Genomic DNA, 72,089 nt, shown 5'->3' on the forward strand with positions numbered 1-72,089 from the left:
TTTTCAGCATCTCCTGAATTTTAGCTACCTCCCACTATTTTAAGAATGTGCTTGTCTTGAAAGAATTGAAGATTTAAAACAGAACAAAAGACAGAAAACATACGTTAGCATTAACTGCGTATAACTGGGAGGCAAAGTTGGTGGTCTTCTTTTTGCTGATTTCCCAAAGTCTTCAATAGTAAACGGATATAAAAATCGTCATTTGGCATAGTACCTGGTACAGCAAGAAATTCATTATCAGTTCCACTGAACTGGTATGACAGGTACTGGTAAAGACTCAAGGTGGGGATGGTTCCCAGAACTGTGCCCCAGCTTCCAGCCATAAAGGACAGACCCCTGGGGGTGGGAAAGGTGCCATCAGGACTCTGGGGACCAGAGCTGATGATGCTCACAAAGTACAGCAACAAGGGAATCTCTGCCTTCCCTCCATCAGACCATCCCTGCAAATGGGTGGGGACCATCCATGGTAGCAGCTCTCCCTGGGGGTTCCCAGTGGCTGCTGTCACAGTGCGTCAGTGGGGAAAGCCCCCAGGCCCTGCAACCCCAGCCACAGGGACACCACGGTCCCTGGACATCCTGAGAAGAGGGGCCTGCCCTGTGTTAATGTCAAGGACCATCCAGCTCTCCAAGCAGAGCCCACTGGGAGGACCCAACACTGGCAGCCCTTTTGAATATAGGCTGCTAAACTCTAGAAACACAACCTTGAAGTAGCCGCAAGAAACAACTTCAGTGCAGGTGTCCCTGTAAGAGTCCTGACCCTGGCTGTCCAGCCTCACTCTATGTGCTGTCTTTTATTTTTCCCTAGATGGTCTGCACAGGACTCTTGTGACTTCAAGCTATGGTATAATTTTTCTTCTTGGCTTTTTAGTAATCTCCAGTTGAGCCCTTATAACGAATATATTGAATAAGCACATTTTTAAAAACAGAGAATCAAGGTGTCTGCTAAGTTTAATTTTTTAAAAAGATTTACTTGAGTGAGAGGAGCACATGTGTGGGGGAGGGGCAGAGGCAGAGAGAGGCGAATCTCCAGCAGGGTCCACACTCATGGCAGAGCCGGACAGGGGGCCCGATCTCAAGATCTGAGATCAAGACCTGAGCCCAAATCAAGAGTCCGACGCTTAAACGACCGTACCACCCAGGCACCCCCATGGTGCCTGCTAAGTTTTAGAACTAAGTATCATCACAAATGATATTATCATCTACAAAGACATTCAATGATAAGGATGAAAAGATTTTTAAAAATATCACTCCAAGGATCAACTAGTCCTGGTTATCTGTTCTGTGAACAAGGGAAATCTGCCAGTAACAAAGTTATATTTGGTCTTTCCAAAAAGTAAAAGAGTAAATTAAAAGGTAAGGCTCAAATAGGTCTAAAAGAACCAAGTAGACCTCACATAACAAGAGACTAATTACTGGGAAGTTTTGTATATTTTAATTTTTCTGTAATAGACACATTGTTTTTCCACTTTTGTTTTTAGTAATAATGTCAAATTCTTTAAAGCACTCTACTCCCCGACTCACACCGAAGTATACAGTTGGTTCATAAGTACCTAGGATGTTTCAGGAGAACTACTACTCCTTGAATCCTTCTTCAATATGAATGTGCATCTTAAATGTATCCTTTTTAAGTTTAAATTTTCAATTTCTTAAGGACAGGGAACTGGATTCACTTTTGCAATCAGACAAATATTAGATTAGGAAAATAAAATTTAGATTTCTATTAAGCTAAGTTAATTTTAGGAGAGCCAATCTTATTTAAAAATACCTTTATAATAAAATGTAACAGGGTGGCACCCAGAAACCAATTATTTTACAACTCTCATGACCCCAAATTACTTAAGGAAACATTCTGGAGGGTATTGTGCCAAGTGAAGTAAGTCAGAGGAAGACGAATACCGCATGACTTCAACTCTACGTGAAATCTAAACAAAACACACAGATTCTTAAATGCAGAGAACATACTGGTAGTTGCTAGAGGCAAGGAGGGTGGGGGTTGGGCAAAATAGATAAGAAGGAAAAAAAGAACAGTCTGATAGTACAGACATGGAAAAAATAAAAATTAAAAAGTATGTTGAAGAAACAGTGTCCTTAGGACTTAAGGCTTTTTCTTGTTCGAAATCTTTAAAAATAGAACTTTCTTATCCTTATAAATTTGGAAGATTTCCTCTTAACTACTGGTGGTGGTGGTGGTGGTGGTGGTCAGGGGACATTGAACCAAGGATAAGCAAGACTAAGGTTGAAAAGGGTCCTGTTGGAAAGACAAGTCTGTACTTGTTACTGGCAAGGCAGGTTAATGATTCAAGTAGGGAGAGCCTATACAATTGGTTATTTCAATTTATGTTTAGAGTCTAGAAATTACAGCCAGAGTATTTTCTGGACCTACCAAAAAAACCTACATACAAGAAAAAAACAAAGACTACCCAGATGTTATGATTAAGAAGTGATGGAAATAAATCATGACACCTGCCTTCATAGTAATATAATTATTGACACACTTCTGATACCTAATACCAAACTGGTTAAAATACAAGACTTACAAGCAGCCCCTCTCCTGGTTAAAATACAAGACTTACAAGCAGCCGTCTCCTATGCACTGAATAAGTCTTTCTGTATCTTAGTTTCTGTGGTCCTCACTAGAAAAGAAATTAGAACTGTAGAAAAACCATCTTTGTTTTTAAAATACAAGTATGAACAATGTTCTAACAGTTCTGACCTTAAATTACCAAGTGGGCATTTTTTGAAACAGGAGCACACTATCAAAGTATTAAGATATTATCAATCAAGTATTAAGAGTTAATACAAGGAGTGCCCGGGTGGCTCAGTCAGTTGAGTGTTGGTTTCAGCTCAGATCATGATCTCAGAGTTGAGGGATTGAGCCTGGGGGTATAGAGAGCTCTGCACTCAGTGGGGAATCTGCTTGAGATTCTTTCCCTCTGCAACCCCCCCACCCGGTATCTTTCTAACAAAATCTTAAAAGAGTTAATACAAATACACTTGTATTTGGTGCAAATTTAATTTTATTAAACCTTACAATGAATGTTGTGGCATATCATTTTCCATTATGTGACAATTTATTGGCTGGCATCTGAGTACAGTACTTCTTCTGAAAAATACACAATGGGAAGTGACGAAAGGGAGAAACTAGTTGTTTAGTGATATATAAGGGTGGGGGAAAAAAAGAAATAAGAAAAAGGATGACGACCAATTAGTATCTTTAGGATCTAACTCTAAAATGGTTAAAGTTCCAAGCAATAATGCTGCCGTTGCAGTGCATAAGAATATGGTTATCATCTCATCTGGCCCCCACAATTCTGATAATTACAAGGACTATTTTACCTGTAAAATTCAACCTAAGGTTTCAGCCGGGTGATATAATTTTAAAGAGCAATTTTTTCATACATAAAGAGTTTTCTCAAGTCACAGTAGATGGGGGTCTCTTAAATACTATACATTAAGGTAGTCATTTTACAAGTAAGCAATCACTTAACTTCAAAATTGTAATGGGCACCAAGTTACTTTTTTGCTGATTTGGGTTTTATGCCCTTGTCAGATTTATGGATAAGAAAATGACCCTTTTTTAAAAATCTACAATCCACTTGTCTGTATAAAGTAGACTGATATCTAATCTGAGTAAATGGAGTAAAATGACCGTTTCTTCTCCAGGAATGGTCAGTAGTGGAACATCTAAAATTCAGCAGGTCTGACAGGGCATTTTTACAGAAATGGCATCAACTTATAAATTCCAGCCAACATCACTGTGCTAAAGTGGATAGTTTAGTTCGACCCACAGGAGCACAATTAGCTCATTCAGTTTTAAAGGACTCGTAGTTAAAAAAAAAAAAAGTAACACAATTTTTTTTTTTTTTAAATTCAGTCAACAATTTTGAGGATACTTTCTAACAAAAGCCTTAACAGTGTCTGGGGTCACATTCATTAACCAACCTCCTCCAAAATAAAATCATGGACAGTTCAGAGCTATCAAATCAAATCACTTGTTAAGAACTAACAGTGTTTGGGGAGATGGCCAATGAAGTAGAATTGTATCCCAACTGAAATAAGACAGTTCAGTTCTCAACACTGACGAACAGTTTTAAGCAATCAATATTTAGTGGTGGAAGATGCTAGATGTAAAGAAATCTTTAGTTCCACTAGAGTCGTACAAGTTAAGTTCACCTGTCAAGTAGAGGGAGGTGCACCTAACCATAAAAACATGAAAGCTTTCTTATTCCCTCCCAAAAAAGGAGAGGAAAATATTAAGTCACTGAAAAACCCAATTGCTCAGCTTTTACCCTCAAATTACTGGGATCTACTAGAGTAGATTTACTGAACTTACAGTTTCCCTTTTTAGAAAAAAGCAGTTCATGCATATGTACTCCTTATATCACAAGGTTAGAGGCAAATGATTTCAAAATCTCAATGTCTGATATTTCTAGAATGTGTGTCTAATCACAAACTCTTAATATATGTGATAACTCAAACGTTCCAACAAATCTGCCCATGGTAAATACAGGTTTAAAGTCTCTTCATCAAAAGGCTGGAGAGTGACCACGACTAGTTACATCCCATTCTACCCTTTTTAATGGTGAAATGCAATTCACAACCTAGCAAAATAAGGATAGTTTAAAAAAGATTAAATCTCAATTATTTAACTAGAAAAGTAAGTCTAACGCTTTTTTTAAATTTACTACTATTCGTGAGTTGGGCTTTTTTTTTTTGTTTTTTTGTGTGTTTTTTTTTTAACTGAATAAAGATGAAATAAACCTAAGGTGATTCTTTGCAGTGATGACTCTGTAAATACCATGACATCAACCCTCAGGAGAAAATGCAAGCAAAAACCCAAGTGATCCAGCTCATTCAACTCACAGGTAAACTTGAGGTTTTTTTCCTCAAATAAGGAGCTTTTTATTCAGAACAATTTCTTTAAGACATTTGCAGGGCAAATGTGCTGTCATAAATTTTATTCTGAATAACAATAAAGTGCTGAATGATAATTACCTGAATCTTTTTTAGTACTTTTCATTTATCTTTTCTTAAAAGAGCCCTTTCTGTGGCATTAGCAAAGCTGTTGGGAAGAAAAAACAAAAACAAAAAAACCGTAAAAAAAAAAAAAAAAGAAAAGCAGAGTCAAGCTAATAACTTTCAGTAGGGGAATAGGAAGCACTGCGACCTTTTTGTGTTTAACTGTGGTGACAAATAACTGAGACCAAAGTAATTCATGCAAGTTATCTTTAAAGGTATACGTAAGCTGGAAGAAAGGACACTGTTACTGACCTTTAATACTACGGCAGTAAATTGCGTACTAAAATACCTTAATTATCCTAGATGCCTAGATCTGGCTTGGCAAGCATCATGCCACTGACATGCTTTAGCTCTTTTTGTAACTAAAAGTGATCTGCGGTTCAATCACTGTGTATTTCACTGTGACTCATTAAAGCTGTGTGATAAACTTGGAGGTTAAATTTCAGCAAATTCTCTACACCTAATCACATCATCAGCACAAGCAGGACAACGCTGGTGCAGCATGAAAGGTGGGTCACTTTGTAAAGAGTCTTCCTTTTACTGCATGATATATTAAGATGACAGACCTAAATTTCAACTGGGTTAATGAGTTAGAAGAGATTTGTTTCCCAAATTTAGCACACAATAATTTCAGTGGATTAGAGAGAGAAACCTCAGAAAGAAGAAAAAAAAAAAAAAAAAAACAGAAAAGCTTGAGCTCAGGTAGCCAACCTGCAGCTCTAAAAATTGTCATGCTACAAGAGTACTACTTTCAAAAAAATGAGCTTTATAACAAACTTAAGAGTGTTCTGAGTTGAAGTTGACCAACTGCTGCATAGAAAATGTGCTAACATACAACAGTCAAGTTTAAGCCGGTGCATAGAGAAGATAAAGCACTTATGGTAATTGCAAATGGTAACAGGTCCATAAAGGGTGTGCAACCTAGCATGGGTCCGTTAAGAGGGGAGAAAGTGGTAAGTAGAAATGGTTAGGAAAAAAATCAAGTGGAAATAAGGAAGAAGCTTGGACAAGAGAAGCAGGGAAAAAAAAAAAAAAAAAAGAAGACCTTCAATTGTATAAAATTCACAAACCAATAAAGTATAAAGACACCACTGAAAAACAGTGAACTCTGTCCCAAACACCCAACAGCAAATAGAACCAGAACAGATAAGCCTTTGGCAGACAATTTTAGAAATTCAAATGACATTACATTTCTCAGTAATTCACAAATATATTATATGGTATATTTATATTAAATACTGGGAAACCAATCCTGTAAATTTGATGCTTCTAATGCTTTAGCCAATGAGAGCACGAGGATATCAAGCTAAGTGAATGCTGGTGTTCTCACAACAGTGCTCGTTTATGAGGCAACTGTCAGCGATCCGTGCTTTAAACAGTGCTAAAAGATAGTCGGGTTATCATCTGTGAAGTGAAACAAAGGTCTCTAGCTTTTCTGGGATATGCCCTTTATAATATATTCTATGATTCACTATGACACGTGCAGCAAGACACTGCAATGTGGTATGATTTATGGGCTGGATCAAATTTTTAGCGATTTCCTTCTCGTCCAGCAAGTCACTAGCAGTTTGTTTATGCAAGTTTGTGGCATCAAAATGTGCACCTGATTTAATAAGGAGATTCATGATGTCGGGATGGTTGTTCAGAGCAGCGATGTGCAGGGGGCTGTTGTCATCAGAGTCTCTGACGTTGACGTCAGCACCACACTCTATCAGTATGGCCGTGACTTGCAGAGATGGAAATTTACACACAGGGTACCGCCCTACGCAGGTAGTATTCTTGTCCACAGCCAGGTGAAGGGGGCTGAAGTTATTCTTTCCCCTTGGATGCAGCTTAAGAAACCTATAGATAGTCTGCTTTTTGAAATGGTCCTGTTCTAGAGTACAAGGAACTTTTTCTAACAAGCAAATCAAGTGCAAAATAATGGAAAGAGCCTTATTTAACTGTAACGGGTCAGCTGGACACTGAGTTTGTTTGATGGCTCGCTCTATTTCAAGGACACTTTTGCAAAGGATGCCCATGAGATCATCAAATGTAACGGTGGTGCCCAGCAGGCCTTTAGCTCTATCCTGGAGCATAAAGGAGAACAATTCAGCAAAAGACAACAAGCTGCTGGCGGTCATGGGGCTTAATGGGTCCAAATTGTTCTGCTGCATATCCAAAGCGTACTTCCAGAGGTTGATGCATCGTTTGAAATTTCCAGAATCCGCATAGACAGCGCCTCTGTATCTAATATAGTAGGAGGTATCAGGATGAGAAGGACCCAGAATACGTTCTCTAATTAATAGTGCCTGCATTCTCATCTCATCAGGGTCAGCGATAAGACCTTCTAGCTCTTCTGCACTATTAACCTCCTTGGCGTAATCATAAGCCATTATTAGCGTCTGTGGTACTGGTTTGCTAATTATGTTAGTCCTATCGCTGTACCTCATGTTCATTGCCTTTTTCCAGTATTTTAAGGCCCCAAGTAGATCTCTTTTTTTGTCTACAAATGTAGCTCCCAGAAGCTCTAGAGCATTGATCCGTTCTGTCTTGCTGGTCTGTGCATGGTGAGTCAGAAAATCCACAATATTCGTGTGACCAGTAACACTTGCTGAGAGGAGAGGAGTCATTCCATAACCATCCTTTTCCATCTTGGCACAATACATAAGAAGCATCTTCATGATGTCCAAACTTCCAGATTCTGCACAATCATGCAATGCAGTATTACCTTAAGGAGAAGGGGGTAAAAAGAAACATACTTTGAGGGACCAGAAGACCACATAGCACATAAATGTCGCTTAGCAATCTCAAAAAAGGCAGTTCTAGGCTGACCTTCATGGGACAGGCATACTTTAATCTGAACACAAATGAGAAAAAAATGATTCTCAGCACCTAAAACTAGTGTGACACATTGCAGGGGTTACATAAGTACTTGTTGAGTTTGTTAACTAAATGGCCAAATTAGGCATATAAGAAGATCATGAAAGACACTAAGTGAAAATTCCAAATGAATCCATGGCCTCTTGGGTTTTTTCAATAACGTTTTCAAGTGTGTATTCTGTGACTAAAAAGCAATGAAATGAAATTAACCAGCTATTCAACTTTGCAGACAGTTACTTAACTTTCTGGGTCAGCTTCCACATTTATAAACGAGAAATCTAATCTATAATATCTAAGATTCTAACAGTAGTCAGAAACTATTTTTTCAATATTTCTGATTGCCAAATGAACCTCAGCTGTCTTAATCAAAATTCTCAGTGACAACATACTTTCCTCAGAAAGCACCCATAAGAAAAACATGTCCAGTAAAAAGTGAAAAAATATGTGGGTGGTTCAACTGGAAGTTTAAAAGGAGCCATCTGAAGTATCCTTTCGTAATGGATTATTTCCCTTTGTAATTTAATTTTTTAAACATTCTTTTAAGATGTACTAAATGTTCCAATGCTGTCTTCTTCTTCCCACACATGGATTAAAATGGACAACAAGCTCTGACACATTAGGAAAAGCCCATATGCAACATATTAAGACATTATAACCACCCAAGTATTTTAGCTGCCCAGCTTTAATGCCAAACATTTTACTACTTTTCGTAACAAAAATTATCACACAGACCTTTGATGTTTACCTATGGTGTTTGCGGAAAATGAAAATTTCAACGGTGAGTCATTTTAGGCACATGTGCAGCAAAGAGTTAACACAGCTGGACAACAATGGCATCTTTAGAAAGAGCTACTTGCAGAGAACTCCCAATGTCAACAGATCAGAAAACTTTCCCTCCCATTATAAGGGCAGCCCACTGTTTGTATAAACAATATAGTTTGTGCTGCATACCTGCTTTTCTTCCTGGAGTATGGATTTTGGGGGTATTTCAGCAGAAGGTGCCTATGTGAACGATATCCAATAGAAACCCTGGGCTCCGAGTCTCCTAATGGATTTCCCTGGGCAGACACTGCTCTGTGTAACCTCTTACGAAGAGACAGTGTAAAAAAGCCTGCACACAGATTCTTCTAGGCCCCACCTGTGCCTTTCCCCTTAGGATCCAGCTGCACATCCTTATTATATCACTGTAATAAACATTAGCCATGGCTATAATTATATGTGGACTCACCTCCAGACACGTGAATGGCCTTGGGAGACCCCTGACACAGTATGTGTCCTAGAAACTAGTATATTTTTTTTATTAAATTAAAGAACTTTTATTTTATTATTTTTTTAAGTTAGCTCCATGCGCAGCATAGAGCCCAATGCAGAGTTTGAACTCATGGCTCTGAGACCAAGACCTGAACTGAGATCAAGGGTTAGATGCTTAACCGACTGAGCCATCCAGGTGCCACTAGAAAGTAGTTTAAACCTCAATATTTCACACAACAAATCTATAACTAAAATTTGAAAAAGCCAGTTATTACCCACTGGGGCTTGAATCTCTCCATAGGTTCATCCTGGTTAGTCTCCCATGACACCTACAGGAAGTACATGATTATCTGCATACATTTATTCTAACTCAGGATTTCAAAGGTCTACAACAGAACAGCGTCTGATGAAATTTTTTAGCAATTTGTCTATAAGCCAAGCACTAAGAATAAGAAAGCCCAGAACTTCTGACTACTCGTGTTCATTGGTTCAAAATGATTTCAATTAAACACAGACTCTACCAAATGATTTCGATTAAACACAGACTCTACCAAATTAATCTCCTTTAGGAATCCCTTACCTTCTCCCTTTCCTCTAAGAGACAATATAAGAGAAATAGGTTTAGATGGCATTCTTCTCCATTCAGAGTCACATAAAATCAAGGGTAAGAATGCAAGAGAAGCCAGTTTTTTAATTAACCAAACTGCTGTATTAGAATAACCATACATTAGAAAAAAAGTTTTCTTAAGTAAAAAACCTATAGAATAGTTTCACATCTAGTAATGGTTGAAGTATTAGGATCACCCTCCTGGTAATAACTAAAAAGCTGAAAAATTTATTTTTAAAAATCTGACCACAGGTAGAGAGCTAAAAAGACCATACCCAGGAGAAGAAAGAAAATCAGACACGTCCAGAATTTGGGGAAGCTTCCCCCAGTGGCCTCTTCTGATTCTGGAAGCAGCAGCTAAGAAACTGAGTTTCTGACAGCTGGGCAGGGCCAGAGGAGAAAACCAGAGTCCAGAGTCCCCCAAGAAGGGAACTTTGAAGGCCCCCACACATTTGAGTTTTAGCTCTGAGGTGGCTGCACTCAAGTAGTTGAAGACAAACTACAGACAGACCAGCCACTGGAGGAACCAAAATCCAATTTAAGATCATGTTGATATTGAATTAAAGAAATTCAGGATTGCTAGTGAAAGTAGTCAAAAGGCAGGAGCAAATACAAATATTATTTACAAAAAATAGTATCTAGATATTATCTATTTATTTACTAGGGTTCAAATTACTGTTTTACATTCTTTATATATAACACTTGGTATCCAAACAAAGGAGCCACAACACAAAAAGCAAATAAGAACTGATGGGAAAGCCCTACAGAAGACCCCGATAATACAGTTATTGGACTTTAAAATAGTATTATGCTTAGCAAAGTAAGAGAGACTAAAAAACAATTCTGAGAATTAGGCAGAAAACTGGAAAATACAAAAAAAGAAGAAGATGGATGTTCTAGAACTGAAAATCTCAGTGGGTGGCTTTACAAGCACATTACACACAGCTGAATAGAGAATGAGTGACTGGAAAATCAGTCAGATGAAAATACACAGAAAGAAGCATGGAGATGACAGGCTGGCAAAGCAGAGACAGTGAAGACTCAGAAGGAAACATGTCAGAAGACTAATGCTCTCAAAGCCAGAATTCTAGAGGAAGAAACTGGGCCCAAAGCAATACACAGAAGATAAAATCTAAGAATTTTCTGAAGCTGGTAAAATATTAAAACTATAAATTTAGTAAGTTTTACAAACACCCAGAAAGATAAAGTCAAAGAAAACCACCTCGAGGCAGACTACAGCAAAACTGCAGAGTGCTCAAAGAGAAAACTATTACAGGCAGAGAATGACCTGCACAAGAGCAACAGCTGGGCTGACAGCAAAGCTCTCACCAGGAACAAGAAGCCAGAGGACAACACAATGGCATTATGAAAGCACTATAGAAAAATAACTGCCAACTGAGAATTTTATATCCACAGCAAGAATACATGTGAATGAGGGGCTGTTTCAGTTAAGAACAAAACGAGAAAAACCAATGTATTTATTACCAGCAGATCTAATACTAGAGGGTGTTCTCCAGGCTAAAAGAAGAGGAGTCACATGGAAGCACGGAACTATGATCATAAGCATCAACAAAAGCAGTAAATTTGGGAGAAATACTAACTTTGAAAATAACAAGTGTCTCACAGGGCCTGAAATTCAAATAGAAATAAAATGCATGACAGCAAGAGCATAAAAGTAAGAAGGGGAATTAGAATTAAAGTATTCTAATGATTTTTGCATTGCTTGGACAGTGGTAAACTCAGAAATGTATGTTACTCCTTTGGCAAGCCAAAGTAGTATGGTAACCACTAAAATAATAGAGGGATGCATACTCTGTTACTACAGTGAAAAAATGAAATAAGGAAAAATAATCCAAAAGCCAGCAAAAAGTGAGAGACAAAGAACACAAACCAGGTAGAACAAATAAAAATCAGAAAGTAGGAGGTAAAAACCCAAATGTATCAGTAATTACATTAAATGCAAGCAAACTCAATGTTCTCATTAAAAGACACAAACCATCAGACTGAAAATAGAAATACATAAAACTCAACTACATGCTGCTTACAGGACACACATCTTTTCTTCAAGACAGAAAAAGGCTGCAGTGAAAAAAAATAGAAATAAATGTATACCCTATGTAGAAATGAACCATAATAAGTAAGGAAGCTGTCTGACAGTTAAGGCAAGAAGTATGGTTAGAGTAAAGGAAAACATTTTACAAGGATATAAAATTCAAAACAACATAAAGATACAGTATTTCCAAATTTGCTTTTACTGAAAAGCATAGGTCTGAATTATATAGAGCAAAAATCAACAGAACTACAAGGAGAATCAGACAAACCTGCCATCATGTGACTTGCACACCTCTTTCAGTAGAGAACAAAACCAATCCGGGTAGAGAAGATGTGAACACAATTAACAAACTTGATTTAAACTGACATATATATGGGAACACGTGTAGAATACCGTTTTCTTTCCAGGATATATGAAAGAATACACATACCACATCCTGGCCATAAAGCAAGGTTCACAGAAATGTCAAGGGACTGGTATCACTGATTATGCTCGAAGTCCACAATGCAAGTTAGAAATGAAAGAAAAGAAAGAAAAGAAAGAAAAGAAAGAAAAGAAAAGAAAAGAAAAGAAAAGAAAAGAAAAGAAAAGAAAAGAAAGAAAAGATCTCTCACACATACACACACACACCAACAGCAGCAACAACAAAACATTAGGAAAATCTCCATAAATGTGAATTTTTTTTAAGATTTTTTAAATTTTTTATTATTTTTTATTTTTTATTTATTCATGATAGACATAGAGGGAGAGAGAGAGGCAGAGACACAGGCAGAGGGAGAAGCAGGCTCCAAGCCGGGAGCCCAATGTGGGACTCGATCCGGGGACTCCAGGATCGCGCCCTGGGCAGGTGCCAAACCGCTGAGCCGCCCAGGGATCCCCAGATTTGAATTTTTAAGTACGTACTTCTAAATAACCCATGGGTCAAAGAAGAAATCCCAATGGAAATTTGTGGCTGTGTGAAAATGAAAACCTTAAGTAACAAATCCTGTGGGACGTGGCTAAAACTGTGCTTCAAACGTGCACAATAGAAAAGAAAGGCTTTAAAAAGATGGCTCAGTTTTCATCTCAGGAGACTAAAGGCGAAAAACAGTAAAATTGAACCCAGAGAAAATAGAAGCAAATCATAAAAGCAGACATTAATGGAGAAGAAAAAGGTAGCCATACGTTAGCGCAGCATTTCTTCTTTTCCTGAATGTTACTTATTAGCGATTGCCTCCTTGTGATCTTATATTTGCAATTCTGCAAAGTAGAGAAAATACTTATTCTACAAATAGAAAGCAGGGAAATTGGTAGTAAAACACAAACCTATGTCTCCCAACGGCAACTGCAGTGTACTGCTCATTCCTGGGGTCACATTCTAAATGTTAGTTGTACTAGAATCTGATGAATAAGTTGTAGCTAATATAAGCCAAACCTCATAATGAAACTCCCCCAATCACGTTCCTTTCCAACTCCAACACTTTCATGCTTCCTCTGAAGAAACCGTTGAAAACCTTTTAGATGGCTTTCAAAATGCTACAACACTAATTCCCAAAGCACTATCCGTGGAAGGTGGGAGGGCAATGAAGAAAAATCCATAGTTTCAGAACATGTTATGTGAAGTAAAGCTTCATCTTGGTTACTGAGAACACACAGAAAATACACTATGAGAAATGGATTTTTAAAAGACTGAGATATTATTTGACTCCCTACTTGTCCAGCTTCATTTCTCATCATGTCCAATGTAAACGCCACACTGGGAGTTTCACCAGGAGTTGGCAAACTTTTTCTATAAAGGGCCTGATGTATTTTTAGGTTTTGCAAGCTGTAATTGTCTCTACTGTAACCACTCAACTCTACCATGGCAAGAAGCGTCTGTTGACAATACATTAAATGGAGGCAATCGCTTTCCAACAAAACCTGACTTACAGACATTGAAATACGATTTTCATGGCATTTTTATGTATCACTGAGTACTATTCTCCTTGAATTTTTCCCCTATTAAACTATTTTAAACTATTAAAATATAAAACATCTTAGCTGTCAGACAACACAAAAACAGCAGGTGGGCAGGATTTGACCCCTGGGCCAGTTTGCCAACACCTTCTATAAGGCATTGTCAATACCTGCCATTCACATGGCAGAGACCCTACTTACGCTTCATATTATGCTATCCTAAGTACTGCTCCTAGCACCAGGAACCGTCCTGCTCACATCCACCTCCATGCCTCTGCTTTTCATTTTTCTCTAATACATTCTCTCTTCTTTACCATTTTAATCTCTTGTCCTTCAAGTTTCTACAGAAACTTCAGCTGCCTGAAGACACTTCCTTGTTTCTACCATACCAATGTGTCATTGTGAGGATGCCTGGTGAATGAACGTGTCCCTCGTCCTGGTAGGTATTCCTATTACACCTACTATTATGGTATTATGTAACACCTTGTAATAGTCCAATGTTACTGCCACACAAATCTGTTTTCTTACCTAAATGGTCTATTCCTAGAGTACCAAAATCCTATATAATATGCCAACTAGCAGCACACTGCTAAGGCTAATGTAAGAATCTTAAATTTTTAATACTTGATTATCATACAAAATGATTCAAATTTAGCTTCTGAGGATAAGTTTAAAAAGTAAAGTCTTAGGAGAGGATTTTAACTGCTGTAGCAAGTGTATGAGCATCACACTTTCATGCCCTAGAGGCCCTAAAACAGTGCTTCTGAATTGTAGCCTAGACCTTGACTCAAAAGTTTAGATAAGCTTAAAAAACAAACAAAAACATCATTTTAAAGCAATGATAATTTTTGTCTCTCTATATAGAGGTTTTGAGAAAGTTGTAAATCAGTCCATATAAAACCGTTTCCTGCTTTTTGCCTACATCCTGGGCATTTTCTCACGTTAAGTGATGAGTACAGTCTACACAAACTCCAGATACTACAGTCATTCTCAGTGGCTTTATGGTGACAGTTCAAGTAAGGAGGCATGTCCAAGTTTACATACACACTTCCCTGTTGACATACATATGCACTGCTTCAGAATTTTCACTATTCAAATTAATGCCTAAAAAACTAATGGTAACAGGTGATTGCTGGGGCGGGGGGATTCTGGGAGAGAGGCCAACTACAGAGGAGCATGCAGGAACTTTCCATTCTATCTTTATTATACTGGTGGATAAACTATAGTGTATGTTTACCAAAACTTACAGAACTATATACTGAGAAGGATGGATTTTATGGTGTATAAATTTTACTTCAATAACTGAATGACAAAAAAATTAATGCCTAATTTAAGACAGAATCACAAATGTGTGAGAACTTAAAATACATCTTTAATTCATCCCAAAGGAATTAGGTAATCTTTAAAAGATCTACTTTTATTGTATTCCTTCTGGTACCAGAATTAATTTTTGAATTTTAATTTATATTACTTCTGTACCAAGGCGTATAGGACATTTTTACAGGTCTGTTCACAAACTTTATTTTATGACAAGTCTATTTACCTTCCAATTTCTGGGCTTCTTAGTCTGACTTTCTCCATGCATTTTATAAAATGACAATCAGTTATCTGCTATATTTGCTCTATTAACTGTTTCATTCAAGAGAAAGATGCTTTCAGGATTAAATACATGTTCTTGTGAAAAAATATAACAAGCTGAATTTAAAAATCAAGTTACTATGTTCTTGGGACTAGTCTGTGCTAAGTTACATGCCAAAGACCAATAAAATCACCTGAAATTTTTGCTAGGTAACATCAGTGTTAAACTTCTGGTGCACAATATCACATGCCAAGTACTACTGAATATTCAACTCAAGCATTTTCCTGAGGTTATATGCCTCTTAAAAATGTTTCCATAGTGCGATGGAAGATTTGGTATCAGTACCTCATAATGTCTTGATTTTCTATCCTCCAAGTGAGAGGGACAATTAAAAATAGAACACAAAATACAAAAATAAATACTTATTAGGCATCTTAGATGAAATTAAGGATATTTAGCATTGAAATTTAATTAATTTACCTTTAACTAAAGAAAAAAAGTAAATAAACAGTGTACTATACAATTCTCAGTGCCTGACTCAGAACACGTTCATTTGAAGAAAAAGTAAAATTTCTGACACTGAATTCATTATGGAAAATTCTCATGATTTCTTAAAAGACATGTTTGTTAAATGGACATTCCTTAAAAATCAAGCTAATGGGGGCGCTTGGGTGGCTCAGTGGGTTAAGCTTCTGCCTTTGGCTCAGGTCATAATCTCAGGATCTTGGGATCAAGCCCCCCCCCCTCCAACATGGGGCTCCCTGCTCAGCAGGGAGTCTGCCTCTCCCTCTGCTTGTACTCCCTCTCTTTCTCTCTCAATAATTAATTAATTAATTAATTCTTTAAAAAATCAAGCTAATGGTCCATGAAGTGTTAATTCAGTTCAAGTATTTATACAGAAAGTTAAAATAGTAAGCTCTAAACATATTAATTTTCAACTACTGTAACTTAACCTTGAAACAGGGCTAAGAAAATCTGGAAGGATAAAAAGTAGCCATATTCCTTGGAAACAATGCAAATGCTCCTGCACAAAAATATGGTTATGAGGATGGATGAAATAGGTCATGGGGATTAACCAGTCACTTGTGATGTATGAAAGTGCTGACTCACTATATGGTACACCCAAAACTAATATTACACTTTATGTTTGTACTGGAATTATAATAAAAACAATAAAACAACAAATAAACAACATGGTAGTCTTTCTCAAGAAGACCTAAAAGTGCCAATCTTAAAAAGAAATAAAGGGGGCAGCCCGGGTGGTTCAGTGGTTTAGCGCGGCCCTCAGCCCAGGGCCTGATCCTGGGGACCGGGGATCAAGTCCAACGTCGGGCTCCCTGCATGGAGCCTGCTTCTCCCTTTGCCCTTCTCTCTCTCTGTGTCTCTCATGAATAAATAAATTTTAAAAATAAATAAATAAATAAAGGAATGAATGAATGAATGAATGAATGAATGTGCCAATCTTAGTTGCTGTTAATTCTAAAGAGACCTGTAATCTTTTGATAGTAGGCACATAAAAGACAGGAATTCGTGCTCAACTGTGAAAGTTTAGGTGCCTAACAAAGGAGTCAAGGGTTTAAAAAATCCAAAAATTTACTATTATTTTGAGTAATAACTAGTAGGAGCCCTAAGAGTGCCCAGGCTACACACAAGATGTTTTGGATTTGACTAAACAGTAAGTGACTGTTTGCAAGAAATTGCTACCAATCAACTAACTACTTAAATCCTACAAGACCTTCAACACAGAATTTATAAATATCTCAATTTGAATAGGATTACTCAGGTTCTCCAGGATCAGAATTTAGTCCATTTTTAAACCACTCCCAATTTATATTTTTTAATGAAATAAAAATGTTCTTACAAAGTCTGTAAAATATTTTACAAATACAAAATGTCTATTATAATTTAAACGTTTTCTAGAAATATCAATTCAACAGATTCTGTTATTTTATAAAGTCCTCACACAGGTCAAGTTTTAGTGTGTTTTAGTCAAATACAGTTGTGCTTATCAAACACAGTCTGACCCACAGAAACCTTCCTGTCTATGTAGCAAAGGGTATCAGTAAAACCCCCAATTGTCTTAAGTCAATTCTAAGTGGTCTACAGTTGAATATTTCAAAAATAAGCTTGTAAAATAAAATCCAAGTTGCTATAAATAATATCATCAAAAGAGTGGAAAAAAAACAAGGCAAACTGGTACAACCACTGTGGAAAAGAGTATGAAGTTTCCTCAGAAAGTTAGAAATAGAAATACCACACAACCCAGTAATTCCACTTCCCCAAAAAAATCCAAAAACAATAATTCAAAAAGATACATGCACTCCTCTGTTTATGGTAGTAATATGTAATAGTAGTAATACGTCCAGATATGGAAATAACCTAAGTGTCCATCGACAGACTAACGGATAAAGGAGATATGCAGTGTGTGTTTGTGTGTGTGTGTGTGCGCACACATAATGAAGTAATACTCAACTATAAAAAAGAACTGAAATCTTGTCATTTGTGACAAATAGATGGGCCAAAAGGTATTACGCTAAGTGAAATAAGTCACACAAGCAAAAAACAAATATATGATTTCACCTAAATGTGCAATCTGAAAAAATGAACAACCAAACCAAAACAGAAACGCATATATAGAGAACTGATGGTTTCCAGAGGGAGGCTGTGAGAGGGGATGGGTGAAATAGGCGATGGGCTGTAATAGGTACAAACTTCTAGTTATAAAATAAGTCATGAGGATGAAAACTACAGCATAGGGAATACAGCCAATAATACTGTAATAACATGGTATGGTGACAGATGGTAACTACACTCATTATGGTGAACACCGCATATGTTTAACTCAAATTACTATGCTGTATACCTGAAACTAATACAATATTGTATGCCAACTATACTTCAATAAAAAGGAAAGAAAAGAAATGGAAGACATTTTATAATTACTTCAGTTTTTACAAAAAAAAATTAAGTTTGTGATCAGCACTCATTTTACTTGCTCCTCTTATTTTTACTGGTATACCTGACTCCCTTTTTGTTACTCTTAACTTCCCCCATTTTCTTAAAAAAAAAAATTAAATTTACTTAAAAAAAAAAGTGAAAAAACAATGTACAGAATGGGAGAAAATATCTGCAAATCATGTATCTGATAAAGGATTTGTATTCAGAATATATAAATTACTCTTACAACTCAGTAATAAAATAAATAACCCAATTTTAAAACATGCAAACAATACAAAGACATCTCTCCAAAGCCGATCAACAAATAGCCAATAAACACATGAACAGATGCTGAACATCACAGCCCTGAAGAAAAAAAAATCCAAACCACAATGAGATACCACTTCATATCCAGTAAGATGGCAGTCTCAGGGAGGAAGAGTAATACCAAATGTTGGTGAGGGTGTGAAAAAACTGGAACTCTCCTGCACTGCTGACAGGAATGTAAAATGGTGCAGCCACTTTGGGAAACAGCTGAGCTATTCCTTAAAAGGTTAAACAGAGGGATCCCTGGGTGGCGCAGCGGTTTAGCACCTGCCTTTGGCCCAGGGCGCAATCCTGGAGACCCGGGATCGAGTCCCACGTCGGGCTCCCAGTGCATGGAGCCTGCTTCTCCCTCTGCCTGTGTCTCTGCCTCTCTCTCTCTCTCTGTGCCTATCATAAATAAATAAAAATTAAAAAAAAAAATAAAGTCCTGGTTGACCTGTGTTTAAAAAAAAAAAAAAAGGTTAAACAGAGAGTTGCCATGTGACCTAGCAATTCCACTCCTCCATATATACCCGACAGAAATGAAAACGTACATCCACACAAGAGCTTGTAAGTGAACATTCATACCATTCTTATTCCTAACAACCAAAAAGTAGAACCAGTCCAAATGGCCATTAACTGATAAATGGATAAATGTGGTCTATCTACACAAGGGATTATGCAATGAAAAGAATAAATCAATAAAGTACTGACGCGTGCTACAAATGGATGAGCCTTGAAAATATCACACGGAGGCAAAGAATCACAACACAAAAGAGCACATATTATGATTCCATTTATATGATGAAATGTCCAGAACAGACAAACACTTAAGGACATAAGGATTAGTGGTTGCCTAAACTTCCTGCATGCAGGCTGGGAGAGGAGGGGAAATGGGAGTGAGTAGTACTGGATATGGGTTTTGGGGTGGTGGTGTGGTAACGAAGAAAAGGTGGCGGTGGTGATGGCAGCACTGCTCTGCATACACTGATCTGAACACTTAAATGGGTGAATGGTATGTGACTTGTGTCTCAAAGCTGTTTTAAAATCAAAGTACTTGTGTTTTTGATAAAAGTATAAGTTTTGACTTTGAGAAGCAGCAATTAAAGGTCCCTTACACATTTGTTGGAAATGCACAGAGAATACACAGAAACAATTCTCACCTCTATTCTTTAGCCTCCATTCTTCAACTCTGTAGCTGGTACTCATATGAGGCCCACGTGCAAAGATGGGGAAGGGCCTGCAATTCAACTGTGGAACAATGCTGACTCCAAGTACTTTATTCCTGGGATAACTAAATGGTATGAGTTAAGGGAAGAGGTGAGAAGGGGTAGAGACTTCAGGATTCTATGGAGCACTAGAAGGTTCCTCTCCTCAGGATGCTTCCCTTCCCCCATGTATATTCTAATACCAGAGATACTCAAGGACAGGAATTTAAAAAAAAAAAAAAAAGAATCAAAACAGAATCAAATACAAACTGTGCCAAGGTTACCATGTACCCTCCCTTCATGAATTCTTTGTATAAGGCACTGAGTTCAGAGCATAAGGATATTTAACCATAGAGATCCCTAAAGATCACAACAAAGTTAAACACTAAAAACATCTGCATCCAGAGTTAGGACGAATTCTTTTAACTCAAGGAGAATCAGGAAAAGCCTGGGAGATGGGTCCTGACATCTAGTAGAATTTTAAGGCTAAGAGGGCCTGAGCTAAGGGATCAGGATGAAAAGCAACCAATATCAGTGTAATCTGATGAAAATTATACAACATCAGCTGCTAGAAGCATCACCATTACAATTCAGACTTCCTGAAAATTCCTTTTCCTGGTCACTCTTCCCAAAGCACTGGGGACAAGAAGAGGAGATGTTTTTGGCAGATGTGTCCCCATGTGACTTCTTTACCTGGGCCTTTGCCCACTTCTATCTTCCGTTACATACATTCCTAATGTCTCTCAACGGCGCTCGTCTCCAGAATGCCAAGGGCTCCCTGAATTTTGTTTTTAAAGAAACAATTTGCATCCAGGGAAGTCTGATAAAAATGAACTCAGCAAGGGAACCACTGGTACCCAAAGGTCAATAAGCAAAACAACCTCTGCTGTTAGTTAGTTCGTGCAGCCGCCCACAGCCCAGAAAGGGCAGTAGAGTTCAGGATGTACTCTTCTTCCCAACTTCAGTTCAGCTGTGAGGACTTGCAGTTCAAAATCCAATTTCTGAGCCTAGAGGAACACAGTGGCTCTTTCCCCACTGCACTCAACCTACACACTTTCTATAGCTTCACTTCTCCAACTGGGTACCAAGTCTCTATGGGGACACAGAGAAGTGTGCCAGGGGACCCAAGAGGAAAAGGATGAACGTGCGACAACTTGCAGGCGCAACCCAATGAAGTGGAAACAAAATGCTCATGAATTCAACCAGTAAGTCATCTGAACATTACTGTTAAATCAAAACCAATACAGATATGCCACAGAAGTTTTAAGTCCCTCTCTCCAACTCTTCTCTGATAGTAGGTGTTGAGGTTACCAACAGCTGAGAAGAATTTTGAAAAATCAAAAAAGGATGGACAACTTCTGCTTCCAACTGGCAGAGCTTACCACCCCGCATACCAACTGCATAAGGGTCACTTTCTTTATCCCTGATCCTAACATCAATCTTTCTGAATTTATGGGGGAGCTTTTCTTATCTGAGATTCCTCTGCACTTGCAATGGGTAAAAAAATATATATAATAATATAACTTATTTTTCACACTTCCTTCATTAAAATACATCTACACCACAAATTGCCTATACGAGGCTATGGCAGAGAACTAATATAACATGCTTAGGGTTTCCTTTAAACTATTGCAGAGAAAAAAACACAATAAAAAAAATAAACTACTGCAGAAAACAAAAGGAGAGGAGAGAGAAATACATTTTTTAAAACTTTGGCATATGTGGATGATGGCTGAAGAAAGGTGGTTAAGTATAAAGTGGCTCAAATCATATTCTTCTCTCCCCTTATGCAGGAATAAGAACATTTCTCTAGCAATAAGTCAAATAAAACTGCTTGAACAGGCTCTCTCTCAAACCCTTTTACAGCCAGCTATACTTATGAGCCTACATTAATTTCTTCCATTTCTGAACTCCTAGAGTTCTACCTATACTGCTCATTTTTCACAATTATGGCCTCAATGTCTTACACTGTCTTCACATATGTATTTATTTCCATAGTGAAAGAACAACACAACAGTCAACAGTCCTGGCCATCAAAGAGCTTATAATCCTCTCTTAAATCCAACCTATTTTATTCATTTACCAACTACCCACTATGGGCCAGACACTCTTTCTAACATATGGACACAAACACCAGGTCTCTAGCTTTAAAGAGCTCACAATATAATAGAACTAGAATGCACATAGGTGGGTTTCTCTAGAAAGAAAGAGAGGGAAAAAATCTCAGTTATTTCTCAACTGGAAACTTTCACTAACTTACCACTGCATAAAAAATAAAAATCAAACGCCTTTACCTAGAAGTCAGTCCTTTATAATCTAGTCCTGAGTGCCCTCTGATCCAAATATGCCTACTCTTCTACTTCCTGGACTCTCCAAGCATATTTCTCAATGTGCTTTTCCTTATGTCATTTCCTAAGCATTAAAAACTTTATCCAATGCAATCTACAGATCTGAACCCTGAGAACCCCTTCAATGTCTCCGAGTTCAACATCTCCATGACATGTCTTCTAAAATCCATCAGCACAGGCTCACACTATTCCTTTAGCAGTTAACAAATATGCCATCCTGTATCTTCTTAGAGGCCTCCACAATGTCCCACACAGGGTCTTGCCTACAGAAAATGCACAGTGATTATCTTCTTACCAACTTACCTAATTACCTTGGGTATTTACAAGATTAACCTATGTAGGAGGAGAGCCTGTATTCTAGGGTCAGTCTCTCCAAACCCAACTCAGAGAAGCTATACTACTGGTCCGTAGCACTCAAATCACTCTCAGCTGTTCAATTCTCAGCAGAATCTGGGGTATAAAAGCAGAACTGAAGGGCTAAAGTAACTTTGCCATAGATTCTATTCTGAATCCAACAACATAAAACAAAACAAGCCCAAGATGACCATAACCAGGAAGTGCTGAAATCAATGTAGTAGCTCTGAGATGGGCTTGTCTAATCACTTCTGATTTGGGGTCTGTGGTTTTTACACAGCAACCCATTCTCCTGTTTCAAAAATCACCTGCTGTGTTAAATGGGAAAAGTATTCCTAAACATCTCAAAGTTTTTCTCCTCTTTGTGAATGCCACCGGAAAACAAAGAACCCACAGGCTCCCGGGGAACGATCTGAGTGGGGATAAAGTATTCACAAATATCAAATCAAGAAAATACTACTATTGCACTTACCATACTGTGGCTCAAGTATCTGCATATGAGCCTGTCTCTCCAATCAAACCATGAGCTCAAGAGCACGGAGTCAAGGACAGGCTATCTTGTCTTAATTAGCTCTGTATATTCTAAGGTCTAACAGCCTAGTACACTGAGGGACTCAGTAAGTGCTCTCTCAATTAGGGGATGAATTCCACCTTAGGTTAAAACCTGTTCAAAATGCCAACAGTCTGTTAAAAAGTAATGAAAACAAAAGTTAAGGAATATATTCAAATGCCAACTGCCTGTTAAAAAGTAATGGAATGTAGAAGTCATGTGCATTTGGTATTTAAGAAGACCAAACATAATCTACCGGGGTTTTCTTTCTTCACAACCATTTCCAACAGCTGACACATACCATTTCCTAAGAAGTTATTCCATTTTATCCCTAATCTCATCACTCTTGTCTACTTCTTGGATAGGGGAAAAAATGTTGGGGCAGGGGGAAGGGGTGGCATCTTTCCTTGATGCTGTATCAGATAGATCCTTCTCCAATGTTCCTGCCTCAGTTTCAAATGCTTTTTAATGACACATTAACCCATAAAAAAAAAAAAAAAAAAAAAATCTAGAGTCAGAAAAGAGTGATTATCAAAGAATGGAAGCTTCAGGATCAGAGTGGGGGAGGGGTACATATACACTTTAAGCTGCCCCCAATTTTCATTAAGAATCACTGTAAAAATTAAAAGGCACTATAACAAATGTACTGCACACAAATATATAAATACACACACACATATGACATACATCTGTATGTATATAAAACTGAGAATACGTGAAAACAATTTCTGGCATAAAACTGTTTTCTTGGGATCCTTGGGTGGCGCAGCGGTTTAGCGCCTGCCTTTGGCCTAGGGCGTGATCCTGGAGACCCGGGATCGAATCCCACGTCAGGCTCCCGGTGCATGGAGCCTGCTTCTCCCTCTGCCTGTGTCTCTGCCTCTCTCTCTCTCTCTCTCTGTGACTATAATAAATAAATAAATAAATAAATAAATAAATAAATAAATAAATAAATAAATAAATAAATATTAAAAAAAATGTTTTCTTGTGTGTAATTTTTTTGAAAGGCACAAGTACTAGATACTGATAAAGGGGCGGGGGTGGGACAGAACTACTCTAGAATTAGATCATTTGACCAAACCAACTCCAGAATTAGATCACTGGACCGTATTCTCACATACAAGGCTGTATGATGATAGTGATAAAAGAAACATTCTTCTGAAACAGCAAAGGTTATCAAGTTATATACCATTCAGTTCATCAGGGGGAAATGCTCACAAAAATATGAGCTACTTATAGTGAAGCTCTCTCGTACGTTATATCTCCAGAAGCATGGAAAGCAATTTTGAAAACCATAAGGGAAGCAGTATCAGTACTTATCTCTCCAATGACCTGAGTTTAAAACAACTTCACTTAGATATGTTAAGTTCAACAATCTGTGCATTTGGCTAATAAAAAGCCCAAAACAAAGAAACAAAAAAATCCAACAAACCTAAAAAGGTAGACGTAGATTTAACGCTTTTTCTGCTAGTTAATGGATTGCAAAGCATTCCCAATGGTAACATGGTCATGTAAGCAGTAATTGCTCCCTTTAAACAGGCATTCTTTAAAGGAATGAATGTTTTAAACAAACAAAAATGCCACGCTGTCCTCTGAGCCAACAACCCACCTCAAAGATAATCAGGAACAAACAAAAAATTTTCTAAGAATGTCCACAGAAACATTCCTTTATCCTACTGAAAAGCCAGAAGCAATAGAAAACTCTATTAGGAGAGTACACAGCTACTGAAGTTAAAGGACTATAATTAATGTAATTAAAGATATTACTGATTAAAAAAAGGTTATAGAAGAGCATATACAATAAAATTACAAATATACATAATAAATTCAGAAGTATTTTGGAAGGATTATCTCTAAGTGGCATTTTGTGAGATTTTTATATTTTCTCTAAAAAATAAATTTACAGAAAAATCAGTGAGCCCACACGATTCTAACTTAAACCTTTAAAAAAAATACTAAAATCAGTCAATTATGTCCAACAACTATGTTGTGTCTCATAACCCGTTAGCCTTTCTGAAAGGCAATCAGACACCATCACAATGATAAATACACACTTTGATTCAGCAATTCCATTTATAGGTTACCTAGCATATAGCTGTTGTCACACAAGTGTGACACACTTCTGTTCGAGAATATTTACAGAAGCATTGCTTATATTGGATGTGACCTAACTGTCCATCAACAGGGCCTAGATAAATTATGTACATTCGTACAATGAAATACTGTGTAACCGCTAAACAGAGTGAGGCAAGTTCTGTGTGTTGCAGTTGAATGACAGCCAAGATAATTTAAGGTTAAAAAAAAAAAAAAAAAAGAAAAGAAAAAAGAAAAACCCAAACAGTATATATCAACCAACAGAAGGGAAAGAGGGAGGAAGAGACATAAACAAGTGTACCTGTCTTTGCACAGACCATCTCCAGAACACACAAAAGCCCATAAACAGCAATCAAACAGTGGCTCCCAGTGGGTGGGAGGTCTGGAAATCAGAGGTGGTTAAGATTTCTCATTGTAAACACTGTCCACCAATTTGTATTGTTTGAATTTTTTTACTGTGTAGGTAGGCTACTTTTCAGTTTTAATAGTTTGGTTTTTGTTTTTTTTTTTTTTTTTTAATGGGGCAGTGAATTACTCTGTTGTATAAATAAATATGCTGAAGAGAAGAGAAAAAAAAAAAGGTTTCCAAGTATCAAAATACACGATCAAAAGAGTTGTTTTTAAGAGTTTCCAAAAAAGAAATTCTCAACTACCATTTGCTGCGTTAGGTTTATTACAATCCCTGAAAATTACACACGAGAGTCAACCTGAGCTCCTCTTTTGGACAAAAATGTTTATGTTGCTAGCCACCAAATCCCCATCTGTTTAGCCTAGTCCTTGTTTGGCTCTCAGGGCTGTAGCAGCTTTTAAAATCTCTTTTCTCTCTTGCTATGTTTAATAGGTGTTCTAGGTGAAAGGATTTTTCTACTGGCCACACGATCAATTAAGAACAAGAGGACAGATTTTCTCCTTTCCCACTGATATTAATCCTTCCAGGTCAGTGTGGCCTGGCCTTCCCTGACTGAACAACAAATGAAATGCCTAACTAAGACACATAACACAATGACTCACTAAATATAGTAGTTTCTATTCTACCAACGCTCTTAGAAAAAAAAAAAAAAAAAATCAAAGCTAAGACAAATACATTACATTGAAGTATATTCTCAAATGGATTAAATGCAAGCCTAAGGGCTCAGATTGACTGCTGCTAACATCCCCTGTAACTCTGGGGAACCCAGGAATTGGAAGGTACTCGAAACAAGTGACAGAAAAATGCTCCTTAATGTCGTGACTGAGGTCTTTTCATCACACTTGTTCACTGTGTTATGGGGTATCAGAGAAACGACCAGCAAGGTTAGGATGGAAGGGACACATAATCAAAACAGGTCTGTCGGTGTTGGCTGACTCAGCGCCCACTGTTTATATAGTTAGGGACCAGACTTCCTGAAAAATAATGGTAAACACTTCAAAAACCGCAACGAAGAAGGTGAACTCACCTTTAACACTTTTTCTATTAACATCTGCACCCTTTTCAAGTAAATACTGAGCAATCTCTTTGTGTCCTTTGTAGCACGAAATCATCAGGCACGTATGCCCGTGGCGGTTGGACACTTCCAAATCAGCTTTGTGTTCCACGAGGTACTTCACTATTTCCAAATGGCCATCGAAACAGGCAGCTCGCAGAGGAGTGGAGTTGGTCAGAGTTGTGTTGTTGACAGACGCTCCATGATTTAACAAAGACTGCACCACCTTCAGATGTCCTGCTGCAGAGGCGGCCCACAGCGGGGGAGCCCCCTCAATGGTTTCGCCATCAAAGTTGACAGAGCCCCCCACTTCTATGGAGGCGCTGCAGTGCTCTAGGAGGAATTCCACCATGTCAAGGTGCCCGTACCTGGCGGCCATCAGGAGCGGCGTGGCTCCATTTGTTTTTTCAGAGATCAAGGAGGAAACCTCCTCTTTGGATTTGCTTGCCAACAACTTGGTGAGAAGCCGGAGTTTGCCATCCCGAGCTGCGTTAAATACTGCTGTCTTTAGATCCATTTATGTCCGGTGGAGAGGCTGCGCTTTCTTTATCCTTCAAAGCAAAGCTCCAGCTTCACTCTATCGACACAGGCAAGAGTCACAGGAACCAAAGTTCAGTGTTAATCGCTGCACCCCGAACGGATATAAAACCACGAAAAGTATGCTGTCTTACCGCCTCCCAACATCTGACAACCAGAGCACCAAACTAGAAAAGAGAGAGAAGGGGGGAAAAAAAAAAAGTGGCAGTTTTGAAATTTCCATAGGTAAGGGCAAAAACACTACTTAGGTCTCCTTAATTTCTCCTCCTCCGCGGCGGGAGTCGGCAGGGGGAGGAGGGGAGAGGCATACTCCAGGGACTACTCAAGCCCCCCAGACACCAGACACGGCGGGAGGAACACAAAGGGTGCACACGGGCCCTAAGGGTCCGGGGGGAGGCAGTCTCTCCCCTGCACACGGTCAGCGTAAACCCTCCCGGCAACCGGCTTTCTCGCCTCCTAAGCAGCCAAGCTTTGTTCTAGTTTCGGCTTCGCACACGCCCAGAGTGAGTACAACCGAAAAGAGGCAGGAGACGCGGGTTCAGAAACGTTCCTCTGGCTCCCAGCTGCAGGGGAGAGCGGGCCAAGCGCGAGGCTGAAGGCCTCACGGGGGCCAGAGGGGGTTTGGGGACGGAACAGAAAGGTCGGACACCACAGACCCGGCCGGCGCACGCACAGCGGCCGCCCCAAGGCTGCTCTGCGCTTCGCAAGTCCTCGAGCCTCTCAGGAAATCCGGCCGCCGTCCGGCTTAGCCAACTTGGCCCGCCCCACTTGGATGCCCCGGCCGCCCCCAGACCGCGGCCGCCCCTCCGTAAGCTTCCCCGCCGCCGTCTCCAGGCCCGGGCGGCCGCCTCCCCGAGCCCCCGCCACCCCCGCCCGGCCAGCCGCCGAGCCCGCGGCCTCGGCCCGCCGCCGCCTTCCCCCGCCCGCCCGGGCCTCCCCGCCGAGGGCCCCGCCGCCGCCGCTACCTGCCCGGGGGCCGGGCCTCCCCGCCGCCGCCGGCCGCTCACGCTCGGGCCGCCCCCCTTAAATGGAAACCGTTGTCCGCGCCGCCGCCGGGGCCGGCCTGCTCCGCCTGCAGCCGCACAGCTCGTCCATGCCCCGCGCCCCACAGGAATGAATCCGGCCGCGCCGCTCGCCCCGCCCCGCCCCGCCGCGCCGCGCCGCGCCGCCTCCCGCCCTCCCCGTCTGCGCGGGCTACAGCAGCTGCAGCGGATGCCGCGGCGGATGGTGTAATGGGCGGCGGGCCGGGGGCCGGACGAGCCGGAGCGAGGCTTCACATCACTGACGCGGCAGCCGCGCCATTGGGCCGGGGGAGGGCGGCGGCCGCCGCGAGCAACCGCGTAGGGGCGGGGCGGGGCGGGGGGGGGGGGGGGGCGGGGCGGGGCGGGGCGGGGCCGCGAGCCCGGCGGAAGACGCAGCGGCGTGAGGCACGCCAGGGGGCGGGGCGCCACGAGGGGGCGGGGCCACGCCGCGGCTCGGCTCGGCTCGGCTCGGCTCGGCTCGGCTCGGCTCGGCGGCCCGGGGGGGGGGCGGGGGCGGGCGCCGCTCCGCCGCCTCGGGTTCCCCGCGCACGTGTCGGGAGGCTGGTGTGCGGGACCTCTGGGTCCCACGGCCAGAACTTCAGGAGCGCGGTGGCTGTGGTCACTCCCTCGCACCCACCGACGCTCCGGGAGCACCCTCTTCTCTCCTGTTGGTGGAAATACACCGAGCTCTCATGGTTAGATGTCGGAAAAACAGAACAAGAAAAAACACGGGAAATCTCAGTAAAAGATTAGTGTGGGGCGCGCTGCCAGTCATGACTTATGCCTTTTTTTTTTTTCTTTTAAAGGGCTCTAAAAAACTAAAATGTTATGAAGAGTGCTAAAATTTCAGAGCAGTAAGTCAACAAGGTCAAGCTCTTCAACTCTTTGAACAATAAAACCAGAAAATGAAAGAAAGCCAAAAAGCTAATCTGAATGAAGATCACATCATACCGCAGGGAAGGAAACGTACCAAATCTGTGACGTTAAGGCAAGGGATGTATTAAACGAGATTGAGGAAAAGTGTAGGTATGTTTGGGGAAGAACACCCAAGCGAATCATGAGGAGGAAATAGTGTTTGAAAAACTGATCATCAATCTTGTGAATACTTTATTTTGTACCAATTCCTTGGGTACCACTGGGGGAAAGACTATTAGGTTAGACGTTATCAGACCCCGCCTCACAAATGTAATCATTATTTTTAAAGTCAGACATTTCACACACGCCCCAAAATCACAACTTCATGTTTGCTTCTTGACTTATAGTTTTGTCTAGAAGTTTATGTAGGTTTGTAGTTGATGTAATTTTGCATAATTGAAGTCCTAATTTTCTTTTTTTTTAAGATTTTATTTATTCATGAGAGACCCACAGAGAGAGGAGATACACAGGCAGAGGGAGAAGCAGGCTCCCTGCGGGGAGCCTTATGGGGAACACCATCCTAGGACCCCGGGACCCCACCCTGAGCCAAAGGCAGATGCTCAACCACTGAGCCACCCAGGTGACCTTTGAAGTCCTAATTTTCATACAAGTACATACTTTGTTTTGTTTTTCCCTTACTGTCCTCTAAAGATTTATTGTGTCCTTATAGTCTTAATAATCCTTTTTTATTAAGTAGTCAGTATACAGGTTGCATCACAGAACCCCAGAATTGAAGCTCAGGTTACTAGCATTGAGAAGAAAATACAGAAGAACAGAATTAAAGGATCAGAGTAGTCATTTTTAACAATCCATCAACCGAGAGGTTGAGCTGCTTTATCCTTAGTGTGCAGGTCACAGGTCTATACTCCCAAGACACAGATGCCACTGTACAGAGTCCTGACCAAAGCCTAGCCTGAGCTCTTAACAAATTCAGTAAGACGACGTGAAAATTTTTATCAGTGGCCTGCAAACTGAGATGTGCACCCTCGCATTCCCTCCAAGGGATTTTCAAGGGGTAGGTGCCTACTTAAGATCATTTTAAGGCCACTTGTTTCTGAATCTTCAACTTGCATCTATACTATTTCCTGAAACTGATTTGCTGGTTTAAAGAATGCAGTCAGTGTGTCTCCCTGCTTCATTTCCCAGCCATGCCACCATAGCTATATATTTTCCAAATTGCAAAAAGAGAGGGCATAACTCATTCAATGAGATCTTAGAAGGGTGCATTATTCCAGCGTGTAAAAACTCGAGGAAACTTTTGTCAGTTTTTTATCAACTTAAAATATTGGGCTGTATTGAGAAAGTGTATACTTCTAATGGCTCTGTAACAAATTCTTCTGCAAGTCATATGATTTCCAAATAATTGCTTTCAATAAAGGATGACCTGAAGATCACTATATGAGTCTATAAAGTAGGAGTTCAAAGAATTTTAAAGTTCAAAACCTTACAGCCCCATCTACTTATTAACGGTAAAAACATTCTTACAATTTACTAAAATGAAAAATAGAAAAAACACTGATGCTAAACTATATCTCTTTCTTCTAAGAAGTAGTATTTAACAGCAAACAAATGCAGTAATTGTAAAAAGTTACTTATGTCTAATACTTTAAAAGCTTTGTAATATATTTTATATTATTTTGAATAATTGATTATTTTTAATATATCTCAATCTAGAAGAAAATATTTCAGCACTTATAGTCTTTCAGACACAGGAAATGTAAAATATTAAATTTATTTATTTATTTTTTAAGATTTTATTTATTTATTCATGAGAGACACAGAGTGAGAGAGAGAGAGGCAGAGACACAGTCTCAGGGAGAAGCAGGCCTCACGCAGGGAGCCTGACATGGGAATTGATCCTGGGACTCCAGGATCATGCCCTGAGCCGAAGGCAGGCGCCAAACCGCTGAACCACCCAGGCATCCCCCAAATTTATTTTTTTAAGGATTATTTATTTATTCATGAAAGACACAGAAAGAGAGAGGGAGTGGCAGAGACACAGGCAGAGGGAGAAGCAGGCTCCATGCAGGAAGCCAGACATGGGACTTGATCCTGGGACTCCAGGATCACACCCTGGAATGAAGGCAAACGCTCAACCGCTGAGGCACCCAGGCGTCCATCCCTAAAATATTAAATTTAAATGTATATATCTTTTCATTGCAGAGAAATATAATAGGTGATAGATAAAACACATTCAAACACAGAAATATGTGAAATTAGGATATAATCCTGAGGGGTGAGAATGTGGAATGGAGTTACAGTGTAAAGAGAAAAAATAAGTGGAATATACTGTAGATAAACAAGAGTTTTTTCATATATTTTAAAAATGGTGACTGGTAGGCATAATTGCTATGGTGTTTAGATTTCACTGGATTCATTTAAGAGAGTGACTATTCCATTTTAAAGTGTGAATGTTTACGGCATGAAGGAAATTACATCCTTTGCAAAGACTTAAACTTACGATGAAAATTTTTATTTTTTATTTTTATTTTTTTAAAGATTTATTTATTTATTCATGAGAGACACAGACTGAGAGAGAGGCAGAGACACAGGCAGAGGGAGAAGCAGTCTCCATGCAGGGAGCCCGATGCAGACTTGATCCCAGATACCCGGATCATGACCCAGGGAAGGCAGGCGCCCAACCGCTGAGCCACCCAGGCATCCCTATGATGACAAATTTTAAATGTTAACCTAAAAAATATGCAAGAGGGTAAATAGTACTTCATGTACTAAGCAAAAATGTTTGAGGACCACTAATTTTAGTCATCAATCCCCTATTGGAATTTGTCTCCATTTCTAAAGATTTTGGCAATGTTTGTTCTTCTAATCCTTTTTTTTCTTAGTCTTTTCTTTTCTTAAAGAACCTCAACTAAAATTCCTGCTGTTTTTTTGTTAAATGATCTTACATTATTTTTCTAAATTCCTGCCTCCTTTCTACCCTCTCTGAATGGGAAGGAGAAGGTTTGTGTTTGGCTGGGTTGGTTTGATAGGGATTCGTTCAGTTCCTAAGGCTTTGGATTCAGGTTGAATCAGCAATTATTGTCTTCCTAGAAGCCTCAGAATGCTCTGGGGGGTATAACAAGACAAACCATGGACTCAAGTCTAAGAAGTCTCTAGATGGTCCAAGTGGGAACTAGCAGACTGGAAAATGAGGAGGGGCTGGAGAAATGGTACACAAAATGAGGAAGCCATTGCCAGGAGCCAGGGTGGATACTTGGTCTGCTCTGAGGGGAGCCTGGTGTCACTGTATCCATAGCTCTGATTGATCGGCCTTGCTTGAGACCCAAGGCTTTACCAGTACCTGTGAGAGGACCTCCCTGCGAGGCCCCCAAGACACTGGGAGCCCAGATGCACCACTACCCCATGCCTGAAAGGGTGGTAGGGACCAACTGGAGTATCAGAGAGAGGACACTCTTATGATGAGAACAACACACGTTTTCAAGCATATGCATTTTCTTCTTTTCATGTATTGCCTTTGGATAAATTTCCAGGTGTTGGATTACAGAACTTCTTTCTGGTTTCTCATACATATTGTCATTCCACTTTCCCAGAGAGTTAGGTTAGTCTGCTATACTAGCAGCAGAAGGGTATGCTGAATTCACCAAACCATGCGCCCACTGGATATTACATTTTTAAAATTCTCGCTGGAATGTGTAAAATGATGCATCAAATTTTCCCAAATTTGCCTGGCCACCCTTGTGATTTTTTTTTTTTTTTGTCTACATAAACTCCTGTAATTAGTAGGGTATTCTTTCTACAGTTTTCCTCCTGGGTTTTTTTTAAAAGTTCATTTATTTTTTAGTAACGTCTACACCCAACATGGGCCTCGAACTCATGACCCCAAGATCAAGAGTTACCACTGACTGAGCCAGCCAGGCACCCCTCTTCTAGGGATATTCAAGTATTTACTTCTTGCTGGTCTCTGCTTAAACTAGAAAGCTCAATGAAACAGTCTGCTTGCATGGTTTGGTAATCTTCCTTAACTTGGTCTGATTTGGGTGGAGGAAATGTTTTTGTTTTTAGTAACTAACTGGGCAACAGTTTAATTTAGAAAAGTGGGAAAGGACCCTCCTTTAATGAATACAAAAGTGACACAAATATAGCATGTATACTCCCCATGCCATTTAGAAACGCCTTTTTTGTGTGAGAAACCTATTAACACTGATAATTTGTTTCACCAAGGTCATGTCAACAGTTACCGAATCCGATTGTGTCCTGTATTAAATGTTAAATGAATATATGATCCCTGCTTTCAAAGAATCCATGGTCTGTGGGAGAACTGCAGCTATAAACAGATCAGAGTGAAATATGTATATAAACAACCACAAGGGCCCAAAGAATGGAGCTGCCAAGGCTCCTTTGGTGAGTCTGGGAAGGAGGTGTGGTTCAACTACATCCTAAAGAATGAGTGGGTGTAGGCCTGGCCAAAAGGCAGTGGGAGAAGGGAGGGAGCTGTCAAACAGAGGCAGATGGCTCCTCCCTTCTTCCCCACTTGCTCCTCAGACACAGGGTGGTACCTAGGCAACCTTTTGATTCTGCAAAGCCCCCCTTCCCCTCCCTCAAAGTGCATCATAACTCACCATTTCCTATTTCTGCAACTGAACCAGAATTCACATTCTCTCCTTCAGCTGCCCTCTTGGAGGTTTTAGGAGGAGGGCACCCCCCACCCCCTCCATCCTTGGTGGAAGTAATCTACTTAAAGCAAGAAAACATCTTGGGGATACTTGGCATTTTACAAAGGAAACCTGTGAGCTCCAGAGAATCTTCCAGATTCCCCCTGTGTGTGTTTTGGCCTAGCCTCTCTTTGCTTCCCCGAACAATTCAAAATGAGGGAGCAACTCGGTCACCAACACCTGATCGTTTTCTCTTGGCAGTCTCCCTTGTTGGTATGGTGCCAGCATTTTACTCATCACGTTATCACAAGCTAGAAATCTGGCATCATCGTAAAAGTATCTGGTTCTTTTCTTTGTTATCCTATTTCCTGAAGTTGTCAGGGCCCTGACTCTAGGTCTCTAGGAGCAATAGATGAGAAAGATTCTGAAGCTTCTTGGGAACTGCCTTCCACCCATTGGCAGTCTCCCCTGAGACATTCCAGCCCAGCCCACCCAGTAATGTCCAGCAGTTCCGGCACAGAAGCCTACATTTCTCAAAGACATGAGGATGTGATTGGTCACTCAGAGCAGGAGATCTGTTCTGAGATCTCGAATAGCTTAAAGGAGTCTTCCAGGTGTGGGGAGAAGAAAGAGGCCAGAGTCAGCCCAGATATGAGGACACCGTCACAAGTACAGCCCAGTTGACACATCAAGCGCAGATGGCAATGATCCCAGTGTGTTCATGACCTTTAGACTCAGCCTTGACCTTTGTCCCTGTGCCTGACTGGCTGCCCATGCCTGTGTGGGTGGCCATTAATCAACAAGGAATAGCTGCTATCTCACCAGTAATTCGTTGGCCTCAGCCCCAGTCTGTCTGACGAGTCTAGCAATTATCCAACCTGAACATTTATTCATCTTCTCTTTTTTCTTTTTCCGATTTTGGCATTTTAATTTCTTCTGGATATCTGAATATCTCCTCTTTTGCAAGCTAGACAACAGAATTAAACTCAGGTGTTCTGATCCTCTGGGATCCAGACCGAGTCTGGCTGTCTTCAGCAGAATGACATCATAATACGAGGTGCTAACAACAGGCTTCAAATCTGTAAATAATAACCACTTATTTACATTTTTTCCCCTTAGGAAACAACAAAAAGTTCGGTCCTAAAGGCATGATATACAGAACATCTTGATTTACAAAGAACAGAATGACCCAAATTATATGCTGGCTAATTTAGGGGCGGACCAAATCAACACTGACTGAGGACTGGTGAAGAGAGAAAGTGTTTACCCTTGGGAAACTCACTCTGAGGTTGAACAAAGTCCTGGCTGCTGTTAATAAGAAAGCACGTAAAAGAATAGTATAGATCACCCACACTGACACTTGATTTTGCAGACGTCTTCCACTACAGTGCAAAGTTAGTGATAAGAGTGGGGGGGAAGATACTTAGATTGTTCTGAAAATAAATTACTGGTGATAGGAAATAAGACCTATTGAATTCTTCCATTTGCCACCAGAACAAACTGACCATGAGGATGCTGTAAAAGAAATGGTGCACTCTAGGGGCACGTGGGTAGCAGGCTGACTCTTAATTTCAGCTCAGGTCATGATCTCAGAGGTCTGGAATAGAGCCCCACACTGGGCTTCCTGCTCTGTGGGGAGCCTGCTTCTGCTTCTCCTTCTCCCTCTGCTCCTCCACCACTGCTCCTGCTTTCTCTCTCTCGCTCACTCTGCTCTCTCTCTCTCAAGTAAATAACCACTATTTTTTAAATCTTTTTAAAAATAAAGAAAAATAGAGCATGTCCCATTAATTAATTTGTAATTGTAAGCTCAGTTGACATCTTGAGGATGGACCCATAAACTCTGGCCATTCTTTTGTTTAACATCAGCAAATCACAGAATTCCTTAGCCCTTCACCGTGGTTCCTGCTCAATATCTTCCACCTGGGCGCAGTTCCACCTGTGACTCTCCTCCTCAGGGTTGAAGATGGTGCTTGCCATCAAAACCTCGACTAGCGTTGTGGGAATAACCCTAGCCGCCTTTGGGTGCATAGCAGGCAATGCCCAAGTGGTAAAATCCCGGCAGGAACACCAACATGCCAATGATCAGGATGGGAATGGCCGGGCCTGCCTCCTCTTTGCTGATATAGCCCCCCCAGCAGAAGGGAGCCAAAGATAATGACAAAGGTACCAATCAAAAACAGCAGTGTAGCAGGAGCAGTGGCCTTGTATGGGATCTTAGGAGGGCTCTTCTTTTCTTTTTCAAAAAAAGATCCATATAATAAAAAAAATTTTTTTTTAATTTAAAAAATCTATTTTTTATTTATTCATTTATTTTAATTTAAACTTCAGTTAGTTAACATACCGTGCAATATTGGTTTCTGGAGTAGAATTCAGTGAGCTGCTTACATACAACACCCAGTGCTCATCACAACAGGTGTCTGCCTTAATGCTCATCCCCCATCTAGCCCATCCCCCACCCACCTCCCACCATCAACCCTCAGTTTGTTCTCTATCGTTAAGAGTCTCTTATAGCTTCTTTCCCTCTCTTAGGAGGGTTTTTCTCAAATTGAAGGTCCATGTAGCTATGGTCTGTGCTGGAGAGTCTTGAGTAGTTCACTTTCCTATTGGGGATTCCAGTAGCCAGGTTGGTAGGAGGTAGCATCCTAACACAGTGACACAGCTACAATAGGAGCCCCACACCAGGGCCCTCATGCTGACAGCTCACCCATGGTGGGCAGCAGAAGCGCCGGGGGCCTCACAGTGTGCCTCACCTAACTGCTACCCCACCCCTATCCATCTTATCTCATTTTTATCAATTGTCACACAGTATGATGACCACATCTCTCCAAATCTCCTTATAGCCACATCCAGGCCATTATGGGTGAGCCAAACACAGGACAGATTTCATCCAGGCCTCATAAGATGAAAAATCCGTCTCTACTTGCTGCAGCACAATGGGCCTCTACATCAGTGTTTCATAGAATATGGTGCCCAGGTCTTTTTTTTTTTTTTTTTTTTTTTTTAAGATTTTATTTATTCATGAGAGACACAGAGAGAGAGAAAGGCAGAGACACAGGCAGAGGGTGGTGCCCAGGTCTTAAGAATACGAACCACCAAAAAAAAAAATTTAAATTAAAAATAAAAATAAAAGATTACGAACCACCTACAAAGGTTATTCAAAGTAAAGATTCCTGGAATGCATTCTTGGTAATTCAGATTCACTAGCTTCGATGTGAAACACAAGAGTCTGCATTTTTGACAAATCCATTAGATGATTCTTCTATCCTCTAGATTTGAGACTGTGGTCTCAAATGAGTTCTTGTCCTCCAATTTTGGAAAGAGAATGTGACATCACCAGTGTTATGTCCTGGCCCGGTTTCTTCTGATTACTTTAGTGTCTGCTCAGTAGGACTCACTGGACAGGAAACCCAAGACAGCCATTAGCCAAGAGCAAATTCAGCCCAGGCTCATGGATGTGGCTATATGACTGACCCATGACCCCATCAATGTTGTAAGAATTGCTTATTGAAGAATTTACCAACCTGGTTTACATCTCCATGAATTAACCCCCTGGTTTACGTCTCACCTTAAGTGAGAAATCCTGCTGTTGAATCCTGGCACTGCCCAAACTGATGTCAGATAGACAGGTCAAGTTCTTGTCAGTTGTAAACATATGAGACTCCACCCAAAGTCTTAGGAGCCACACTTCATTAGAGAGGGAGGAGTCAGACAATTTCTCATCCAGTAGTCTACCTAGGTCCCCTACAGCCACCCCACCCTGGGTCTAGAGCAACTCCAACTCCCTCTCCCAGCCCCAGGAACAAAGCTACCACTCCCTAAATGCCTGCCCTTAAATACCCAAATGATTTCTGGTACCTTCCCTCTTATAGAACCTTGGAAATTAATTTGGCTCTCACCACCCTCACCCCTTTGGTGTTTTCACATCTCGCCTCAGTTCTAGACTCCACTTCAAAGCTGCCTTCTATCACACTCACGGATGCACCCCTACACAGGAGCTCTGGGGTGCCTCCTTGGACACTCAGCTGAAAGGCCCTCTTCCTCCATGCATTGGGATGACTCATTAGTGATGATTCTCTGCCAAGGTAACAACTCAAATTCCAGGGTATCTTCAACACCACCAGGTGCTCACAGCTCTAGAAACCACATGCCATCTGTCCCGCGGGTGGAACCTGCTATGTCCTAGTGTAGAATTCTGTAAGATGATTCTGCCTTAGAATCCGCCCCACCTCATTTCCTATCCCTGTGAGTGACCATGTCCACTGATCCTGGGTCTGCCACTCTGTCTTTGGGTCCTTCCTGCATGGGCCTGGATATTTCACTGCTGACCTCTCTCTGAAGAGGCCAGGGCTACAACACAGTCACTTTCCCTGACCCATCCCACTTGTTTCTGGCTTCTTTCTCCTGCCACTTACTGGTAGTTCCAACATGAACTTGTACCTACCCAAACCCTGAACTCAGCCTGGAGGCCAAGGATTCTGTTTCTTTGACTCTTGCTGAAGCCACTCATGAACACACCTTGGAAACACCCTGGCCATTGGCTGCCTGGATTGTAACCAAAGCTGCTGTGTTTCCTCAGAATAGCCGCCCCTGTCTTGCTCTCCTACTGGCATTACTCTCTGCAACGACGTTAGTTCTTCAAAGCCTGGCCCATGCCGCTAGGTAGGTCCTGTGCTAAGTCTCGGCCAGAGTAGCCTACTGTACTTACAACCCAATCTTGGGTTATGTTTCCTGGTCAGAAGGGGAGAAGGCCCTATGTGTCAGTTTTGTGAGCTCAGGGCTTTTGTGGAGCAGCCTTGAGGAACCATCTGAAGACCACATTGGTAGTAGATCTGTGCTAGAGATGGAAGGTTCTCCCATTAAGAAGTACATGTTGAATCCTCAGGAGCAGGCTGGCAGATGTGTCCTTGAAGCTGAGTGCTACTGGGCATCCATCCTATTTAGGCTCATGACAATCAGTTCTCTAGGATTTATTTTATTTTGGCTAAAATTGGTTTATAATTTATTTTATTTTATTTTATTTTATTTTATTTTATTTTATTTTATTTTATTTTACCTACATGTTCTCCCATGCCTTTTGGACAGGCTTCAATTCCTTAGTCTAGAACAGTCCAAGAACACCCACACACCCCTCGTCTTCTAGGTCCTTCCCTATTGAAAGTAACCCTCTGATCAGTCATTCGTGGAGGATAGGTATATTTTGCCCATCCATTCATTTATGGCTTCACTCAGTCTCTTCTTCTCTCAAGATGTATTTTTTGCTGATAAGCACTATGCCTAGTGACAAGTTCTGGGAACAGACTGTGGCATGAATAAGATCATGTCTTATGCGTCCTCCTGGAGCATCTAAAGCATCTCACTTGGGCTAGGGGTGGGCTTGGGGTAGAGCTTTCCAGAGGCAGTGATGGCTAAGCACAAGTCTGCAAGGTCAGTTGGAATTTTCACAGATGAAGAGGTGAAGAAAGTTCCAGGAAGAGTGAAAGATTCAGAAACAAGAGAGAACTCACAGAAGTTCCATATGGCTAGGAAACAACCCAAAGGGGAGTGGTGAAAAGTGAAGGTAACATTTTGAAAGAGTCAAGGGCGTGGAGCAGCTTGGGAAACCACGCAAGAAACGCTGAACCTGATGCTGTGGCCATGCAACTCTCCTCAGGGGGAAGGCAGACCTGAGCAAATTGGGTGCTGCCATGTTTAGTTTCTGCTAGCCTAGTGTGCCAGGTAACAACAGACTTCTGGTTTTTCTCAGAGCAAGCTGGACACGATGATAAAAACACTGGGCTAAGTCACTGGCTCCACAGCCAAGGGGTTGTCCCAAGTCCAAGTGGTTCACCTAGATTGGTGCTTCAGAAAACCCAATTTTTCCATATTCCACATCTCTCTCAGTCAACAACATGCTGATAACAAGCCCCCACCCAAAAGCATTTGTTCAGTAGGTTCTGGTGCTAGAATCCCATATTACTCCTGCCCAGAAGAGCCTTCTGCTTCCAAACTCTGCCTCTTCTGACCTTAGAATAAACACCAATATCCAGGGTGTGGGGTTTTGGGGTAGGGGGAAATCAGCAGACTGGGTCTCCTAGTTATAACAATGTAACTCATCTGAGTCTGAGTCTATTTCTACAGTAGGTACTGGCTGAACCATGGGCAAGGAGACCCAGTCTTGGCCCCAGTTCCCAGCCCAAACCAGATATGGGGCAGGCGAATCCAAACATCCTCCACTGAATCATCAGGAGAGGGCAGGCCCTGACCACAGGGAAGGGAAGGGACGTGGGAGCGGACATGGGAAGTAGGTGAGGAAGCTGTAGTCACGCCTGGAGAGGAGGCTGCTTCCAATGAGTACTATGGTTCGGTGCCGCTGCCCACAATGGTGGGCCTTTGTTTATTGTGTCTCAGTGTAAGGGGCTGGCCAGAAAAGCTGGCAGATGGGTGCTTTATTGGTTTTCCTAAAGCTGTAAGCACTGTGACACAGATGGGGAATCAAGAGGTAGAGTAGCTTGTACGAAATCCCGTGGGCAGGAGCGCCTGGGTGGCTCAGTCGGTTAAGTGTCTGGCTTCGGCTCAGGTGATGATCCCAGGGTCCTGGGATCGAGGCCCCAGGCGCAATGGGGAGCCCATTTCTCCCTCTCCCTCTGCCCCTCCACCTTCTTGTGCTCTCTCTGTCTCTCAAATAAATCAATAAAATCTTGAAAGAAAGAAATCGCATGAGCAGTCAGCCATTGCATCAATTGGCAGGTGCAATTGATTTCCGGACAATCTGATTTCCAGATTGCCACTCTCCCTGGCCCCTAGGTGATGAGGTCCTGGGCCTGAGCACCTGCTTTTGAGGACTGCTTCTCCCACCCCTCAGGGACTCCACCGTTGGGGGCACACCAGTGAGAACTGGCCCTCCATCTCAGTCTTGCTTGTGCTGACCCTGTCCTAGCCTCTCTGTTATGTGAACCACTGCATTCCTACCTGCCACCTCTTTTGTTTTGTGCTTCAGCCAATGTGAGCAAGATTTCATTCATTTGCTATTGAAAGAGCTTTGAAAAACAGTAACAAATACATATAACGTATGCAAGTGGAGATGTGCGCTAGGAAGGAGAAACACAGGATGTCTGTGAGTGGAGTATGACAAGGACCTGACCTATTCTCAGGTGCCAGGGTGGGCTGCCAAGGGGAAATGACATTTGATGAGAAAGCTGGAGGAACAACAGCCAACTAATGGGAACAAGCAGAGCAAGGAGCAAGAGTGGTCTGGGGGCAAGTAAACATCACGTATTAAGGGCCTGTTGCAAAGTTAAAAAAAAAAAAGAAAGAAAGAAAGGAAAGGAAAGGAAAGGTGGGAAAAGAAAAGAAAAAAAAGAAAAGAAAAAAGAAAAGAAGAAAAGAAAAGAAAAGAAAAGAAAAAAGGAAAAAAGAGAAAAAAAAAGAAAAGAAAAGAAAAACTCAAGACACCAGTGAAAGTCAAAGGAAGTCAACATGGGTGGAACATGGTGGAGGAGAGAGTCTGGAGGGACAGGCCACAGGAGTGGGCAAAGCCAGCCTGCCCACCACCCACCTCATTCCACTCTCAGGCGAAAGTGGCCAGACTTGTGATGGATGCAAAGTAGGTGTTGTCTGGCAGAGAATTAACCTGGTGATGAATGTGGTCCCATTAGCCCTCCCAGACTGAGGCATTTGTCCCCTAACCCCTAAAATGGCTCTTGCCTCTTTCGACTTATGCTCCACTCAGCTGCCCAGAGAGGCAGGCACGTAGATTAAACTGCTCCTCTATGCTCAGGAGCTTCTCGCTGCTCTTAGGGAGAAAGCTACCATTGGTGACATGGTTGATGAGGCCTCCCAGGATCCCGCCTCCACTTGCCCCACATCCTTGGTTCTCCTCCAAGTGTCCCTACCTGTCATCTTAGTATGGGGACCCCGCCTCTCGGGCACACTGTTGCTCACCATTTGGCTTCAGGCCTCATACACAACCCTTTTCCAGTTCAAGCCCACTTCACCATGCTGCCTGTAGGCCTCTTAATTGTCCTTTGTGCTTTCTCTAACTTGAAAGACTCATCTGCAGTGGGGATTCCCACACACACTCCTCGCCGTTGGCAGGCCTTCGTTACCATCTGCTGCTAATCAGTGCCTTCCGTGGGCCTCTGCCCCATGCCCTTCCATTACCTGGTGCCAAGCAGCAATGGCAGGAACATAGAACACATGCAATAACTATTTGCCCAATTTCTCTTGTTATTCTGTGTGCTCTGGAAGGGGATGGGGAGAGGAAGCTAGAAAAACAAAGAATTTCTTTGATGGTGTCTCTGAATGATGTTCATGCAGTCTAGTTTCTCCTCATCAAGAATTTGCAGGGAAGAGGGGCACCTGGCTCAGTGCTGAGCGTCTGCCTTCAGCTCAGGTCGTCATCCCGGGGTCCTAGGATTGAGTCCCACATCAGGCTCCCCGCAGGGAGCCTGCTTCTCCCTCTGCCTCTGTCTCTGCCTCTCTCTATGTGTCTCTCATGAATAAATAAATAAAATATTAAATAAAAGAATTTGGGGATCCCTGGGTGGCGCAGCGGTTTGGCGCCTGCCTTTGGCCCAGGGCGCGATCCTGGAGACCCTGGATCGAATCCCACGTCGGGCTCCCGGTGCATGGAGCCTGCTTCTCCCTCTGCCTGTGTCTCTGCCTCTCTCTCTCTCTGTGACTATCATAAATAAATAAAAATTAAAAAAAAATAAAAATTAAAAAAAATAAAAGAATTTGCATGGATGAAGAATTCTGAGAATGACATCCTCTGAAGAGAATACAGGTCATTTCTAGAAGGCTTTCTAAAACTGTGTGCTCTGCTTACCTCCAGGCCCTAATGGTGTCCCTGCCACATTTGTACAATATTCCTACGGCTATTAAGTTTGGGAGTTGGCGCACCTGCCAGATAACAGGAGCACAGGCTTTACAGGCAGACAATTCAGTTTTACACAAAATACAACAGAGTCCCCCTCCTGGGGACCTGACAGTCTAGTGTGGGTGGCAGACATTTAAACAGGTAATTTGAATTTAATGGACAAGCTATGAGAAAACCACGCAGAGCGCAACACCTCTGACTAACTGTGGGTCCTTGGGCCCAACAGCAATAGCTCTCAGAGCGTCAGTCTTTTCCACTGTACAATGAAAATTCCTACTGCCAAGGGATTGTTTTGAGAACTAAATGAGAAAACATTTGTAAAACACTCAATATAGTGTTTTTCCCATGGGAGGGACTCAATAAAGAGTATCCACTGGATTATCTAAGAAGGCCAGACCCAGAGTTCTTGAGCTGGCCGTGCTGGCTAAATATGTGTGCATCTCCAACCCCACACCACATCTTCACGGAACCCTATGCCCTCTCATAATTGCAACAATAACTCACTGTCACTCTTGCCCCTGTTCATAGGAGACACTGGACCAGAAATGACGGTTATGTTAGCACCAATCCACAACTGCTACTTGAGAAATGCGTCAGAGAACATTCTGTGCTGACAATGGGCCCAGATCATTGTTTTAATATGCGAGAAACAAAATGTCCACGTTATTGCTGTCTCCTCCCCCCATCCTCTCACTCCGTCCACTGGTCCATTTTCTGCTCTGTTGCTAATGTTATTTCTGGCCTGTTATTCCAACATCATGATGCTCTCTATTCTATTCAGAAATTGTGAAGATTCCCTCTAAATCAGAATCAGATTCATAACTATATTCTAGGTTTCACTTACTAGGTGGTTCTTTCCTTCACTCTGTCTGCTCCAAATCATTAGACTAAAGATCTCTCTTTTTTTGCCTGTATCAGCCTTCTTGTGACTGTGTCCAAGGGTTCCACCCAAGACAGCTTTGCATGGAAGTGCTTTCCAATGTTATAGGATTTAAATTAATGCCACTGCCAAAATTCACCCCTAAGAGCCTTCCACGTGCTGGACACTGTGCCTAGATTAGGTCTTGATGATTTGTTATTTTATGTTAAGAAATTAACTACCCAAACTCAGATGAGAGTCAGTTGGCTTTTTCTTATCGATGATATTTCACTATTCTAGAGAAACCCTGGCTTATAGAAATGTGGAGTGGACTTTGTTTAAAGCATTTATTATAGGGACGCCTGGGTGGCTCAGTGGTTGAGCGTCTGCCTTCGCCTCAGGCCATGATCCTGGGGTCCTGGGATCCAGTCCCACATCAGGCTCCCTGTGGGGAGTCTGCTTCTCCCTTTGCCTGTGTCTCTGCCTCTCTCTCTCTCTCTCTCTGAATATCTCATGAATAAATAAATAAAATCTTTTAAAAAAAATAAAGCGTTTATTATAAACTTTTTTTTAAGTCTTTGATTTCCTTATGTTTCATTCTTGAAATAATAATCATCTATCAGGTGACCACTCCTGATGGATGTTCCTTACTTCAAGTCATCATCTTATGAGTATGAGCTCACTGCTGGGGGAATGACTCATAACCTGACATGGTTAATATCATTGTACTTAAAAACTAGAGTACCAGTTTATTAGCTTTATAAACATCTAGGTTGTATTCTGCTTATCACTATATCATATGTTCCTATGTCCCTGGATAAATTCCTCAAGACACCTGAAATGTGGGCTACACAAAAAATCAAATCATTGCTATGGGAGGCATCATTTCAATAATGATCTCCAACGACCCTCACCCAAAAGGGCAGAACCATGAGCCAGAAGGGAAAAATCCAGAATCTGGAGAGTGAAATAAAGTCAGGGAGGATTCCTTCCAACCCTTGAAACCCAATGAAGTTGATCAAGTTGGAAGTCAGAACTGCTTTAAACTGGGTGCCTTGGTAGGTCAACTGGTTAAGCACCTGCCTTCAGCTCAGGTCATGATCTCAGGGTCCTGGGATCGATTCCTGCATTGGGCTCCCTGCTCAGCAGGGAGTCTGCTTCTCCTTCTGCCCCTCCCCACCCTGCTTGTGCTCTCTCTCTCAAATAAATTTAAAAATATTTTTTAATTATTTTTTATTGGAGTTCAATTTGCCAACATATAGCATAACACCCAGTGCTCATCCCACCAAGTGCCCTGCTCAGTGCCCATCACCCAGTCACCCCAACTCCCCACCCACCTCCTTTTACACTACCCCTTGTTCGTTTCCCAGAGTTAGGTGTCTCATGTTTTGTCACCCTCACTGATGTTTTCACTCATTTTCTCTCCTTTCCCCTTTATTCCCTTTCACTAATTTTTATATTCCCCAAATGAATGAGACCATATAATGTTTGTCCTTCTCCAATTGACTTATTTCACTCAGCATAATACCCTCCATCCAGTCCCATCGACGTCAAAGCAAATGGTGGGTATTTGTCATTTCTAATGGCGGAGTAATATTGCATTGTATACCTAGACCACATCTTCTTTATCCATTCATCTTTCGATGGACACCAAGGCTCCTTCCACAGCTTGGCTATTGTGGACATTGCTGCTTTAAACATTGGGGTGCAGGTTCCCGGCGTTTCACTACAACTGTATCTTTGGGGTAAATCTCCAGCAGTGCAATTGCTGGGTCGTAGGGCAGATCAATTTTTAACTCTTTGAGGAACCTCCACACAGTTTTCCAGAGTGGCTGCACCAGTTCACATTCCCACCAACAGTGCAGGGGGGTTCCCCTTTCTCCACATCCTCTCCAACATCTGTTGTTTCCTCTCTTGTTAATTTTCCCCATTCTCACTGGTGTGAGGTGGTGTCTCATTGTGGTTTTGATTTGTATTTCCCTGATGGCAAGTGATGCAGAGCATTTTCTCATGTGCTTGTTGGCCATGTCTATGTCTTCCTCTGTGAGATTTCTCTTCATGTCTTTTGCCCATTTCATGATTGGATTGTTTGTTTCTTTGCTGTTGAGTTTAATAAGTTCTCTTCACAGATGACATGATACTGTACATAGAAAAACCAAAAGACTCCACTCCAAAACTGCTAGAACTCATACACCAATTCGGCAGTGTGGCAGGATACAAAATCAATGCCCAGAAATCAGTGGCACTTCTCTACACTAACAATGAGACTGAAGAAAGAGAAATTAAGGAGTCAATCCCATTTACAATTGCACCCAAAAGCATAAGATGCCTAGGAAAAAAACCTAACCAAAGACGTAAAGGATCTCTACCCTAAAAACTACAGAACACTTCTGAAAGAAATTGAGGAAGACACAAAGAGATGGAAAAATATTCCAAGCTCATGGATTGGAAGAATTAATATTGTGAAAATGTCAATGCTACCCAGGGAAATTTACACATTTAATACCATCCCTATCAAAATACCATGGACTTTCTTCAGTGAGTTGGAACAAATCATCTTAAGATTTGTGTGGAATCGGAAAAGACCCCAAATAGCCAGGGGAATATTGAAAAAGAAAACCAGAGCTGAGGGCATCACAATGCCGGATTTCAGGTTGTACTACAAAGCTGTGGTCATCAAGACAGTGTGGTACTGGCACAAAAACAGACACAGAGATCAATGGAACAGAATAGAGAACCCAGAAGTGGACTCTGAACTTTATGGTCAACCTATATTCGATAAAGGAGGAAAGACTATCCATTGGAAGAAAGACAGTCTCTTCAATAAATGGTGCTGGGAAAATTGGACATCCACATGCAGAAGAATGAAACTAGACCATTCTCTTACACCATACACAAAGATAAACTCAAAATGGATGAAAGATCTAAATGTGATACAAGAATCCATCAAAATCCTAGAGAAGAACACAGGCAACATCCTTTTTGAACTCAGCCACAGCAACTTCTTGCAAGATACATCCATGAAGGCAAAGGAAACAAAAGCAAAAATGAACTATTGGGACTTCATCAAGATAAGAAGCTTCTGCACAGCAAAAGAAGCAGTCAAAAAAACTAAAAAACAACCTACAGAATGAGAGAAGACATTTGCAAATGACCTATCAGATAAAGGGCTAGTATCCAAGATCAATTAAAAAAAAAACTTAAAAAAACAAAAACTGCTTTAGGGATGCCTGAGTGGCTCAGCAGTTGAGCGTCTGCCTTTGGCTCAGGGCGTGATCCCAGGGTCCTGGGACCCGGTCCCACATCGGGCTCCCTGCATGGAGCCTGCTTCTCCCTCTGCCTGTGTCTCTGCCTCTCTTTCTCTCTCTCTCTCTCTCTCTCTCTGTCTCTCATGAATAAATAAATAAAATCTTTAATAAATAGATAAGTAAAATTTAAAAAATTTTAGAAACTGCTTTAGACTAATAGTTCCTATGTGCCTTCATTTACCTCCTTGTTGAATAGAGATGCCTGTAACTGGCATCTACTGCCTGTGTCACCACCAGGGTGTGTGGGGGCACATTACTTGTTTTTTAAATTTCACAGATCCATCAATACAAAGGAATTACACTCAGAATGAATTACATGCAGGAGGTTCATCAGCATCTGATTTAAATGATGATATTTTGGGCTTCTGAGTTGGCCTTTTTTAGATGGGATTTTGGACTTTGAAGTAATGTGTAAAGGAAAAGAGCCCCCAAAACCCTTCGAAGGAGGTACATGTATTTTGCGTGTGGGATGGACGTGAAGGACTGGAGGTTGGAGGGTGACCAAAGTAGTCAGAATTCCCACCACCCCTGCCAGCGTCCCCCAACCTTGCATGACCATCTCACCTTTGAGCGTGTGTGGGGGACGTGAGTATGATGAGATGTCATTCCCATGATTATGGTGCTTTAAATATTGACAGGGGGATTATCCAATGGGCTTAATCTAATTGCATGAGCCCTTTACCAGCTGAGAGTTTCCTCTGGCTGGTGGAAACCAGAAAGATTTGGAGTTCGAGAGATTCAAAGCAAGAGAGGATGTGATGCCAGGAAGAGTCTTGCTGACCTCAAAGGGTTCTATTGCTGCTACAACTCCAGATCGCCTGTGAAAGGGAACGCCAGCGGTCCCAGGGAGAGGAGAGTAGCACCTGGCTGACCACAAGAACGTGAGGATCACAGTCCTACAGTCACAGGGCAGTGACTTCTGCCAACAACCTGAAAGAGCCTGGAAGCAGATTCTTCCTCCAGGGAGGAAGCATGCAGCCAGCAGACTCTCTGAGGTCTGCCCTCTGTGGCTCTGAGCAGGGGACCCAGCTCCCCAGTTGGGAGCTGACACGTGGGTGTTACTTTCAGACACTCAATTTGTGGCAGTTTTTTATGCAGCAAGAGAAAAGTGACCCAATTCTTAAATACGCCTCAACTCTGCTCAGTGTAAGTTTGCCTTTGTAGAACGCAAGTCAGTTATTACTCAAATCATTCATTGCTCACTGTCCTGAAGTTATAATGATTCAACAGCTAATAGTCACACATCCTTGCATCCAAACTCAATCAAATCACACATTTCTATTTGCTTGAAATCCCCCAGGAAATTCTAATTCATTATAATAATCCCCAGAGTGGAACTGAACAGAGTCAGAATTCGATAGATGAGAAGCTCCGTGAAGGACTTCAGTGACAGCAGAACATGGCAGGCCACACATGGTTGATGCCAACAGAAGAGAGAGTGGCAGGCACCACAAGTCACGTGGGTGCAGGAGACAGGCTGGAGGTTAAGGCCAAGGGAAGACAGTTCAAGGATCCAGATCTCCAGGGACGCCTGGGTGGCTCAGTTGGTTAAGTGTCTGCCTTTGGCTCAGGTCATGATCCCGGGTTCCTGGGATAGAGCCCCACATCGGGCTCCCTGTTCAGCAAAGAGTCTGCTTCTCCCCCTCCTACTCTCTCCCCAGCTCGTTCTCTCTCTCTCTCTCTCTCTCAAATAAACAAATAAAAATCTTAAAAAAAAAAAAAAAAAAAAGGATCCAGAGCCCCAGCTAAGAAATTAGAGAAACAAAGGGGCAGGACATGAGCAAAGAGCCTGCAAAACCAATCAGGAACCAGCCTGTGAAGCCTGGGATTTGGGACTCAGCCTCTAGCCAGGAGGTCCAGGAAGCCGACCCAAGGACCAGTCCAGCAGGAGACTTCACACCGGTCACCCCGAAGTGGTCTCATCATGGGGAAAGGTTAGATTAGAAAGGAGGAACATATTGCTCCCCCCCAGCTGGGGGTTTCAAGAGATGGAAATTCACCAAGGCCTTGAAGGTTTCCAAAGTGTGATCCCTGTACCAGTAGTCTCAGTACCACCCAGGAACTTGCTGGCAGGGCTACCTGCCACCTAAGGGATCAGAAACTCTCAGGTGTTGGGCTCAGCAGCCAGCATTTTAGCGCACCCATTGGGGCATTCTGATGTGCAACAAAGTCTGAGAACCACACAATGGTGTCCTCACCCTTACCTTCCACTGACAACCGACTTGAGGTCTGCAGAGCCAAGCCATGTGCCAGCTTCCTGTGTTTTCCCACTGAAGGCTTTCTGTCAGGACATGTGGAAGCGGAGGATAGCAGTCGGAGGCTCTTCATTTTGCCTTTCATCTTGGGCATATCCTAAAGCAGACTGCTGTTGAGCTGCATGCATGCATATTAATTCAAGACAGGTTTATAAGGGCTTATAAATTATTACTGCAGGGACAAGTCTAAAAGGAAGATGATCCAGAAGAGAAGGGGTGGGGGACTGAACCATCAGCAACTTACTAGATAGCCAGGCACAAAACAAACAAACAGAGCAATGAGACAGCTCGAAGATAATCCTCGCCCTTGAGGATCTTGCATGAAAAATAGAAAGATTTTATAATATGGGTGTTCAGGTTTTCTGAATGAAGAAAATGGTTTTCGCAACAAAAATGAAATAAGAAAGGCAGCTGGATGGCTCAGTCGGCTAAGCAACCGATTCTTGATTTCAGCTCAGGTCGTGATTTCAGGGTTGTGAGATCGAGCCCCACGTTGGGCTCCATGCTCAGCTCAGAGTCGGCTTGAGAGTCTCTCTCCCTCTCCTTCTGCCCCTCCCGCTGATTGCACAAGTGGTCTCTATGAAATAAATGAATCTTTAAAAACAATTGTCCAAGTTAAAATCACATATATTAGGAGTGCTGGATGTGTGTGAGAGAGACAATTTGTGCCTATTCTGCAAATATCAACTCCCTTTATTATCCAAATACCATCTTAAAAAATTTTTTTGTTCAGAAATGACATTGACTAAAATGCTTTTATTAAGGGTCTCCTTGAATAGTTCCCAACTTGCAATCCAGAATCAAATCATAGCTTTTATTATAACTATTACTCCCATGTCCTCATCGTTCACTCTCCGTTTCCAAGTGGCCATGTGGCACTGAAGGATTACTAGAACTGAGAACTGAATTCACATCGATTGAAGCTCATCTGTGACCCATAATACCGTTCCCTATACATTAACTAACAAATTACTACTATCTTTTGTCATTTTTGTTAAATATACAAACAATAAAAACAAAGAGCAGTCAAGAACAGGCAAAGGATTTTCAAAAAAAGTAATGGATTTTTTAAAGATTTTATTTATTTATTCACGAGAGATGAGAGAGAGAGAGAGGCAGAGGCAGAGGCAGAGGGAGAAGCAGGCTCCTTGCAGGGATCCTGATGCAAGACTCGGTTCCAGGACCCCGGGATCATGCCCTGAGCCAAAGCCAGACGCTCACCCACTGAGCCACCCAGGCACCCCTGGATGTTTTTTTTTTTTTTTTAACTATGAATGACAACTGAGATTTGATTGCCAAAAACAAAGTGTGGATGCATAACATACAAATTGGGAATTCCTTTTTTATCTTTTGTACCAGGATGAAGGATATGGCCAGTCTGAGACTATACCCGTCTGAGAAAAGATCTTCATGCTCTTGTTGGGGTATTCCCAGCCTCACCTCTTTAGATCAGCCAAAGAGAGTTCTAGAATTTCCCCAGCAGGAATCAATAGAAACAACATATTGTTTCCTTTATATTAAAGTATCATTGTTTTACTGCCTTTCGTTCTGAATTTCAAAACACAGTATTACATAAAGAATGGCACGTGTGTGTCTTCTATTGTTGCACTTGGCACTGAGAAAAAAACACAGAAATGACAGCCCCTGACATTCAGAAGCTTGCCTGATGTTCACAGTGAGGCCAGGCTATTCCCCTATGAGACATAAATCATCCCACAGAACATCAGCCTCAGACAATGTCATTCTAAGATCATGATAAAGTGGAGACAAAATATAACCCCTCCATAATTTTGTCTAAGCACAGACAAAAATAAAGTCAGTGTGTTGCCTAGAAAATATCAAACATTGGGGTGCCCAGGAGGCTCAAAGTGCCTCCAGCTCAGATCATGATCCCTGGGTCCTGGGATTGAGCCTCACATGGGGTTCTCTGCTCCGCAGGGCAGCCTGCTTCTCCCTCTTCCCCGGCTTATGCTCTCTCTCTCTCTCTCTCTCTCTCTCTCTCTCTCTCTCTCTCAAAAAAAAAAAAGAGAATAAATAAAATTAAAAAAAAAAAGAAAAAGAAAGTATCAAACATCTCCTCACCTGGCTAAGATGGCCCAATTGCTACTTATTCCAATTGCAAGTTTATCCTTGTATTAACCTCTCCTCTCTCCAGATAAGATTTATTGATTCCCAATTCTAGAATTAGCTCTGCTTTCTTACAGCATCAACCTAGGACAAACCCCTGCTTTTTAAAAAATTCTCCACTTCTTGCATATTACCCATCCCTAATCCCAGTCCTATAACAGAGTCTTTCCTTTTCTTTTTTTCTTAAAGATTTTTATTTATTTATTTACTTATTTGAGAGAGAGAAAGAGAGAGAGAGACCCATTAAGAGAGAGCATGAGCAGGGAGAGGGGCAAAAGGAGAAGCAAATTCCCTACTGAGCAGGGAGCCTGATGCAGAACTCGATCCCAGGATTCCGGGATCATGACCTGAGCCAAAGGCAGATACTTAACTGGCTAAGCCACCCAGGCACCCTTAACAATTTCTTTCAAATACACTTTTACTGAATGAAATGCTCCATCATTCCCTAGGATGTTCTCCCTCTCTGCGGCAAGCAATAAATACAACCTAACTACAGGTGCATTTTTTTTCTCATAAACAATGCAAATTTATTTCTTACAGTTCTGGGGGTGTGAAGGCTGCTGGGGGGGTGCCAGCATGGTGGAACTCAGGGGAGAGACCTCCTCTGAGTTGTAGACTGCTGATCTCTCACTATTTCCTAACTTGACAGAGAACAGAGCTACAAGTGCATTCACTTTTGTTTTTACTTTTAAGGATTTTATTTATTTATTCATGAGAGACACAAAGAGAGAGGGGCAGAGACATAGGCAGAGGGAGAAGCAGGATCCCTGCAGGGAGCCCGATGTGGGACTCCTAGGATCACACCCTGAGCAGAAGGCAGACGCCCAACCGCTGAGCCACCCAGGCATCCCTACAAGTGTGTTCCTGATGGTCAACTAGGATGTCCATTATCCTTTAACACCAATCACAGAATGAGTCTGGAAAGCAATTAGGGATTGATGCAGTGATTCATCTCATAGTTCAATACTCCGTGCCAACTCACCTAGTTGATACTGTGCACTGTTTAAGCCTTAAGAAGTCCAACAGCGTTGATTATTTGCTTCATACATTACCTACATGCTTAGATTTGGTCATTTAGTTATTAGGAAATATTAGAAACTATACTAATGGTCAAATGCTATGAAATAAAAATCATGCTAAGATAACTTTGACCAAAAAGAATATAAAAGCCTCTGTTACTGAGCACTTACTACAGGCAAATGTTATACTAAGCACTTCATACAATTTAGCTCACCTAAAACTCAGAAAAAATTTGCAATATCTATGAGTAACAGAATGCCCAAGTAGAAGTGGGCAAAAAGTTTAAAAAATGAAGAAAATGTTTTATTCACAGAGTCCATAGAGCTCCAGGATGTCAATAAGGACTGCTTTGCTTCCCTGCTTTTCTGAAGCTTTCCTCAGTGTCAGTGGCATCCCTCTTTTTGACCACAAGTTGGCTAGAGTAATTTTGGGCTTCACACCACAATGAATGAAAGGGGGAGAGACAGAGGGTGAGAGAGACTCCCAAGTAGACTCTGTGCTCAGTGTGGAGCCCGACTTGGGGCTCGATCATGACCCTGAGATCATGATGTGGGCCGAAATCAAGAGTTGGACTCTTAACCAACTGAGCCACTCGGGTGTTGCCCTAGCTTTAATTTTTATTAAAGAGAAACTCTTCCTCCCACTGATGTCCCCCTCAGGTCCCACTGGCCAGGATTCGGTCATGAGTTACCCCTAGTGGCACCGGGGTACCTGAGAACATGAACATCTGGAATTTTCAGCTTTAGTGATGGGAGGTAGGCTCCATCAGCAAGGGAGGGAGAGGGAAGAGGGGTGGGAAGGGGCAGCATTGTTCATGGGTGTTATAATTATCTCCATTTTACAGAGGAGTAAGCTCAAGCTTCAAGCTTCAAGCTTCAAGAGGTGAAGTGGTTGACCCTTGACCCACAGCAACTGGGTTAGAACGTGCATTGCTAGAATTCAAATCTAACTCTGTAGCATTTCATAGCTCTCACCCTACAGGCTGGGATGTCATGTCAGAAGGACCCAGGTCAGTCGCTAAACCTTGTGTCTTTTGGTGACTTTGTACTACGATTATTGTCCTAACCTACTTCATTGTCTGTGGTGAAGATTAAGTAGATGGTGTCCAACATGTTAGGCACAGTGTCTGGCCTTGTCACCACTGTCATCCTCCTCACCAGGCAGCAGCAACATTATTACCACAGTGCACCGAGGATGCACCCCACTGAGTGTGATTTCTAGGTGGTCATTCAGAGCCCAAGAAGTCCTCTTCTGAAGTTTTCCATAGTACTGGTACATGACATTTACTCTGTTACTGTGGTCATACTTCCACTTGGCTTGTATTTCACTCCTACAAACACTCCTTGAGAATAGAGACCACATTGTATTTATCTTTCTATTTTCAGCCTCTGGTATAATGTTTGGCACGTAGTATGTGCTCAGTAAAAGATTCTGAATATAGGTGAGGGTAGGAATAGTTTTCTATTACAACAACTGGGAGCTCAGAGTCCTATTTCTCAACCTTAGAAAAATCATCATTGGGGCACCTGGGTGGCTCAGTGGTTGAACATCTGCCTTTGGCTCAAGTTGTGATCCCAGGGTCCTGGGATCAAGTCCTGCATCAGGCTCCCTGCAAGTAGCCTGCTTCTCTTTCTGCCTGTGTCTCTGCCCCTCTCTGTATCTCTGTCATGAATAAACGAATAAAATCTTTAAACAAAAAAAAAGAAAACGAAAAATCCTCACTTCCCAGAAAATATGTGATTACAAATATCTTGTACAGGAACGTCTAAAAGACAGGCTCAGCACCGGATGAAACTACGAAACTACATATGTTCAGAGAAAATTTTTATCCTCCCAAATCCACAAACAGAAGGGCTACTGTTACATAAATCTTCTTTCATTTTAAATCTTGATGTATGTTCATTGATTAAAATTTATAATGATGCGTCAACAAAATTTTAGCTCAAAACAGTCATTCAAACTTTTTTAGGAAAAACCATGTGTATTATAAATTGAAATTATTTTTTTTAAGATTTTATTTATTCATGAGAGACAGAGAGAGAGAGGCAGAGATACAAGCAGAGGGAGAAGCAGGCTCCCCGTGGGGAGCCCGATATGGGACTAGATCCCAAAATCCCAGGATCACGACCTGAACCAAAGGCAGACGCTCAACCACTGAGCCACCCAGGCTCCCTAAATTGAAATTCTTAGAAAAATTAGGAAGAACACTTAAAAACTCAGCAATGAAATACTTTTGGACAAAGAGGAAAATGCATTCTAGAAATATTTCAAGGAAAACCAAACTTCAGAGAAATGTTCATTTTTTAAAAGATTTATCTATTTGAGATAGATCTCGCACATGAGTCGGGGAGGTGGGGGGGCAGAAGGAGAGGCAGAAGCAGGCCTCCTGCTGAGCAGGGAGTCCTATGCGGGTCTCGATCCCAGGACCCTGGGATCACGACCTGAGCCTAAGGCAGATGCCTTACCAACTGAGCCACCCGATGCCCCCAAAAATATTCCTTTCTGAAAGCTGAGTTTGAGTTCTCATGTTTCCCTGTGTCTGAGGATAGCAAATGTAATTTCTCAGCACAGGAATGAGTAGCAGACTGTTTACAACACTCAGCCCGAGAGCACAGAGACACTATGGGAAGCAGATGCTGCTCTGCATGGGATCGATATATCAAAGGTAGTGAAAGGAAGGCGGACATACGGGTATCCTCACCTGCTCATGATGCACATCACAATCAACATAATTAGCCTCTTTCTCTTTATGGATGGTTAAAATTTTCTTTGGACAGTAAAACTGTAGCAATAATTGATTTCTCTTTCTTTGTTGTTTTGTTTTGTAAGAAATACACAGAGGAGCTACTGGCAGATAAAATTGCCTAAGGGTTACTTTTCATTCTAATTATGCACATTTAATTTTACTACAGTGTTTCTTGAAAAAAAAATTTCTGTAAGCCACCATATTTAAAACTGTGATTTGTATGTATCGGTCATTAATTAATGGCACCATGATCTCAATAAGAGTTCATTCAGGAAGGACAGGTGTGTCATGAATAAAATGGAGGGTCACCCAGCATTTGTAGGCTGTTCTGACTTTAGAAAATACCTTTCAACCAGCAAAATACCTTCTGTGGCTGTTATCAACCACATTATTGTTATGCAAGAAAATTGTTAAGAATTCCATTAACAATTACAACATGTATAAAATTATACTGCCTCTTACAGGAAAGTTGGAAAATACAACAAAACTTGACCAAGAAAAAATTTTAAATGATCCACAATTCGACCTTGGAGATGGCTCATACTAACATTTCAGTTTATTAAATTATTGTCTTTTTTTCAAAGTATATATAATATACACACAGTTGACATTTCCCCCCATAGTCAACTTTTTAAAACAGAGTAGAACCATACTAAATATACTTTGATTTCTTGCTTTATAACTTAAAATTATAACTGGGATTTTTAGGTTAATAAATATCTGAGAAGAAAAATTTGAATTACTGAATGTACTTCAAGATAAGAATTACCATAATTTAATCAAACTTCTGCTGTGCATTTACATAATTTCCAATTTCTGTTATTATAAATATACTATAATAAGTGTTTTCACACTTTACAACATTTTCTATAGATCTCTATATTTTCTTGCTTTGGAACATAACTATTAGAATGGGAATTTTTGAGTTTTTTAATACATATTTATTTTTTATTTTATATATATATTTTTTTAGAGACAGAGTGAACAAGTGAGAGAGCAAGCTGAGGGCAGAGGGAGAAAGAGAATCTTAAGCAGACTCCATGCTCAGCACTGAGCTCAAGACAGGGCTCCATCTCACAACCCTGAGATCATAACCTGAGCCAAGATCAAGAGTTAGATGCTTAACCAACTGAGCCACCCAGGAATCTCTTAATACATATTTTTAAATTTAAAATGATAACTATTAATTTTAGAGACATAATCACAAAACACAGATTTGAAAACTTTTCCCCAAGTCCTAAAGTAAAAATTTATGGTGCACTAGTCCAAGACCTGCTTTAGACTCTGATATACACACTGCATATAAAACTTTGGCATTTTTGCTAAAAGCTCCCAGGATGCTATATCCATGTTGCTCTTTGGCATAAGATGTTCTTAAATGGGAAGACACACATCAAATCTCCTTAAACTAACCCATAAATGTAATGAGGTCCTAATAAAAGTAGTAAAAGGATTTTTGCAGGATGATAAGCATATTTTAACATTAATCTACTAAAATTAATCTTTCACACTTAGATGAAAGAGTAAATATGCATGTATAGAAGAAGAAAATTCTGAAAATGAAGAGCAGTAAGGAACTTTTGTAGTCTTATCAACATTTACTCTAATCCCTTAGCATCAGCTAGCTCTTCCCTAAAGAGTATCTGAGTTAGGATTTGCAGCATTAATGAAAGCAGGTAACTTGTATGTAGTGGATATAAGATAACTTAAATTTGGGTTCAGGAAGCAGGGAATGCAACTGTTATATTAGAGCTGCTATGCCATACACACAGTATCTTTCTGTATCTTAGCTCTCTCAGATATTAAAGCATATTATAAAATGACAGTAATTAAAATGGTGGAATGAGTATGCGTGAATAAATTGACAGATTAACAGCAAACACTATGGAGTCTAGGAATAAGGCCCAAATACATCTATGAACACTTAATAGGTGAAGGGATAGCATTTAAAACTATTGGAGAGAATGGGGGTGCGCCTAGCTCGCTCACTCAGTAGAGCATGTGACTCTTGCTTGACCTTGGGGCTGTAGGTTCAAGCCGATTGCAGGGTGCAGAGATTACTTAAAAACAAAATCTTAAAAAAAATAAATAATCAAAATAAAACTACTGGGGAAAGATAGATTATCACAAAAGGATGTTAGAGCAACTGGAAAAAAGTTATTATACCAACATTTCACACCTTATACCAAAATAAATTCCACAAGAGTCAAAGACTTCAATGTGAATGATAAAACCCTTTAAAGGGACTAGAAGAAACCAGATGACAATGTTTTTAGTTTTTATTTTTTTTAAGATTTTATTTTTAAGTAATCTCTATACCAAACCCAGGGCTCAGACTTACAACCTGGAGATCACAAGTCACATGCTCTTCTGGCTGAGCCAGTCAGGCACCTACAGAGGATAATTTTAATAATCTTCATATGGGGAAGTTCTTCCTAAGAATTAGAAAACAAAATAAAACTAAACAAACCTAGGGAGAGAAAACTCAGGGAAAAAAATAAAGGAATAAATAAAGGAAAAAACAAAGGAAAAAATGATAAATTCTATTACTTACAAATAAATGTTTACATGGGGAAAAAAATGACCATAAGCAAAGTCAAAACCTACACTGAGAAAAAATATTTTCAACTTCAGTCACAGACAAGGGCTAATTTTTCCAACACATGAAGAGCTTCTACAATCCATATGAGAGGCCAATAATCCAACAGACACTTGGGCAAAAGGTGTACACAGATAGTTTACAAAAAAGGGAATACCCAAGACGCTTCTTACACATGGAAATATGTTCAACCATTTTTTAAAAATACAATTAACACTTCAATATGACAGTATTTTTAAAGATTTTTTTAACCTATTATAGACTGGCAAATATCGAAAAGTTTGTTGACATTCTTAGAAAAATCTGGGGAAATAGACCCTCTCGTATACTGTTGATGAGAGTATAAATTGGTGCAGCCTTTGTGAGGAGCACTTTGGCAGCATCCGTAAGAATTCCACATACACATGCTCATTAACTCAGCAAGCCTACTACTAGGCTTTTATTTTACTGATACACCCATTCATACATGTGCAAAATTTCACATGTATAAGATTGTCAAAGGAGCATCAGAATAGCAAAAGACTGGAAACAATTTAAAAGCTCATACATAGGGCCTGGCTAAAATAAATTCTGATACATCGAAACAATAAAATATTAGACAGTCAATAAAAAGAACAAAATCTGGAAGCTCGGGATCCCTGGGTGGCGCAGCGGTTTGGCGCCTGCCTTTGGCCCAGGGCGCGATCCTGGAGACCCGGGATCGAATCCCACGTCGGGCTCCCGGTACATGGAGCCTGCTTCTCCCTCTGCCTATGTCTCTGCCTCTCTCTCTCTCTCTCTGTGACTATCATGAATAAATAAATAAAAATAAAATCTTTAAAAAAAGAAAAAATCTGGAAGCTCTTTGTGTATTGACATGGGATGACTTCTGAGCTGGACTGATTGATAGCTATGGGTAGATCCATGTGTGATATCTGTAGGCATGTACATGTGTTGATGGTGTATGCATAGAGTATCTTTGGAAGAACTCACACAGGGCTAGAGCTGGTGATATTAATTGGCTTCAAGAATGGAAACCAGATTGCTTCATTGTACTCTTTGCATTTGGAAGCATTTGAATGTATTATCTATTTTAAAAATTAAGTGGAACTAAAGTAAACTTTTTTTAAAGAGTTTATTTATTATTTATTTGACAGAGAGAGGGAGAGCACAAGCTGGGGAAGCAGCAGGCAGAGGGAGAGGGAGAAGTAGCCTTCTCCATGGAGCAGAGAACCCGACCTGGGACTCGATCCCCTGAGATCATGACCTGAACTAAAGACAGATGCTTAATAGACTGAGCCACCCAGACACCCCTAAAGTAAACTTTTTAAGTTGAATAGGCCTTTGTTTTTTGTTTTGTTTGTTGTTTGTTTTGTTTTGTGTTTTGTGTTTTGTTTTGTTTTGTTTTGTTTTGTTTTGTTTGAGTAGGCCTTTGTAAGCAGAGAAAATAGCCTGGGTTCTAACAAGACAGCCCAAAAAAGAATAAAAGAACTATCTCAGCAACAGGAAATTGACCAGGACCTATTGTTCCCCTAAGTCCCTAAGTGTTGGGTTGTCTGAGTTATCTACTGCCCATGCCAACCATGTAGCAGGACAATGACCAATGCCTGAATGCTCCTGACAGCTGAAATCAGGCCTACGGCTGCCCTCACAAACCTCTCCTGATTTGCCAGGAGAAGCTACTATAGTACACACTTAGCCGGACCCATGGATGAATGGCTGGGAGCCTTTCAGGCCTTTAGCAAGTATAAAATCCAGGGAAACAAAGAAAGTGTTAGAGTCCCTGGAATCAGTGACTACTGATTCTTCTGATTCTTTGGTCGCCTCTCACTTTAGAGCATGGCCCCTAGGTTCTCTCCCTTCGCTCCGCTCCAGTGAATGGATGTCGGGACTGCATCAGCCACTAGACCCGGCAGCATAGATGAGGCCCACAATAAGGGGGGGCTCATCTGAGACATCTTTTTTTTTTTTTTTTAAGTTAAAAGCAATAAATCTGTTCTTGTTTAAGTGGCAGATGGATTGTTCCTTGGCTTTTGGCAAACTTTTCAGAGAAAAGTGAGCCCATATGGTCTGGAAGGGGGAAAAAATAAGGCCTCAACCAAGATCCAGATCTAAGTGCTTAGCTAATCATTTAGCAGTCAGCCATAAATAATGGGCCAGGTCAGGATGAAAAGTGACTTCCTAGAATGCCTCGCCCACCCTGAGCTGGGCGCTTAACCTGCGTCGCCTCACATACCTTTCACAGCAGCGCTAAGCCCCATTCATCACTATGATATCCATCTTACCCATGAGGCATCTGAAGCATAGGAAGTTGAACTCATTTGCTGGAAGTCACCAAACGAGTAAATGGCAGAACTACACGCAAACCCAGATAACGTGGCCTCACAGGCTGTACTACCATCCCAACACATGGGCGTTCTGGGACGTGGCAGTTTTACCTACAGTGTGATCTACTCCTGAAAAATAATTTGTGTTGAAACTAGCCCGGCTTGCAGGACACCTGCACCCCAGTCGGGACACCTGCACCCCAATGTTCAGAGCAGCAAGGTCCACAATAGCCAAACTGTGGAAGGAGCCTCGAAAGATGACTGGATAAAGAAGATGTGGTCTATGTACACAATGGAATATTCCTCAGCCACCAGAAACGACGAACACCCAGCATTTGCTTCGGCATAGATGGACCTGGAGGGCATTATGCTGAGTGAAGTGAGTCAACTGGAGAAGGACAAACATCATATGGTTTCACTCATACGGGAATATAAGAAATAGTGAAAGGGATTATAAGGGAAAGGAGGGGAACTAAGTGGGGAAAATTAGAGAGGGAGACAAACCGGGAGACTCCTGACTCTGGGAAACGAACAAGGGGTGGTGGAAGGGGAGGTGGGCGGGGGGCGGGGGGGATGGGGTGACTGGGTGGCGGGCACTGAGGGCGGCGCTTGATGGATGAGCACTGGGGGTTATGCTCTATGGTGGCAAATCGAACCTCCCTAAAATCTACGTGCATATATACACAACTAGCCCTGCCTGAAACTCACAGATGATCGTCTACGTGAACGCCTCTGTTTCCCCATTCAACGTTTCACGACACTGCAAAAGCACCTTTTCTCCCGAAGGGCCCCCCCACGCCGCCACGGGCGCCGGGATCCCGGGGTGAGCGCCGCGGCCACTGTCTCCTCTGCCATCCGCCGCGTCCAGCGGGCGCAGAGAAAGCAAACTAGACGAGGGAGGGAAGCAGGAGTCCTAGGCCAAACCCAAGACGGCGTCTCAGCCTGATGAAGACAGAAGATGAAAATGCCAGCAAAGACAGCTCTGTGGAGTCAGGACACTATTTCCTGACTCCCAGTCATGAGTTACTCCCAGTCGGCAAAGAAGACTAAGAATAGGGCAGCCTCACCGCACACAGACACCGGGTTCTAACTCAGAAATTTCTAAAAAAAAAAATTTTTTTTTTTTTCCTTCGCACCACTGACCTCTCTCCTGAGATTCTCCAGAGTGAGAAAGCAGGCAGATCCAGGGCAGAGAAACGGTTATGGAGCCTAAGAACCACCAGGCTTTGGAACCAGACGGTGGGACATTTGAATGACTCCATTGTCTTCCAGCCTTGATTCTGGGGCTTAGGACCTAATGTCTCCAGCTTCAGTTTTCTGGGATTCATATTGCATATGATCAGACTAAGCATATAGAGGCTACAGAGTATTGCACATAAAGTAAGTTAGGTGCCTGACATAGTAGGTAATAAAAAATGAAACCTATTGTTACCAGCAGATATTTTTCTAAATTACCTGTTGAGTCTTTTTTTCTCATTCCTCAAATCATTATATGTGTAAGGAAATTCCTGTAACAACATGACCACAAGTGCGTCCTAACTGAAAATAATGAATACTAGCTTTTTTCTCTTTTTATTTATTTATTTTTTCTCTTTTTTAAAAAAGATTTTAATTATTTATTCATGAGAGACACAGAGAGAGAGGCAGAGACACAGGAAGAGGGAGAAAAAGACACCCCCCCCCCCCCAGGGAGCCTGATGCAGGACACGATCCCAGGACTCCCGGATCACAACCTGAGCCAAAGGCAGGCGCTCAATCACTAAACTGCCAGGTGCCCTGATTACTAGCTTTTTCAAACACGCAGGAAAACATGGAAAATAACATACCATCACCTATGTGTGTAACCACTAAGAAAAATTATCATCTTGTGTGTTTTGAAACTTTATATAAATGGTTATTAGATGCTCCGTTATTCTATAGCTTGCTGCACACTCCCTACAACTGTTTTTGAGACTTACACATGTTGATATACGTCGCTTCGTTAGTTATTTTAAATGCTCTACAGCAGTCAATTGTAGGAACCTACCATAATAGATTTCTGAATTCCCCCACCGTTGGACATGTAGATTGCTTCCAGTCTTTCACTAGTACAAAGAATATTGGGCTGAGTGAAGTAAGTCAGTCAGAGAAGGACAAACATTATATGTTCTCATTCATGTGGGGAATATAAATAATAGTGAAAGGGAATATAAGGGAAGGGAGAAGAAATGTGTTGGAAATATCAGAAAGGGAGACAGAACGTAAAGACTGCTAACTCTGGGAAACGAACTAGGGATGGAAGAAGGGGAGGAGGGCGGGGGGTGGGAGTGATTGTGTGACGGGCACTGGGGGTTATTCTGTATGTTGGTAAATTGAACACCAATAAAAAAATTTTAAAAAAAAAACAATATTGGAACAGACATCCTCCTTATATGTGCTTCTTTGAGTACCTGTGGGAGACTTTCTCTAGGGTGCAACTCTCCAGCTCCAGGGGAAAAATTGCTAGGTTCATGAGATAACCTCATTTTGAACATCACTCATTACTGCCAAACTGTGTTCCAAATGGCCATAGCATTTTATTGTTGCAATTTGTAGGCGTTTTTGTTTGCTTTTCATTCTTTATTAAGCTGTATCTCACACACCAGAAAATGTATGAACTCATGTAAAGTGTACAAACTCAGCAGCTTTAGTATATTTGCACAATTGTGCAACCATCACCACAATATAATTTCAGATTCATGGGATCGTGTTTTTAATGTATAAATAGAGTTGAGAAATCTGTAAAGTTGGTTATTTGTCCCAGCCAATGTAGCCGCAAAAAAATCTCCTGGGAGGAGCTAGTCCGTTGAGATTTCCTTGTTTTAAACCTGTCCTTTGAGGAGGTAGCTGGCGGGGACATTCCTAATTAGATTACAAAAAAAAAAAAAAAAAAACCTCTTTAAATGCAGGTTCCTGTTATTTGCTTTAAAAAAGCACTTCTATTTATTCACCTCCAGTAAAGTGACTCAGAGTTAACTCTATTTGGAGACAAGGAGCGGAGTGCTACACCAGATGAAAGCTTTATTCACCCCCCCAACCCTCCCCCCAACAATTCCTGCTCATGTCAGGAAGGGAAGGAGGTGTGAGCCGATTATGGATGTTGAGTAAACAGTTGTGAAAGCTCGTGCACCGGCAGAGAAGAGGGCAACTCTTTTATTTCTCCCCACAGCTTCACTCATTTGATCAAATAGTTGTCCATGCTCCGCGCTACTAGTTAATGGCACTTTCAAGTACTATTTACTCCCACTAGAAAATAATGTATTAACAACACGGATTGCCCAGTATGACTTAGAACACAACTTACTTTTTTTTTTTTAAGATTTTATTTATTTATTCATGAGAGACACAGGGAGAGAGGCAGAGACACAGGCAGAGGGAGAAGCAGGCTCCCTGCAGGGTCCCCGGGATCACTTGGGTCAAAGGCAGACACTCAGCCACTGAACCTCCCAGGTGTCCTAATACACAACTTTCTATCAGTATATTGTTCTTACCGGCTGCGGAAAGTTCAAAATCGAAAGTTTCTATCCGCTTGGCATCCTGGGGTTCAAGGGCGTCGGATTCTCTTGGGCATGTTCATTCCTGTCCGTCACTGGCTCAAGGATGTCAATTCTCAGACGCTCTGGTTTCACTTCATCAGGTGCTTGGCAGCTTTCTGCAATTCCCCCCTGGCCCCTTCTGACCTCCCTGAAGTACAGAGGGACAGTCACGGTTCTGGGACGGTCCCCACGGCAGGTGGCAGGACACCAAGACTGGGGCACAGACACAGGACAAAGGACACCAAACCCCACCTCCTTGTTAGTGGCAGCTGTGGCCGCAGCTTCTCACATGTCCTGCCTGGGCAGCCCGGGCCCAGCCTTGGGTCAACAGATTTGATACCTAAAGTGGGAAATAGCCGCACTCAAGACGGTAACGTTGACTTGGGGCTTCTTTACCTGCACCAGGACAGTGCCCCGCAGTTGGATATTTTATGCTGAGCCACCACCCCTCCACCCAACTCAGATATCTCCCTACTGAGTCTGCGAAAACCACTTGGGCCTCTCCCTTGCAGGCCATCCACTGAGGGAGGTGGTTTGGCAAAATCTCATCTGCATATGAGTTTAGGATTTTCTACTTGGAGATGAACTAATGGGGCTTTTTCAAGGCTGTGGGATGATGGCCACCATGAGTAACCGGCCTTGGCTTTAGGAGCCAGCTTTGATCCCTAAGAGGACCCAGGGAAGTTGTCCATAACTCCTCTGAACTAGTTGTATGGATCCCTTCCCTACACGCTGAGGTCCTTGCGAGAGGTCTGGGTGACCTCCAAGGCTCTGGAAAAATGAAGGACTCAAGTGGGAAATAGCTCTGACTGCCCGGCCGGGAATTACGCCCAGCCAGCAGCCTTGAACTCGGGGTAGAAATCCTTAGGACAGGAAGCAGCAAAGCAGAGGAGTGAGTGCTCTGTGCTCGCCACCCACTCTGCCCACCCCAGTGGAGAAGAGTCTGAGCTTCACGCAGCCTATAAACTCCCAAGCGAGGCTAAATTCTCGGGGAGTTCCTGAGCCCTGGAAGGGAGCTGAGCTGAACAGGGCCACCCCCGCAAATTCAAATGTATGTGAAAGTCGTCCACGTCTCCGGTGGGGTAGGAGCAGGAGAACACAGCTGGCAGCAGGCAGGCCCGGGCGGTCCCCTGACCTGGCTCCGGGTGGGCACTCCCGGGGCTTCTGGTAGACGGCCCCACTCCCCGACTGGCCTCTCTTGCCTCCTGCCTGCACCAGCCTGTCCACAGCCACGCCTACCATCAACGGCTCACACACTCTCCCGTCGGGGGCTTCCTCTCGGTTTGGGGTGAGATCTGGAATGCACGTGGACACAAGGCCTGCTTTCTTTTTAAAATCTGCTCCCCACGAGTTGCCAGGGTTCCAAAAGTAGGGCCACAGGCAAACACATTTGCCCCCCACCCGGTGTGTGCTTCACATGCATGGTTTCATTTAATCCTCAGAATAATCTTGCCAGTGAGGTATTACTATCTTACTATCTCTAATTTTGGATGAGGACAGAGATGCAGGATGGCGGTGGGGGGGGGGGCGGGGGGGCGGGGGGGGGGGTTGGCTTGCTTAAGATGACAATTTATAGAGGGCAAGGATGGGATCCAATCGCAGAGATCTGACTCCATAGCAGTGGTGCTTGAGGGTGTGGGGGGAAGGGGAGCAGAAGGAAGGGTCCACCTGGAGAAAGTGGAGAGAAATTTTTAAAAATAATAAAACCAGGGCACCAGGGGGTGGGGGTGGTACATATTTGGTTAAACGTCTGACTCTTGGTTTCGGCTCAGGTGGTGATCTCAGGGTTGTGGGATCGAGCCCCACTTTGGGCTTCAAGCTGGGCATGGAGCCTGCTTGGGATTCTCTCTCTCCCTCTCCCTCTGCCTCCCCCACCCACGTTAGTTCTCTAAAATCTTAATAATGATAATAATAAAACCAACGAGAAGTCAGATGGCTTATCACCACGTATGAGCAATTTTAAATAATGCAATGAGGAAATATTTTTCCTCCCGTGGGTGAGCACTTTAGGAGGCTGATGCCGCCCTAGTCATATATATGGTGCCTGACACGGGAGCGGCCAGGGCACAACTCTTGAGAGGAGTTCCACTAGAACGCTGAGGGTGGCAGGACAAAAAGGCGGTAAGAACCTGGTTTTTATTGTGATAAAATATACATAAAATCTACCATTTTAACCATACAACTCAGTGGCTGTAAGTACATTCACAATGTTGTACAACCATCATCACCGTCCATTTCCAGAATCTTTTCATCATCCCAATAAAAGCACGGTACCCATGAAACATGGCTCCCTGCTCTTCCCTCCCTCCCACCCCGTGGTCACCTCTGCTCTTCCTGTCACCATGATTTTGCCTGTTCTAAGTACCTCATATGGTACAAACCTATACTATGTTTGGCTTTTGTGTCTGGCTTCTTTTTTCCACTCCACATTTTCAAGTTCATCTAATGTTGGAGCACGTATCGGAATTTTATTTCTTTTTAAGGCATAGTACTATTGCATTGTTTAGAAGACCCTGGGATTTTTAAGGACACCCTGGAGATACCGTATCTTAGGGGACCTCTTGTTAAGTTAGAGAAGCTTACCTTATGGTATAGGTCATGTGGCACTGGGTTTTGTTTCTTGTGGCTAGAAGAATCCTAACTGATCTATAAGGCACAACTCAAGCACTTCTGTGGGCCTCCAGGGTGGGCGATGAGGCCCAGAGAGGACCCAACATAAAAGCTCTCCAGTATGTGGCAAAATGTTACAGAAATTCCCTGTGTGTGTGTATAAGTCTAATCTACACATACATGTACACACACACACACAAACATATGACTAAGGCCACACTTTTACTTCTTACCATCCTCAGTTATTTTGATAATTCTTTTCACAGCTGTTAATGTCAACAGACACAGTTATTCAGTATGTGACATTTTTCATCATCACAAAAAATATATTTAACTCCAGATTGAAGGAGAGATGTTGTGCCTGGTGCTCTATGGAGTACAGATTAATGCCTTTTTTCTTTTCTTTCTTTCTTTTTTTTTTTTTGATTAATGCCTTTTTTCAAAATACGTTTCCACAATCTTCCCTAGAGTTGGAAATAATCAAGTGTAGTCAAGGGTAACAAATAAAAAGATTTATAAAAAAAAAAATAAAAAAAAAACCCACAAAAAAAACAAAAACACCATCCAGCATCAGTAGCTCCCACTTTGGTAGTAAGCATGAAGGGTGGGTTAATGTTTTTTTTAACTATATGAAATTGGAGATATATATATGTGTGTGTGTGTGTGTGTGTGTATAGAAAAGTGAGTAGGAAGCTACTATGATAGAGACTTTAAGTAAAGAGAATGTCATTGCGCAATGAAAAAGTCTCTTCTTCGGTAAGTACTAGTAAGAGGTTTGACTTACTTGCAGGATTGCAGAAGTTCTTCATGGAACATTTGGTCATGGCTATGAAGAGGTGGATGCAGAAAGAAGAGAGCAGACACTAGGAATAGGAAGAGACATGGAGAAGTGAGGATAAGGAGAAAGAAAAACCAAGCAGAACGTCTTTGCTCAATGGTCCTTACAAAAAAACGTATTTTAAAAGAATCTGAGTAAGCAAGTGCTGTAATTCTTTTGTGACTATGAGTGTAACGGATACCACTAGAAATCAATTTATGCTGTCAACGCATTCGAATATCCTTCCACTGTGAGCCTGTCCAAAGCCTCCTGCAATTTATGACACATCACATTACAAAACTGTTGTGTTTGTTTTGTTTTTGCTTGTACCCTTTTCTGGTTCCTGGTTGTTCACATTCTGAGAGAGGACAAAGGCCCTTAGAAATCCATCAATTCAACCCTTTCATCTCACAGATAAAGGAGGGGAAGATCACACTCAGCCTTGGTGGCAGAGATGGGACTGGAACCGGGTCTCCCGATCCCGCAGTGGGTGCTTTCCTCACTACAACATGACGTGATTCACACTCCATCCATCCCCAGTCTGTACCCCATGGGCTCTCCTTCAACCTCAGCCAGGGCAGGAGAGCATGAGGGAAAGCAATGGGGCTTTGTGGGCCTCTCTGGTGTGCTGTGAGTGTGGGACCCAGAAGAGGAGGTGACAAAATGCATCTTCCACTTCCATCCTAAGTCTACAAATAATCTAACCCCCCCGCCACACACACACACACACATACACACACACACACACACACACACACAGCCAAGCTACTCCTATCACCAGCTGAGAAATACCTCCGGGGTAGAGCACTGTGAGTGAGAGGAATTTTTAAAGGCTGCCATAAGAGGGATGGAGAACATGTGGCCAGGGACACATACACCTTTCAGAAGCCCTGCACACAGAGCCCTGGTTACAGATGACCTAACAAGAGCTTCAGGCTCCAGGGGACCTCACGACATGGCTCCCCGGAGTCCCTAACCACAATGCCATTGAACAGGTGGCTCATCAGTGGTAGGCACTGTCCCCAAATACTCAAATTCCAGCATAAAGCCACACAACAGTTGATTGGATTCCCCCCCACCCCGCCCCCCGCCGCCCATTCTCACATCTGCTCATAATTTCACAGTTATCATTGCTCAGCATTCTAAATGTTCCCAGCTGGCCCTCTGTGCTTCTGGGGGGACAATGCCAGTCGTGCTCTACTGTGACATTTCTGAGAGGCGCCTCCAGAGGAAGGGAGGTCAGATCCTCCAGAGACATTTCCTCCTGCGTGTCCTCTGAGAACCCAATGAAAGTGTCGTATTTTTAAAACGTCTCTCAGAAGTCTGTGTTCAAGGACTGGCGCAGGGAATGTGAACTACAGATACGCTGCCTAAAATTCACGGGCCAGGCAAACTGGGAGAGGAACGTTCTTGAAAGCCAGACAATCTCAAGTTTAACACGACATCAAAAAGTCTCAGTCTATGCAGTGTGCTGCAGAATCAATCAAATCTTTGTCATGCTCCCAGGCTTCTGTCAAATCCTTGCCAGAAATGTGCTGCCTCACGGAGGGCGAGGCAGCCGTGGGTAGTGGGCTCCCTCTCAGGAGACGAAGTGCCTCTGGACAGAACTCCTGGCCTCTCTCCACACAGACTGCTGGATCTTATACACAGACTCCTGGAAGATCCTTTCCACCTGGGTAGGGAAGCCCCGGCTGTCTTCCTCCAGGGCATTGATGGTTCGCAGGGCAAAGGGGGTCCGCTCCCGGGGCAGGGGCTTGTTGAGAGGCCGCATGGGGATGACGGAATTGTATTTGTGCCGCCTGTTAACGGAGTTCATCAGCGACGTGTAAAACTGGAACTTACACCACGTGTCTCGCAGGAAGTTCTCGGTCAGCAGCAGGATGGTCCACGCGGACCCGTTGACCGCGTCATCCAGGTTCTGTAGGTGCTGCCGGCCACACGGCATCTCAGCAAAGATGATGCCGGGTCGGATGCCAAAGTCATTCTGCAGCAGACTCTGGACCCTGAGGGCTTCGTCTGTGTCATCCTCTGCGTGCAGTATCACAAACTTGAGGAACACCTCTTCCTCCTCTTCCTCTTCCTCCCCCGGCGTTGTCTCTCCCAGGCCCATCGCTGCCTCGCACTGGCCTACAGGTCGCAGCGTCGTGGGGCCAGACTCCGGCAGAGCACGCAGCGACAGGTCTTCAGGTCTCTTGGAATCGGACTCAGGACGACTCTGACGCACCTCCACACTGGGGCTTTGACCCCAGGAGACAGAGAGTGGGCGGGGATCTATTTTCGACTTCCTGACACCCATCGTAAATCTCCCGGTCAGAAATGGAGAGCGCTCCTTCTTTCTTGACACTTGTTTTCATTCTACAAAGAGAAGAAATAACAAGGCAGACACGTGTTGTGAATGTCATCCAAACATTAAGAACGGAAAATACGGAGTGCCTGGGTGGCTCAGTGGTGGAGGGTCTGCCTTCGGCCCAGGGCGTGATCCCCAGGGATCAAGTCCCACATCGGGCTCCCCACAGGGAACATGCTTCTCCTTCTACCTATTTCTGCCTCTCTCTCTCTCTCTCTCTGCCTCATGAATAAATAAATAAAGTGTTTTTTAAAATAAATAAAAACGGAAGATACTTTTTTCACTTAACCTGAAAACCTCAAAGAGATTGTAACATACAGGTTTTCAGGAGGAAATGCCAGTTGGATCTTGGGGAAGGGAAATCCCTTGTCTTCTGGGAGCTTCACAAGGACTACCATGGGGAATCAAGGGGGGGACAGAGTCAGTTTAACGTAACGGGAGACATTTGGAAATCTTACGTGGTATGCTAGCACTGTAAACTTCCAGAATAAAGTCAACTGCTCTGGTATTTTAGTGAGAGGGTACCATGCCAGTCTATCCATATGGAGCTAAAATCCAACTTCTTCATTATCGAGTTATTGTAAACTATAAACAACAAAAACGAGAGCAACAGAATACTCAAATATTAAATCCAAACTTATTTTTATATCAAACACAAATACAAAACAGAACACAAATACAGAGAAGACTAGCTGGCAGCTCTGCTAAGTCAGCACAACGGAAGATCTGAAACATCGAATGAAATGATGCCTGGGGTTCACTGGCTGGGAGCTCTTCTGCCTTGTGGGGGTCAGGCCCTGGTGTTGGGGCTGGCAGGGCAATTATGATAAGGGTTGTGAATAGTAAGGAATACCTTTTCCTAGGTAATCCTGGGAATGCTTCAGAAAACTGAGGATTCACTTCAGGAAAAATTAACATCGTGGTTTGGGAATAAAATCTGGAAACAAAGGCTAGTGATCTTCACCAGAGAAATCAACAAAGAATCATTATAGCCCATCCTCATGCTGTTATTTTCTTCACTTATTTATTCATTTTTATTTTGAGAGAGAGAGAGAGAGAGAGAGAGAATGAGCGGGGAGGGGTAGAAGGAGAGAAAGAATCCCGTGTCTGGTCCACACTGAGTGGGGCTCAATCTCATGACCTGAGATCATGACCTGAGCCAAAAATCAAGAGTCAGACACCCCTCGCTCTGTTATCTTAAAAATTCTAAAGTCAGAGTGGAAGAATTACATCAGCTATGAAAGAAAAGTGCTTCATGCGAAACTAGTTTAAACAAATCTTCAGATAATGTTGGCAATGGTGTCAATAGAACCCCTATATAGGCAGTTTCAAGAGGGATTCTTTTATCAGAAGACTATTTTCTTCAAAAAAGGCTCTATTCCAGAGCTTTTAAATTTATTTTCATGAAGAAAGACCAGAATTCAAGAATTTAATTAGGCTTAAAATCATAATAGCATAAATAACATAGCTCACATATACCAAAATAATTCAAGGTTAGAAGAAACCGTTGAGCAAAAATGATGAAAAACTGATGGGAAGAAAAGATAAGTTAAAACACAGTGAATTTCTTTCTAGAGTACCTAAAGAGCGAAAGGGTTTGCTCCTGCCTCTGAGCAGTGAGGGACTTGCTAGCTACTGCTTGTCATTTATGATGTCAACTTTAGGTTCTAATCCACAGTATATGCTGACACCTACCAAGATGTACATTAAGGCATAATTCTAAAATGCTTATACATCCACCTCAAATAACAAAACTGAATGAACTTGGATTCTCTTCACTGGTTAGGATTCACTGCAGACTGTGTTGTGGTGTTACGGGAAAAGGTGCTACTCTGCAAAGCTGCAGAAAGAAGCTTCTCCTGTATGTATATTAAAAAAATAATTTTTGAGTGATGTATAGAATTGTTGAATTGCTTTATAGTTTGCATGAAACTAACGCAACGCTGTATGTTGACTATATTATACTTCCAAAGAACACTGTTAAAGCATTTGGAAGAATCTATTTATAGCATCCTTTCAAGTGATCTTCACTTGGTTGGTTAAACCAACTTAACACCATTACCTTAACCACTGGCTGCTGCAGGAAGTACACTTGGATTTACAGAACAGATACTCATAAAGAGTGTCCCAAACTACTAGGGTAAAATGCTCTGTCAAGCCAGACTGACGAAATCTCTTGACGTGAATATGGATAAATAACAAAAGAATAGAACTGCAACTTTATGTCACATTTTTCTTAAATACGGGTCAGCAAAAAAGAGCAAAAGCCTCCAGAAGTCTATGATGGTGCCGTTCCAACTCCTGAGCCCTCCTACTCAGCCCCACCCTGAGCAGCCCAAAGGGAATAAAGTGAGCCACAGTGTCTGGAAACTTCACTATAACCTTCTAATTTGGAGGGAGGGAGTTAGGGAGGCGGCGACCAAGGGGAAGAGACACAGAAAGCTGTGTGCTGGCGGCTGGCCTCTCCTACCACCGCAGGGGTTCCTGGAGGGGCAAAAGGTCTCTATCCAGGGCTGTGGATGCTTCAGGAGGGAAGGACCAGAGAGAACATGACCAGAACTGCGCCCCTGAGCTGCTGACTCCATCCACCAGGGGGGCTTTCCCACAACACTAGCTAGGCATGGAAGGCTGAAGAAACCCAGGAAGCCTTTGGAAGGTCCCCTCCCCATCAGGGACAGGCAGATGCAGGGTGAAAGCACCTTCTTCCCTTCCACGAAATGGGACAAGATGGAAGGTGGCCGCTGGGGAGAGGCACGTGAAATCATTGGTCACAGGAACATCTCTGCATACATTTTTTTTTTTCATTTGCTTTTAAAGAAAAGGTAGTGGCTGAGATAACTAATGACCTTGAAAATGGTTATGGTGCAGGGCGGCCCAGGTGGCTCAGTGGTTTAGCGTCACCTTCGGCCCGGGATGTGATCCTGGGGACCCGGGATCGAGTCCCACGTCAGGCTCCCTGCATGGAACCTGCTTCTCTCTCTGCCTGTGTCTCTGCCTCTCTCTCTGTCTCCCATGAATAAATAAATTTTTA

The 72,089-nt window shown here is 42.1% G+C and overlaps 2 protein-coding genes, 1 long non-coding RNA gene and 1 pseudogene across 5 annotated transcripts; 1 reads left to right on the forward strand and 3 right to left on the reverse strand.

Annotated features, from left to right (window-relative positions):
* Positions 1 to 2,999: 2,999 nt before the first annotated feature.
* Positions 3,000 to 28,226, reverse strand: FEM1C (fem-1 homolog C). Of its 3 annotated transcripts, XM_038551842.1 has the most exons (4): positions 28,069 to 28,226; positions 27,238 to 27,270; positions 26,540 to 27,143; positions 3,000 to 7,729 (listed from the first exon to the last, which is right to left on the reverse strand). In XM_038551842.1, the coding sequence occupies exons 3-4, from the start codon at positions 27,081 to 27,083 to the stop codon at positions 6,420 to 6,422; spliced, it is 1,854 nt and encodes a 617-aa protein (XP_038407770.1). In that variant the 5' UTR covers positions 27,084 to 27,143; positions 27,238 to 27,270; positions 28,069 to 28,226; the 3' UTR covers positions 3,000 to 6,419. The 3 variants fall into 3 exon arrangements, with proteins under 3 accessions (XP_038407770.1, XP_038407769.1, XP_038407771.1); XM_038551841.1 differs by having other exon boundaries at positions 26,540 to 27,270; XM_038551843.1 differs by lacking the exon at positions 27,238 to 27,270 and having other exon boundaries at positions 28,069 to 28,223.
* LOC102151249 lies at positions 27,708 to 33,403 on the forward strand. Its single transcript, XR_005366514.1, has 2 exons — positions 27,708 to 27,911; positions 33,223 to 33,403. It is a non-coding gene; the product is annotated as an uncharacterized LOC102151249 (long non-coding RNA).
* A 2,201-nt stretch (positions 33,404 to 35,604) lies between these two features.
* LOC100687002 lies at positions 35,605 to 36,294 on the reverse strand (annotated as a pseudogene).
* A 31,996-nt stretch (positions 36,295 to 68,290) lies between these two features.
* Positions 68,291 to 69,007, reverse strand: TICAM2 (toll like receptor adaptor molecule 2). The gene has a single exon (NM_001204337.1). The coding sequence runs from the start codon at positions 69,005 to 69,007 to the stop codon at positions 68,291 to 68,293; it is 717 nt and encodes a 238-aa protein (NP_001191266.1).
* Between the last annotated feature and the right edge of the window lie 3,082 nt (positions 69,008 to 72,089).

The sequence above is a fragment of the Canis lupus genome, chromosome 11, assembly GCF_011100685.1.
Source record: "Canis lupus familiaris isolate Mischka breed German Shepherd chromosome 11, alternate assembly UU_Cfam_GSD_1.0, whole genome shotgun sequence".
Taxonomy (NCBI): domain Eukaryota; kingdom Metazoa; phylum Chordata; class Mammalia; order Carnivora; family Canidae; genus Canis; species Canis lupus.

Bases quoted from the DNA above. Each gene is read 5' to 3' on its own strand.
- FEM1C (XM_038551842.1), bottom strand. From the start codon at position 27,083: ATGGATCTAAAGACAGCAGTATTTAACGCAGCTCGGGATGGCAAACTC. The intron at 7,730-26,539 runs GTGAGTTCACCT...CTTCTCCTTAAG, and splicing joins TAATAGAAAAAGTGTTAAAG to GTAATACTGCATTGCATGAT.
- TICAM2 (NM_001204337.1), bottom strand. From the start codon at position 69,007: ATGGGTGTCAGGAAGTCGAAAATAGATCCCCGCCCACTCTCTGTCTCC.